Raw genomic sequence first — 72,089 nt, 5'->3', positions numbered from 1 at the left:
CTGCTAAGTTCGGTACATGCCTTTTTCTTTTCCTTGCATTTTTTCTGCTGGTTGGGACGTGGACATTATGGTGAGGCCAGCAACCTTCCTGGACTTTGTTAACAAGGAACACACCATCAGGAAGATGGGGTAGAAATCTGCGAGCTTCTTGGATTCTTAGCAGGGATTGCCATGCCAGCTCTGAACCACTGATCTCAGACTCTTTCTTTCTTTGTTCCTTCCTCCCTCCCTCCCTCTTTCCCTCCCTTCCTTCCTTCCCTTCCTTCCTTCCTTCTTCCTTCCTTCCTTCCTTCCTTCTTTCTTCTTCTTTTTTTTTTTTTTTTAGCATAGCAGGTTGAAGCTACATGGATTTAAGTCATTGCTGATTTAAATTTTGAATTCCATGGTGCTAAATGAAAATTTACTTTAGTGTGTGTAGCTGGTGCTTATTAAGTCTGCACTTCAGCCTTTCCTTTCTGGCACTTCCTTCCTCTTTCCCCTCCATCTACATGGATACAGCAAGAACATTTATTATTATAAATTGAGATACCCCCTTGACAGAGTTGATTGCACCAAGAGTGGGCAGAAGACCCTAATGAGGACAAACAGTCACTTGTCTGGGAATTATTTCCACTGGAGAACTAGGAAGCCTCTCATAACCATATTTTCTGATATCTGAACTTGGAATAGGGGTCAGAGAAAGTCTATATGAAAAAAAAAAGAGAGTTGTAAAAATGTAATTGGGAGAACACTTATGAAAGGAAAAATCCTGAGAACTTGAAATCCCTGCTTTCATTTCATCTTTCCATTTCTTTCTTCTGGTACCGTGATACACACCCATCTTTAGTGGGTAAAGTTATTCATTTACCAATTCAGAATTGAGAAGAGATGTAACTTTCTGTATTGTTTTCCTATACCTAAAATTAAATTCTGTTTTGAGAACCAGTCCTGCCAGGTCATAGAAACTTTTTTCTTTTTTAAATTAAATTTAATTAATTAATTTTTTTATACAGCAGGTTCTTACTGGTTTTCTATTTTATACATATTAGTGTATATATGTCAATCCCAATCTCCCAATTCATCCCACCACCACCCCCACCCCCGCTTTCCTCCATTTGTGTCCATACATTTGTTCTCTACATCTGTGTCTCTATTTCTGCCTTGCAAACCAGTTCATCTGTACCATTTTTCTAGATTCCACATATATGCATTAATATACGATATTTGTTTTTCTCCTTCTGACTTACTTCACTCTGTATGACAGTCTCTAGGTCTATCCATGTCTCTGCAAATGACCCAATTTCATTCCTTTTTATAGCTGAGTAATATTCCATTGTATATGTGTACAACATCTTCTTTATCCATTTGTCTGTCGATGGGCATTTAGGTTGCTTCCATGATCTGGCTATTGTAAATTGGGCTGCAATGAACATTGGGGTGCATGTGTCTTTTGAATTTTGGTTTTCTCTGGTTATATGCCCAGGAGTGGGATTGCTGGGTCATTTGGTAATTCTATTTTTAGTTTTTTAAGTAACCTCCATACTGTTCTCCAGAGTGGCTGTATCAATTTACACTGCCAGCAACAGTGCAAGAGGGTTCCCTTTTCTCCAAACCCGCTCCAGCATTTGTTGTTTGTAGATTTTCTGATGATGTCCATTCTGACTGGTGTGAGGTGATACCTCATTGTGGTTTTGATTTGCATTTCTCTAATGATTAGTGATGTTGAGCATCCTTTCATTGGTTTGTTGGCAATCTGTATATCTTTTTTGGAGAAATGTCTATTTAGGTCTTCTGCCCCGTTTTGGATTGGGTTGTTTGTTTTTTTGATATTGAGCTGCATGAGCTGCTTATATATTTTGGAGATTAATCCTTTGTCAGTTGCTTCATTTGCAAATACTTTCTCCCATTCTGAGGGTTGTCTTTCCATCTTGCTTATGGTTTCCTTTGCTGTGCAAAAGCTTTTAAGTTTCATTTGGTTCCATTTGTTTATTTTTATTTCCAATACTCTAGCAGGTGGGTCAAAAAAGATCTTGCTGTGATTTATGCCCAAGAGTGTTCTTCCTATGTTTTCCTCTGAGAGTTTTATAGTGTCTGGTCTTACATTTAGGTGTCTAATCCATTTTGAGTTTACTTTTGTGTATGGTGTTAGGGAGTGTTCTAATTTCATTCTTTTACATGTAGCTGTCCATTTCCTCCAGCACCACTTGTTAAAGAGGCTGTCTTTTCTCCATTGTATGTCCTTACCTCATTTGTCAAAGATAAGGTGACCATATGTGTATGGAATTATCTCTGGGATTTCTATTTGGTTCCATTGATCTATGTTTCTGTTTTTGTACCAGTAACATACTGTCTTGATTACTGTAGCTTTGTAGTATAGTCTGAAGTCAGGGAGTCTGATTCCTCCAACTCTGTTTTTCTTTCTCAAGATTGCTTTGGCTATTCGGAGTCTTTTGTATCTCCATACAAATTTTGAGATTTTTTTGTTCTTGTTCCATAAAAAATGCCATTGGTAATTTGATAGGGATTGCATTGAATCTGTAATTGCTTTGGGCAGTATAGTCATTTTCACAATATTGATTCTTCCAATCTAAGAACATGGTATATCTCTCCATCTGTTTGTATCATCTCTGATTTCTTTCATCAGTGTCTTATAGTTTTCTGAGTACAGGTCTTTTACCTCCTGAGGTAGGTTTGTTCCTAGGTATTTATTCTTTTTGTTGCAATGGTGAATGGGATTGTTTCATTAATTTCTCTTTCTGAGCTTTCATTGTTAGTGTATAGGAATGCAAGAGATTTCTGTGCATTAATTTTGTATCCTGCAACTTTACCAAATCATTGATTAGTTCTAGTAGTTCTCTGATGGTATCTTTAGGATCTTCTACGTATGGTATCGTGTCATCAGCAAACAGTGACAGTTTTACTTCTTCTTTTCGAATTTGTATTCCTTTTATTTCTTTTTCTTCTCTGATTGCCATGGCTAGGACTTCCAAAACTATGTTGAATAATAATGGCGAGAGTGGCCATCTTTGTCTTTTTCCTGATCTTAGAGGAAATGCTTTCATTTTTTCACCATTGAGAATGATGTTTGCTGTGGGTTTGTCATATATGGCCTTTATTATGTTGAGGTAAGTTCCCTCTATGCCCATTTTCTAGAGAGTTGTTATCATAAATGCGTGTTGAATTTTGTCAAAAGCTTTTTCTGCATCTATTGAGATGAACATACAGTGTTTATTCTTCAGTTTGTTACTATGGTGTGTCACATTGATTGATTTGTATATATTGAAGAATCCTTGCATCCCTGGGATAAACCCCACTTGATCATGGTGTATGATCCTTTTAATGTGCTGTTGGATTCTGTTTGCTAGTGTTTTGTGGAGGATTTTTGCATCTATGTTCATCAGTGATATTGGCCTGTAGTTTTCTTTCTTTGTGACATCTTTGTCTGGTTTTGATATCAGGGTGATGGTGGCCTCGTAGAATGCGTTTGGGAGTGCTCCTTCCTCTCCAATTTTTGGAAGAGTTTGAGAAGGATAGGTGTTAGCTCGTCTCTAAATGTTTGATAGAATTCACCTGTGAAACCATCTGATCCTAGACTTCTGTCTGTTGGAAGATTTTTAATCACAGTTTCAATTTCATTACTTGTGATTGGTCTGTTCTGTTTTCTGTTTCTTCCTGGTTCAGTTGGACAGTTATACCTTTCTACGAATTTTTCCATTTCTTCCAGCTTATCCATTTTATTGGCATAGAGTTGCTTGTAGTAGTGTCTTATGATGCTTTGTATTTCTGCAGTGTCCATTGTAACTTCTCCTTTTTCATTTCTAATTTTATTGATTTGAGTCCTCTCCCTCTTTTTCTTGATGAGTCTGGCTAAAGGTTTATCAATTTTGTTTATCTTCTCAGAGAACCAGCTTTTAGTTTTATTGGTCTTTGCTATTGTTTTCTTTGTTTCTATTTCATTTATTTCTGCTTTGATCGTTATTTCTTTCCTTCTGTTAACTTTGGGTTTTTTTTTTCTTCTTTCTCTAATTGCTTTAGGTGTAAGGTTAGGTTGTTTATTTGAGATGTTTCTTGTTTCTTGAGGTAGGATTGTATTGCTATAAACTTCCCTCTTAGAACTGCTTTTGCTGCATTCCATAGGTTCTGGATCATCGTGTTTTGTTGTCATTTGTCTCCAGGTATTTTTTGATTTCCTCTTTGATTTCTTCAGTGATGTCTTGGTTATTTAGTAACATATTGTTTAGCCTCCATGTGTTTTTGTTTTTTACGTTTCTTTTCTCCTGTAATTTATTTCTAATCTCATAGTGTTGTGGTCAGAAAAGATGCTTGATATGATTTCAATTTTCTTAAATTTACCGAGGCTTGATTTGTGACCGAAGATGTGATCTATCCTGGAGAATGTGCCATGTGCACTTGAGAAGAAAGTGTAATCTGCTGTTTTTGGAGGAATGCCCTATAAATATCAGTTAAATCTACCTGGTCTATTGTGTCATTTAAAGCTTATGTTTCCTTATTAATTTTCTGAGTGGATGATCTGTCCATTGGTGTGAGATGTTAAAGCCCCCCACTATTATTGTGTTACTGTCAATTTCCTCTTTTTTAGCTGTTAGCATTTCCCTTATGTATTGAGGTGCTCTTATGTTGGGTGCATATATATTTATAATTGTTATATCTTCTTCTTGGATTGATCCCTTAATCATTATGTAGTGTCCTTCCTTGTCCCTTGTAACATTCTTTAAAGTCTATTTTATCTGATATGAGTATTGCTACTCCAGCTTTCTTTTGTTTTCTATTTGCATGGAATATCTTTTTCCATCCCCTCACTTTCAGTCTGCATGTGTCCCTAGGTCTGAAATGGGTCTCTTGTAGACAGCATATATATGGGTCTTATTTTTGTATCCATTCAGTGAGACTGTTTTTTGGTCGAAGCATTTAATCTATTCACGTTTAAGGTAATTATCGATATGTATGTTCCTATTACCATTTTCTTAATTGTTTTGGGTTTGTTTTTGTAGGTCCTTTTCTTCTTTTGTGTCTCCCAATTAGAGAAGTTCCTTTAGCTTTTGTTGTAGAGCTGGTTTGGTAGTGCTGAATTCTCTTAGCTTTTGCTTGTCTGTAAAGCTATAGATTTCTCTGTCAAGTCTGAATGAGATCCTTGCCAGGCAGAGTAATCTTGGTTGTAGGTTCTTCCCTTTCATCACTTTAAATATATCATGCCACTCTCTTCTGGCTTGTAGAGTTTCTGCTGAGAAATAAGCTGTTAATCATATGGAAGTTCCCTTGTATATAAATAATATTTTTTAGAAAATATTTTTACATAATATTTTTAAATAATATTTTAAATAATATTTTTCCCTTGTTGCTTTTAATAATTTTTCTTTGTCTTTAATTTTTGTCAGTTTGATTACTGTGTGTCTCAGCATGTTTCTCCTTGTGTTTATCCTGCCTCAGACTCTGCACTTCCTGGACTTGGGTTGCTATTTCCTTTCCATGTTAGGGAAGTTTTCGACTGTAATGTCTTCAAATATTTTCTCAGGTACTTTCTCTCTCTCTTCTCCTTAAGAAACCCCTATAATGCAAATGTTGTTGCGTTTAATGCTGTCACAGAGGTCTCTTAGGCTGTCTTCATTTCTTTTTTCTTTATTCTGTTCCGCGGCAGTGAATTCCACCATTCTGTCTTCCAGTTCACTTATCCATTCTTCTGCCTCAGTTATTCTGCTATTGATTCTTTCTAGTGTAGTTTTCATTTCAGTTATTGTATTTTTCATCTCTGTTTCTTTGTTCTTTAATTCTTCTAAGTGTTCTTTAATTCTTCTACGTCTATGTCAATTGTTTCTTGCATCTTCTCGATCTTTGCCTCCATTCTTCTTCTGAGGTTCTGGATCATCTTCACTATCATTATTCTGAATTGTTTTTCTGGAAGGTTGCCTATCTCCACTTCATTTAGTTGTTGCTCTGGGGTTTTATCTTATTCCTCATCTGGTATATAGTCCTCTGCCTTTTCATTTTATCTGTCTTTCAGTGAATGTAGTTTTTGTTCCACAGGCTGCAGGATTGTAGTTCTTGCTTCTACTGTCTGCCCTCTGGTGGATGAGGCTATCTAAGAGGCTTATGCAAGCTTCCTGATGGGAGGGACTGGTGGTGGGTAGAACTGGGTGTTGCTCTGGTGGGCAGAGCTCAGTAAAACTTTAATCCACTTGTCTGATTATGGGTGGAGCTGAGTTCCCTCCCTGTTGGTTTGGCGTGAGGTGACCCAGCACTGGAGCCTGCAGGCTCTTTGGTGGAGCTAATGGTGGACTCTGGGAGGGCTCACACCAAGAAGTACTTCCCAGAACTTCTCCTGCCAGTATACTTGTCCCCACAGTAAGCCACAGTCACCCCCCGCCTTTGCAGGAGACCCTCCAACACTAGCAGGTAGGTCTGGTTCAGTCTTCTGTGGGGTCACTGCTCCTTCCCCTGGGTCCTGATGCGCACACCACTCTGTGTGCCCTTCAAGAGTGGAGTCTCTGTTTCCCCCAGTCCTGTTGAAGTCCTGTAATCAAATCCTGCTAGCCTTCAAAGTCTGATTCTCTGGGAATTCCTCCTTCCATTGCCAGACCCCCAGGTTGGGAAGCCTGACGTGAGGCTCAGAACCTTCACTCCAGTGGGAACCTTCACTCCAATTATTCTATGGTATAATTGTTCTCCAGTTTGTGAGTCACCCACCCAGCAGTTATGGGATTTGACTTTATTGTGATTGTGCCCCTCCTACCTTCGCATTGCAGCTTCTCCTTTGTCTTTGGATGTGGGGTATCTTTTTTAGTGAGTTCCAGTGTCTTCCTGTCAGTGATTGTTCAGCAGTTAGTTGTGATTCCGGTGCTCTCACAAGAGGGAGTGAGCACACGTTCTTCTACTCTGCCATCTTGAACCAGTCTCTCGAGGTCATAGAAACTTAATTTCAGGCAATTCAAGGTTTCCCAATTCTTTTTGTCTGGGGTTGCATCTCACTTCCTGGAGTTTTCTGTAAAGTGTTGGAGACGGTTTCTCAGTCAGTGTCTTGGTCCACATTGAAATATGCCTACACAGCATCATTCTTAAATTTAATGGTTGGTGGTATCAATTGCCCCATATTCCCTTTGTAGCAAATTGTATATCCATCATCACTGAGTTGAATGAAACCCATCATAGTGTTGCTTTTTACTCCAAAATGTTTTCTTGGGATAACCAGCATTATACATTTTCTAACCCAGTGATTCTTACATTTTGATGGGCATGTGAATCACTCAATATCTTGCTAAAATGCAAAATCTGATTCAGTAATTATGGGGTGGGGTTGAGTTCTGCATTTCTCACAAGCTGCCCCGTGATATTCATTCTGATGGTCCTTGGCCCACAACTGGAATAGCAATGTTTTAACACATGTGTAAAAATGAAACATCTCTTTGTTTTATACCTCATTATATACATCTTAGGCTGCTTAATGAATGCATCTCAGTTCCTCAAAATAGGCCATTCAATATATATATTTTTATAACTTTTGTGTTCATTTTTGTTGCTACAAAGTAAAAGCATCTATAGTTTAAGTAATGTATTTTTTTAATCTTCTTACTTGCCATGCTGTATGATGTCTTTTGGCAGACAGTAAAATATTGTACTGAGTCAAGGTGAATATATTCAAGTATAGGTTCTACTATACTCAAAATATGTCCTTGAGTCAAATTCACTTCTTGAGTTTATTTTCTAGTTACTGGGGGTGACATTTGCCCCAGTTATTCCCACGGTGTTGTGAGGTTGTGAAGGGGAATAGTAGGCACGAGAACACGCTTTCAGAAAAAGTGCCATTGAACCTTACCTTTCTACTTGATGCTCTTTGGCAACTGGCAGCTGTACATTTCCAGCTGTTTTCACTGCTGCTACTGTGACCCCAGAGTGTTGGAAATCTTGCTCGTGAAAATACTGAATTACATCTTCCTTTGTGACTTCAGAGTCACTGCCAATGTCTTATTTAGATGGGCTCTGGTTTGTGTAAACAGTCCAATAAATAGTTTGTTCTGAATCTTTCCCCTGCGAAGTTTCCTTAAAACTGCAGCCTAACATCTCATTTCAAAGGGGGCAAGGAGGGGGTCGAGTCAAGATGGCAGACTAGGAGGATGCAGAATTCACGTCTCCACACAACGAGGACACCTACCAGACACCGGTGGGGGAACCACGGATACCTAAAGGGACGGGAGGAACCCCCAGTGACTGGGTAGGACATGGGGGGGAATGAGAGGGGAGAAGTGGAGGCAGGATGGGACCTGCGCCCCTGAAGGGCAGCTGGGGGAGGGGAAGGGATCCCACACCTGGAGGAGGAAAGGGGGGGACCATTGGGAGGGCAGAGGATCAAAAGGGAGGGTGGCCAGTGTTTCCCCTGCCCACTTGGGCCCCTGGGAGCCTGCTGAGATCCTGGGCCTGATCTTCTGCCCACTGAGACCCCTCCAGCCATGCCTGTCCTGAGGGAGTGAGAGGGAGGGGAGGGAGAGGACAACTAAAGACCAGACCTACGAGACTGGCACCCCTGAGGGGCGGTTGGTGGAGGGGAGGAGTTCCTACACCCAGAGAGACCCACCCACAGTTAGAGGCCCAGCAGCAATGGGGAGACCCTGAGGGGTGGCAGAGGAATGGAAGGGAACATGGCCAGCTCTTTCCCTGCCCACTTGGGCACCAGGGAGCCTGTTGGGATCCTGGGCCTAATCCTCTGCCCTCGGAGCCTCCTTGCTCTGCAGAGAGCCCAAGCACCGCCCCTCCACCCCCACCCAGGGCCCTACTTTTACACGTGGCACTTGGCACTTGGGGGCCCCCTCTGAGACCCCTACAAACCATGCTGGGCCTAACCCACACCCACACACCCGAATAGCCAAAGCAATCTTGAGAAAGAATAACGGAGCTGGAGGAATCAGGCTCCCGGACTTCAGACTATATTACAAAGCTACAGTAATCAAGACAGTATGGTACTGGCACAAAAACAGAAATATAGATCAATGGAACAGGATAGAAAGCCCAGAGATAAACCCACACACATATGGTCACCTTATCTTTGATAAAGGAGGCAAGAATATATGATGAAGAAAAGACAGCCTCTTCAATAAGTGGTGCTGGGAAAACTGGACAGCTACATGTAAAAGAATGAAATTAGAACACTCCCTAACACCATACACAAAAATAAACTCAAAATGGATTAAAGACCTAAATGTGAGGCGAGACACTATCAAACTCTTAGAGGAAAACATAGGCAGAACACTCTATGACATAAATCACAGCAAGATCCTTTTTGACCCACCTTCTAGAGAAATGGAAATAAAAACAAAAATCAACAAATGGGACCTAATGAAACTAAAAAGCTTCTGCACAGCAAAGGAAACCATAAACAAGACAAAAAAGCAACCCTCAGAATGTGAGAAAATATTTACAAACGAAGCAACTGACAAAGGATTAACTCCAAAATATACAAGCAGCTCATGCAGCTCAATATCAAAAAAAACAAACAACCCAATCCAAAAATGGGCAGAAGACCTAAATAGACATTTCTCCAAAGAAGACATACAGGTGGCCAACAAATAGATGAAAAGATGCTCAACATCACTAATCATTAGAAAAATGCAAATCAAAACCACAATGAGGTATCACTTCACACCAGTCAGAATGGCCATCTTGAAAAAAATCTAGAAACAATAAATGCTGGAGAGGGTGTGGAGAAAAGGGAACCCTCTTGCACTGTTGGTGGGAATGTAAATTGATACAGCCACTATGGAGAACAGTATGGAGGTTCCTTGAAAAACTAAAAATAGAACTACAGTATGACCCAGCAATCCCACTCCTGGGCATATACCCAGAGAAAACCATAGTTCAAGAAGGGTCATGTATGACAATGTTCATTGCAGCACTATTTATAATAGCCGGGACATGGAAGCAACCTAAATATCTATCAATGTATGAATGGATGAAGATGATGTGTCACATACATACAATGGAATATTACTCAGCCATAAAAAAGGAATGAAATTGAGTTATTTGTAGTGACGTGGATGGACCTAGAGACTGTCATACAGAGTGAAGTAAGTCAGAAGAGAAAAACAAATACCGTATGCTGATACATATATATGGAAACTAAAAAAGCAGTACTGATGAACCTAGTGGGAGGGCAGGAATAAAGACGCAGATGTAAAGAACAGACTTATGGACACGGTGGGGTAAGGGGAAGCTGGGACGAAGTGAGACAGTAACATTGACATATATACACTACCAAATGTAAAATGGATGGCTAGTGGGGATCTGCTTCATAGCACAGGGAGATCAGCTTGGTGCTTTATGACCACCTAGAGGGGTGGGATAGGGAGGGTGGGTGGGAGGCTCAAGAGGGAGGGGGTATAGGGATATATGTATACATGTAGCTGATTCACTTTGTTGTACAGCACAAACTGACACAACATTGTGAAGCAATTATACTCCAATAAAGATGTGAAAAAAAGGGGGGGGGCAAGGAAAACATAAGCTACTGAAGGGCACTGCATTATTTTTTTAATGTACAACTTAAAAACATTGCATCTGGTTTGTATAGAAACACATCTGTCTGTGCAACTGTCACAGTGGGTCATGCTCTTTACATGTGGAAGTGGTCACACATAGGATCCATGTGGCTCTGCTTGGTATTTCTAGGGATTGGAAACCATAGCCATGAATGCTCTTCCTTGTATAATACCTACCTTTTGATGCTAAAGATTCTATATTAAATTAAAGCAAAAGTACGTTTGTATATCCTTACTTCCAAGTCAGTTATTGCTGCTGAAGTCTGGTAAACCAGTTATAAAGCCAGGCCAAGCAGATAAATAATCAAAGCAATAACAAACATGCAGGTATTTTCTCCTCTGCCTGCCACATCAGAGAGTAGCACAGCAAAAGCCCTTCTGATTGTTTGGTTTCAATTTTAAAAAGGTACAGCTTTCTCAGCCCCTTTAGAAGACAGAGATGAGAAAATGTCATCTGACCCAGAAAGCAGAGTTACAGCTACACTGTTTGATCAAGAATTAAGAAGGAGGCCTCTGGAGTGGTGTTCAGTAGCCAAGACAACAGTCTTTTTCAGCGCTCAGTGCCCTACAGCTGCAGTCAGCAGTGCCTTGGGCAAGGCGGGACATCTGGCCTTCTTCTCCTGCTGCTGCTGGCACTTTGCTGGCAGCCACAGGGTCCTTCCTTCCTAGCCTGGGGAAGTCACAAACTCACCAGGATTCACAAAAGATTTTTTAGAGGTTTTCATCCATTTCTTGAATTATGCACCCATGCCACTGACTGTTTTATTGTTCTCAAATATGATCTATGAAGGTAGATTTAGATTTTACACTACCCATTGTTATATGAGTTCCCTGCCATTCTTAATTTGCTCATTCATTTATTCAAGGAATATTCATTGAGAGCCAGTATTCCTACATTTATTGATAGAGATGTATAGATGCAGAAGATACAAAGGTAAAATAGACAAGATGCCCTCCCAGAGGAGCAGTGCTGTCATACCTACATTTCCACGGGGAACTCAGACACCCCGCCCTCCAATGTGGTGACAAGGCTGACCACTTTTTTTGTCTGAATAGGCATAAACTTTTTGTGAGTACTCCATTTGAGGCCCAGTTTACATCTAGTCTCTCAAATTCTGCAGACACATCGGCTCATTCAAGCCTTTGTCCATATTTTTTAAGATATTTTCAGCCCTTTCTCTAATATCTAGGAACTCTGGGGGACCCTGCAGTGCAGGAGTGCTTGTGCATCAAGACGCAGGGGCCTTCAGAACAGGAATGTCAGATCTGGATCAAGGGTGCCTCCATTCTCTACTCCTTTGTCCATGGTAGACATTGGTGAGAGTTTAGCATACACTTCCTCACTGAACTTTAGCACTGCCTTTGACCTGTTCCCAACATACTGGTCCAGGCGGCCAAATAAATTAGTACTGACCCAGGAGATGAAATCTATGTGTCATCCTTGCTTCGAATCCCTTAGGTCTTCTCCTACTCCTTGGTTGGTCCCATTGATCTGCATCCATAACTGAGTATTCACAGCACCCACAGATGCAAAGCCACATAAAATCACTCAGATCTTATCCATTTGGATCCCAGAAGGCACCATTGTCATCAGTACCTGATGACTTCATTTTAGGATAAATCCAGTCTCTGTAAACTCCATCCGTAGCCACAAGTTCCACAACCTCAAATCTTTTTAAACCTTGGTCTTATACTCACACTCAAGAATCCCCAGCCTTTATTACTTGCAGTACACTAGCTGGCCAAACAAATCACACCAAGTTAGTTGAATTATTGTTCACATCACAGTTTGATACAGGTTGGTGGGATGTGTTGGAGGGGAGGGCCTCTACTTCATAAAAGCATTCAGGCACCCAAGCCTTTCAACCAAAGAGCGTTGTTATCTTCCAGGGTCTCAGAGTCATCTACCAGATCTCCTCCATTGAGCCAGTGAGGAAAGAGAAGGAAGGTGGGGAATCACACATAGTATTTTTTAGGGTTGAGGCCCTGGAAGTGACATGCATCATTTCCACCACATTCCACTCACTTAACTGCAGGGGACATTAAGAAATAATGCCTAATAATTCGACTAAACTAGACAGGCTATTCTAGGTGACAAATAATTCCACAGATTCTTGACATAAAAGAAGTTAATTTACCATTTGCAGAAATTCTAACACGTAGGATCGGCCTAAAAGCAGTTGGGCAACCCTCTACAGCAGTTTGCCTCCATGCAGTGACTGAGGATCCAGAATGCTTTCATCTTGTGGATCTACATCATGGTCTCCATGGTTACTTCCAAAGGGAAAGAAAAAATGTGAAGATATACACCAGGTTTAAATGCCTCAAACTGAGAAGCAACACACCTCACTCTGCCCACATTTTTTGCCTAAAAATAGTCATGTGACCTTACCTAACTGCAGAGGGGTCTGGAAGGAAGTCTTCATGTGCCCAGGAAGGAGAGGAGTACATGGTGGTCACTAGCTACTCTGCCACATGTGGACTAAATATGTCCTTAGGAGGAGATGGAAAGAGAATGTGGTAAACACAGCATTGCCTCAGCCACAAGGCATCTCTTTCCCTCTTCTCTCATAATGTCCTAGAAGACCTTGAGCCTATAAAAAAAAGAAAAAATATATATAATTTTAATAAATGCCAAGTGCTAACTGGAAAGTAATTAGGATGTAACTTTTTAAAGAAACTGATATTATGTGATTTTTCAAAAAGTGAATATTTTTAAGCATATTCTGGTTTCAGAGTTTGCAGTTTGAAGGTATGCATAAGAGAGAAATTTCTTGGTCAAAAATGAGATAAACCTAATTTGAACAGTCATGAGCCAACAAAGGGATTTTACTCGCTCGCATAGTTGAAAGCTCTTGGCATGGCTGGATCCAGGTGCATAAATGATATTGTCATGAATCTGTGCCTTACCCTCTTCCAGCCCTGTTTTCCACTTGCAGGATTCACTCTCAAACAGGCTGTCCTTAAGTTGTGGCAAGACAGCTACCAGCAGCTCCAGGCAGCCCCTGGGAAGGGAGAGTGTGTCTCCCTCAGTGATTATAACAAATGTTGGGGAGATGATGCTCACCGAACTGCATTGGGGGAGCTGTCCATTCATTTAACGGATAATAGATAATAGAATAGACATAGATAATAGAATTGGCTGGGTTTGAAATCAAGTGTTATATCATCCCCATCTAAGCTGCAAAATAGAGATGGGAGGTGAGTAGTTTCCCAAAGGAAAACCTGATTGTTGTTACCAGAAAAAAGAACCAAAAATACCCACACAGTGTTCCACTGTATGACAAAAATAGGAGGAGATTGCCTTGCTGCCTAATTAGGGGCTTGTGGTGACCTCCCCCCAGCAAAAAAAGTCACTGTGGCCCAGAGTCTGATCATCAGATTTGCAGATCTAAAGACCTCATTTATTGTCACTGCAAGAGACATTTGGTCTCTGGGATAATGGCTGGTGCCAACCCACCTCGTAGGGACTGATCCATAAACTAGAACTCTGGCTTGTTCATGTCCCTAAGAAATATAACTTCTTAGTGGACCAGAAAAATTTCAGCTACACTGACCAGCTCCTTGTCAGCTACACTGACCAGCTACACTGACCAGCTCCTTATACATTAGTTGAGCATGAAATCAGACTCGGGAAATTAGTTATATAAGGACATGCTGTGACATACAGCTGTTACTGCCCAATAAACACATTCCAGAGTCAGGACATACCTGCATGGAAGGCTGTCATTCAAATAGGCTCATCTACACACTCCTCTCCACACCCACGTGGGTGACTATTGCTAAATTTTGCCCTCTGACGTTGTAATTCCTATCACTGTATTTTCACAAGGACTATTTCGTTTCATTGACACCTTATTTAACTGAATTGTCTTCATTTGCTTTTTGATTAGGTAACAGTCCATTAATAATTACTATATGTTTAATAAGGCAAAGCGTCAGAAATCTCAGCTTCTGTATTGATTGCAAGTGTTTAAATAGCCACTTATGAGAATTTTCTCTCGAATTTCCAAGGATTATAATTGGTTAAGCTCTTTAAAATCAATATAGTAAGCAGAAAATACTTCCTGGATTTTTCACGTTATCTGAGTCTTGCCTTTCTTCCTGGAATTGTCCAAACCACATTGGTGAAGTTTGTCAATTGAGAATTTTCTCTTTTTATATTGAAACAAGTTCAAAATGAGGTTATAAAACATGATCATTATTTTGATACCATTTCAAACTTACATCAGGTCTCAGGAATAGTACAAGCAACTTCCCTTTATCCTTTTCCCACATTCATCAATTGTTTATATTTTGCCCCACTAGCTTTATCGTTCTCTCTCTACAGGGTAAGTTGAAAACATTGTGCCCTTTTCCCTAGATTCCATAGAGTTCATGTCCTAAAAACAAGGACCTTTCTTACATAGCTGTAGTACAATGATTGAAATCAGAAATTTTAACTGTGGAACAATGCTATTATGTAATCAACAGTTTGTTTAATTTTTTGAAATTGCTCCAATGATGTTATTTTTAAGCTATTTTCTCACTAGCTCAGGTTATATCCAGTATCATGCATTGGATTTAGTCATCTCTTCTTTCTGGAATTCCTTATCTCTGAATGGTTGCATTGCCTTTTTCTGTCATTTCTGACGTTGAGCTTTTTGAAGAGTATAAATCTAGTTATTTTGTAGAATCTCACTCAATTTGGGGTTTTTTCTGACTTTTTTGCATAATTAGATTCAAGTTGTATACTTTTTGTGCATCTTGTTCTGTCTTTTTTACTGCATCATGTTAGGATGGCCATGATATTGGTTTGTCCCAACTTTGATGGCAATTTTGATCACTACCTTAAGATGGTGTCAAGGTTAAGATGGTGTCCATCAGACTTCTCCATTGTAAAGTTAATTTCCTTTCTGTTTGTAGTTAAATAATTTGGGGAGAAGGTTTTTTTGAGATTGTGTACAGATCCTGTTTCTAATATCTGCTTCCTCTTTTACTCCTCCCAATAACTTGTGTCAAGTAAGTACACGTATTCTTAGTCCATTTGACATGTGAATGAATGGAAGCAAACGGGTTAAAGGAATTGTCCTAACACATGCTAGATATGGGGTTAGAAACCAGTTTTTGTATTCCTTTATGTGACATTTCTCCCACTTACTTTTCGTACAAAATCTTGGTCACCTGCTCTGCTGCTTTAGCACATAGCGTCTTATATTTGGAACAACTCTGGAGGATCAGTTAAACCTGGGACGGAGCTTGACTGTCACTTGTGGGCTGTGTAATCTTTGTAAAGTTTTATAAAATTCTGAATCTCAGCTTCTTCTCCATAAAAAGAGATAATATTACTCAACTTTCAATGTTGTTTTGGGATTAAATAAGACGATATTTTTCTCATGCACTAACATAACATCTATAATACAGTAAGTGGTTAATAAATGTGGATCCTTTCTCCTCTTGATTCCTTCAGTTTTTTTTTTTCTCGTCTTGGTTTTTAAATGAATAACATTTGCTAGGCTCTGTTTATATTCTGGGGATGTAACCATGAGAAAACTTAGTTTTTGCTGAAGCAGAAAGAGAGAGAACATTCACTGACAAAGTGAAGCTGTGGGTCTTGTAGGTATGGGGGAGAAGAGAGTTCTGGGTAGAAGAAACAACAAGATCAAAGGACCTGGATGGTCGTATTCTTGACATCTTTGAGGAAGAATAAGGAAGTCAGTATGGCTGGAGCAGAATAAGTGAGCTGAGAATGAGAAGGATAAGATCAAAGAGGTGGTTGGGGCCAGATTGTGTAGGTCAACATCAGAGCTGGAGATTTATTCTTAGGGAGATGAAAGACACTGTAGGATCTGAGGCAGAAAAGTGATATTTTCCTTCTCTTGTTTTAAATGAATCATGGTTGTGTGTTGAACTGTGTCACCCAATAAGATATGTTCAAGTCCTAATCCCCAGTGTTTGGAAATAAGGTCTTTTTAGATGTAATCAAGTTAAAATAAGATCATACTAGATTAAAGTGGGACCTAATCTAGTATAACTGCTATCCTTGTAAGAAGAGGGAAATCTGAATGCAGAGATGAAGACCATGTGAAGAATGAGGCAGGGATTGGAATGACGCGTCTACAGGCCAAGGAACACCAAGAATTGCTGGTAACTAGTAGAAGCTGAAAGAGCAAGGAAGGATGCTTCCTTAGAGCCTTCAGAGAGACTGTAGCCCTGCCAAAACCTTAATTTGGGACTTATAGACTCCATAACTGTGAGAAAACACACTTCCTTTGTTTTAAGCCACCTAGTTTGTGGTAATTTGTCATAGCAGCACATGTTATGGAAGACTATAGAGGACAGGTGTGGAAGCAGGGGGCTATTACATTGTCTGTGTGAAAGACAAGGGTGACATGAACTAAAGCAGTAGAGATGGAGGTGCAAGATGTGGCCAGACTCTGGTTATGTTTTGTAGGTAGATAAACTGTACTTGGCATTGGATTGGGTGGCCCAAGCCAGGAACACTTTCCAGTGAAAGGAAGTGCTACTAATAATAACACAGGGACAACAGGGAGAATCTAGGGTGTATGATTATTGAACTGATGAACTGAATGTAAAAATGTGAAAGACAAGAGTCAAGAATGACTCTAAGATTTGACCTGAAGTCCGGGATGAATAGAGTTAACCATTTATGAGATGAGGAAGACCACAGAAGGAGTGGTATGGAGAAAGAAATCATAAATTCAGTTTGAGATCTGTTAAAATTTGAGATATCTATTAGACAGCACAAGTGGAAAACTGAGTAGGCAGTTAGATGAAGGAGCCTGGTGTCCAAAGGGAAAAGTTCAGTGTAGATATATAAGTTGGGTTGTTAATAATGATATTTAAAGCCATGAAACTGTAGGAGATCTAAAAACCTAGAGAATGAATGATAGAGAAGGTAATGAGTCCTCCATATTTTCCTGGTAATTATTAGACTGCCAAAGACAATAGGAGGTGCTTCTGTTTATATCTGTTGATTGTTTGAAGGTGAAAACGTAATAAATTTTGATAAGTTGAATCAAATTTGTTCAATTTGAACAATTTATTAATTTGAAACAACAAGAGATTAGTTCTTTAAATTGGTAATGCTCAGTGTTAAGGTGCCGGGGAATTATTCTAGATAAGTGTTAAATATCAAATTGCTGCCCCTCAATCCATACATTCTGTTTCCATAGCCACAAGATGAGGTCCAGAATTCTTAGTTTGTGAAAAGTAAAGTAAGAAATTGTGATGCAGGGAACCACAGGCTATGTTTTTAGAGACACTTCCTTGAGAAATTTCTCTGGTTAAGTTTTCTCTTGTAGTATTCACACCCAATTTGTATGTTGTATGTGTTCAAGATTTTGTGCATTTGATTTTCTTAAATTGTGCCACTACCATAACAGCTGCCTGAACCCTATAAACAATCTCAGGATGACAAATGTGTATAAAAATGATGTCAGTATTTCTGAATTTGTAAATCTGTCTTGAACAGAGAAGCTACAGTAAAACAAGTGAGTGATGTAAGGTTGGGTGAAAAAGGGTCAAGAGGATTAGAGCCATCCACTGTCTAGCCATGCTCAGTATCAGACATCCCTCCCATGATTCTGCACACCAGGAAATGCAGCTAAGAATTTCCCAGCCTGGAAATGTAAGAGTCCCCATCTTGTACTTTTGATTTCCTTTTTCCATCTGCTTCTTGTGCCTCTTTGAAATATGTTGGCACTATTTTACCTACAGCTCTAGTAATTCCAAATTGATTCCTAATCAGAAACGCAGTATGACTCCCTCCAAACTCTGTCTATTGGTAATTGGCTCTTTTTATATTAATATAAAACCCATGAAAATATATTAGAAATGTGGTACAGTGACAGCAGAGTATCTACAACTTCAGTTACATTAAAATGCTCTTAATGGGAGAGACCTTCAAGACGGCAGAGGAGTAAGACGTGGAGATCAACTTCCTCCGCACAAATGCATCAGAAATACATCTACATGGGACTTCCCTGGAGGCGCCATGGTTGAGAGTCCGCCTACCGATGCAGGGGACATGGGTTCGTGCCCCAGTCCAGGAAGATCCCACGTGCTGCGGAGTGGCTGGGCCCGTGAGCCATGGCCGCTGAGCCTGCACGTTCGGAGCCTATGCTCCACAACGGGAGAGGCCACAACAGTGAGAAGCCAGCATATCACAAAAAAAAAAAAAAAAGAAAAATATATCTACACGTGGAACAACTCCTACAGAACACCTACTGAATGCTGGCAGAAGACCTCAGACTTCCCAAAAGACGCCCTCAGGCAACCTACAGTCAGAGACAGGGCCAATCCAAAGCTGAACCCCAGGAGCTGTGTGAACAAAGCAGAGAAAGGGAAATTTCTCACAGCAGCCTCAGCAGCAGCAGATTAAATCTCCACAATCAACTTGATGTACCCTGCATCTCTGGAGTACCTGAATAGACAACGAATCATCCCAAAATTGAGGTGGTGGACTTTGGGAGCAACTGTAAACTTGGGGTTTGCTTTCTGCATCTAATTTGTTTCTGGTTTTATGTTTATATTAGTTTAGTATTTAGAGTTTATTATCATTGGTAGATTTGTTTATTGATTTGGTTGCTCTCTTCCTTTATTGTTTTATACATAGATATATTTTTTTTTCCTTTTTCTCTTTTTGTGAGTGTGTATGTGTAAGCTTCTTTGTGTGATTTTGTCTGTATAGCTTTGCTTTTACCATTTATCCTAGGGTTCTATCTGTCTTTTGTTTTTTTTATATTATAGTTTTTACTGCTTGTTATCATTGGTGGATTTGTTTTTTCGTTTGGATTCTCTATTCTTTCCTTCTTTCTTTATATTAGTTTTTAATTTTTTTAATTTTTATAATTTTTTTATTTTAATAACTTTATCTTATTTTCTTTTTTCTTTCTTTTTTCTCCCTTTTCTTCGAAACCGTGTGGCTGACAGTGTCTAGGTGCTCTGGCCAGGTGTCAGACCTGTGCCTCTGAGGTGGCAGAGCTGAGTTCAGGACATTGGTCCACCAGAGGCCTCCTGGCTCCACGTAATATCAAACAGCGAAAGCTCTCCCAGAGATCTCCATCTCAATGCTAAGACCCAGCTCCACTCAATGACCAGCAAGCTGCAGTGCTGGACACCCTATGTCAAACAACTAGCAAGACAGGAACACAACCCCACCCATTAGCAGAGAGGCTGCCTAAAATCATAATAAGGTCAAAGACACCCCAAAACACACTACCGGATGCGATCCTGCCCACCAGAAAGACAAGATCCAGCCTCATCCACCAGAGCACAGGCACTAATTGCCTCCACCAGGAAGCATACACAACCCACTGAACCATCCTTAGCTACTGGGGGCAGACACCAAAAGCAATGGGAACTAAGAACCTGCAGCCTGAGAAAAGGAGACCCCAAACACGGTAAGTTAAGCAAAATGAGAAGACAGAAAAACACACAGCAGGTGAAGGAGCAAGGTAAAGACCCACCAGACCAAACGAAGAGGAAATAGGCAGTCTACCTGAAAAAGAATTCAGAATAATGATAGTAAAGATGATCCAAAACCTTGGAAATAGAATGGAGAAAATACAACAAATGTTTAACAAGGACCTAGAAGAACTAAAGACAAAACAAACAATGATGAACAACACAATAAATGAAATTACAAATTCTCTAGAAGGAGTCATTAGCAGAATAACTGAGGCAGAAGAACGGATAAGTGATCTGGAAGATAAAATAGAGGAAATAACTACCGCAGAGCAGAATAAAGAAAAAAGAATGAAAAGACTTGAGGACAGTCTCAGAGACTTCTGGAACAACATTAAATGCACTAACATTTGCATTAAAGGGGCCCCAGAAGAAGAAGAGAAAAAGAAAGGGACTGAGAAAATCTTTGAGGAGATTATAGTTGAAAACTTCCCTAATATGGGAAAGGAAATAGTCAATCAGGTCCAGGAAGCACAGAGAGTCCCATACAGGATAAATCTAAGGAGAAACATGCCAAGACACATATTAATCAAACTATCAAAAATTAAATACAAAGAAAAAATATTAAAAGCAGCAAGGGAAAAACAACAAATAATATACACGGGAATCCCCATAAGGTTAACAGCTGATCTTTCAGCACAAACTCTGCAAGCCAGAAGGGAGTGGCATGACATATTTAAAGTGATGAAAAGGAAAAACCTACAACCAAGATTACTCTACCCAGCAAGGATTTCATTCATATTTGACGGAGAAATTAAAACCTTTACAGACAAGCAAAAGCTAAGAGGATTCAGCAATACCAAACCAGCTTTACAACAAATGCTAAAGGAACTTCTCTAGGCAAGAAACACAAGAGAAGGAAAAGGCCTACAATAACAAACCCAAATCAATTATGAAAATGGTAATAAGAACATACATATCAATAACTAACTTAAATGTAAATGGATTAAATGCTCCAACCAAAAGACGTATACTGGCTGAATAGATACAAAAACAAGACCATATATATGCTGTCTACAAGAGACCCACTTCAGACCTAGGGACACATACAGACTGGAAGTGAGGGGACGGGAAAAGATATTTCATGCAAATGGAAATCAAAAGCAAGATGGAATAGCAATTCTCATATCAGACATAATAGACTTTAAATAAAGACTATTACAAGAGACAAGGAGGACACTACATAATGATCAAGGGAACAATCCAAGAAGAAGATATAAAAATTGTAAATATTTATGCACCCAACATAGGAGCACCTCAATACATAAGGCAAATGCTAACAGCCATGAAAGGGGAAATCGACAGTAACACAGTCATAGTAGGGGACTTTAACACCCCACTTTCATCAATGGACAGATCATCCCAACTGAAAATAAATAAGGAAACACAAGCTTAAGATGATACATTAAACAAGATGGACTTAAATGATATTTAAAGGACATTCCATCCAAAACCACCAGAAAACACTTTCTTCTCAAGTGCTCATGGAATATGCTCCAGGATAGATCATATCTTGGGTCACAAATCAAGCCTTGGTAAATTAAAGAAAATAGAAATCGTATCAAGTATCTTTTTTGACCACAACACTATGAGACTAGATATGAATTACAGGAAAAAATCTGTAAAAACTACAAACACATGGAGGCAAAATAGTACACTACTTAATAACCAAGAGCTCACTGAAGAAATCAAAGAGGAAATCAAAAAATACCTAGAATCAAATGGCAGTGAAAACACAACAATCCAACACCTATGGGATGCAGCAAAAGCAGTTCTAAGAGGGAAGTTTATAGCAATACAATCCTACCTCAAGAAACAAGAAACATCTCAAATATACAACCTAAACTTATACCTAAAGCAATTAGAGAAAGAAGAACAAAAAACCCCCAAAAGTTAGAAGGAAAGAAATCATAAAGATCAGATCAGAAATAAATGAAAAAGAAATGAAGGAAACGATAGCAAAGATCAATAAAACTAAAAGCTGGTTCTTTGAGAAGATAAACAAAATTGATAAACCATTAGCCAGACTCATCAAGAAAAAAAGGGAGAAGACTCAAATCAATAGAATTAGAAATGAAAATGGAGAAGTAACAACTGACCCTGCAGAAATACAAAGGATCATGAAAGATTACTACAAGCAACTATATTCCAATAAAATGGACAACCTGGAAGAAATGGACAAATTCTTAGAAATGCACAACCTTCCGAGACTGAACCAGGAGGAAATAGAAAATATAAACAGACCTGTCACAAGAACTGAAATTAAAACTGTGATTAAAAATCTTCCAACAAACAAAAGCCCAGGACCAGATGGCTTCACAGGCGAATTCTATCAAACATTTCGAGAAGAGCTAACGCCTATCTTTCTCAACCTCTTCCAAAATATAGCAGAGGGAGGAACACTCCCAAACTCATTCTGTGAGGCCACCATCACCCTGATACCAAAACCAGACAAAGATATCACAAAGAAAGAAAACTACAAGCCAATATTACTGATGAACATAGATGCAAGAATCCTCAACAAAAGACTAGCAAACAGAATCCAACAGCACATTAAAAAGATCATACACCATGATCAAGTGGGGTTTATCCCAGGAATGCAAGGATTCTTCAATACACACAAATCAATCAATGTAGTAAACTATATTAACAAATAGAAGGAGAAAAACCATATGATCATCTCAATAGATACAGAAAAAGCTGTCAACAAAATTCAACACCCATTTTTGATAAAAGCCCTCCAGAAAGTAGGCATAGAGGGAACTTACCTCAACATAATAAAGGCCATATATGACAAACCCACAGCAAACATCATTCTCAATGGTGAAAATCTGAAATCATTTCCTCTAAGTTCAGGAACAAGACAAGGTTGTCCACTCTCACCAATATTATTCAGCATAGTTTTGGAATTTTTAGCCACAGCAATCAGAGAAGAAAAAGAAATAAAAGGAATACAAATTGGAAAAGAAGTAAAATTGTCACTGCTTGCAGATGACATGGTACTATACATAGAGTATCCTAAAGATGCTACCAGAAAACTACTAGAGCTAATCAATGAATTTGGTAAAGTAGCAGGATACAAAATTAATGCACAGAAATTTCTTGCATTCCTATATACTAATGATGAAAAATATGAAAGAGGAGTTAAGGAAACACTCCCATTTACCATTGCAACAAAAAGATTAAAATATCTAGGAATAAACCTACGTAAGGAGACAAAAGACCTGTATGCAGAAGACTTAAGACATTGATGAAAGAAATTAAAGATGATACCAACGGATGGAGAGATATACCATGTTCTTGGATTGGAAAAATCAACATTGTGAAAATGACCATACCCAAAGCAATCTACAGATTCAATGCAATCCCTATCAGACTACCAATGGCATTTTTCATAGAACTAGAACAAAAAATTTCACAGGTTGTATGGAAACACAAAAGACCCCAAATAGCCAAAGCAATCTTGAGAAAGAATAACGGAGCTGGAGGAATCAGGCCCCCAGACTTCAGACTATACCACAGATCTACAGTAATCAAGACAGTATGGTACTGGCACATAAACAGAAATACAGGTCAATGGAACAGGATCAAAAGCCCCGAGATAAACCCATGCACATATGGTCACCTTATCTTTGACACAGGAAGCAAGAATATACAATGGGGAAAAGACAGCCTCTTCAATAAGTGCTGCTGGCAAAACTGGATAGCTACATGCAAAAGAATGAATTTAGAACACTCCCTAACACCATACACAAAAATAAACTCAAAATGAATTTAAGACCTAAATGTAAGGCCAGACACTCTAAAACTCTTAGAGGAAAACATAGGCAGAACACTCTGTGACGTAATTCACAGCAAGATCCTTTTTTGACCCACCTCCTAGAGAAATGGAAATAAAACCAAGATCAACAAATGGGACCTAATGAAACTTAAAAGCTTTTGCACAGCAAAGGAAATCATAAACAAGAGGAAAAGACAACCCTTAGAATGGGAGAAAATATTTGCAAATGAAGCAACTGACAAAGGATTAATCTCCAAAATTTACAAGCAGCACATGCAGCTCAATATCAAAAAAAGAAACAACCCAATCCAAAAATGGGCAGAAGACCTAAAGACATTTCTCCAAAGAAGATATACAGATTGCCAACAAACACATGAAAAGATGCTCAACATCACTAATCATTAGAGAAATGCAAATCAAAACTACAGTGAGGTATCATCTCACACCAGTCAGAATGGCTATCATCAAAAAATCTAGAAACAATAAATGCTGGAGAGGGTGTGTAGAAAAGGGAACTCTCTTGCACTGTTGGTGGGAATGTAAATTGATACATCCACTATGGAGAACTATATGTAGGTTCCTTAAAAAACTACAAATAGAACTACCATATGACCCAGCACTCCCACTACTGGGCATATACCCTGAGAAAACCATAATTCGATGAGAGTCATGTACCACAATGTTCATTGCAGCTCTATTTACAATAGCCAGGACATGGAAGCAACCTAAGTTTCCATCGACAGATGAATGGATAAAGATGTGGCATCTGGATGAGTAATATGGATATGGATATGGATGAGTAATATGTATGGATATGGATGAGTAATATGGATGAGTAATATTACTCATCCATAAAATGAATGAAATTGAGTTATTTGTAGTGAGGTGGATGGACCTAGAGTCTGTCATACAGAGTGAAGTAAGTCAGAAGGAGAAAAACAAATACCATATGCTAACACATATATATGGAATCTAAAGAAAAGAAAATGTTTTTGAAGAACCTAGGGGCAGAACAGGAATTACGATGCAGACATAGAGAATGGACTTGCAGACACAGGGTGGGGGAAGGGTAAGCTGGGACGAAGTGAGAGAGTGGCATGGACATATATACACTACCAAACTTAAAACAGATAGCTAGTGGGAAGCAGCTGCATAGCACAGGGAGATCAGCTCGGTGCTTTGTGACCACCTAGAGGGGTGGGAGGGAGATTCAAGAGGGAGGAGATATGGGGATATATGTATATGTATAGCTGATTCACTTTGTTATAAATCAGAAAGTAACACACCATTGTAAAGCAATTATACTCCAATAAAGATGTTTAAAAAAATGCTCTTAATGCCCTCAATTCACTAATTACAGTCTGTGCATGATTGGAAGAATGTTGTAGGTTAAAATACTTTGTAAACACTATGAAGGTAAGAGAAGATGGGAGCATTTCTGATTAGATTTTAGAATTGTGCCCTCCTTGCAACACTAATTATAGAACTAGCATTTTTTTTTTAAAGAAAAACCATTAAAAGGGAGAAAGAAAAAAAAATTAGGAAAAATTCCTCTCTTAACTAAAAGATTTTTTATTTTAAAATATCTAAAGTGTTTTTATTTTGATAATTTCAATACATTTTATCCAACACTCTCCTAACATTTATACTTAATGCTTGTCCAGAAATGTTTTTGAAATTATTTTACAACATTAAAGAGTTATAATTGAGAAATAGAAATTAACATTTTTAAGGTGTGCAACATGATGATTTCATGTACATATACATTGTGAAATGATCACCACAATCAAGTTAATTAACATATCCATCAACTCACACAGTTAACCTTTTTCTTTTTTTTTTTTGGTATAGTGAGAACACTGCGTACCTCTTCTCTTCACAAATTTCAAGTAAACAGTACAGTATTATTAGCTATGGTCATTATGCTGAGTTCACCAAGGAGTTTCATGTCTGGAAATCCACAAAGAAAGAAAACACAGCCTTGATAGCTCTACTTTTGTGTTAATTACACTTGAAGTCATAAGCCTTAACTCATTCATTCATCTGTTATACAAATGAGCATTACTATGCTTCAGGTACTAGTCAAAAGCTAGATGGTTGAAAAACTAGATATGACTCCCACACTTACAAGATCACATTAGGGGTACTTTCTTGAGATCATCATATTTCAAGTATTTCAGAAAGACAAGCGTTGGAAAACGGACTTTGGGATTTGTCAGGATCAGTATCTACTACACCAGATCTCAGACTTTGGAATTTCCTTCACAGCTTTTGTAGAAAAGTATGTGTTTTAGTCACAGTTCTCCAGAGAATCAGAACCAGTCTAATATATTATACATAGAAATATAGAAAGAGATTTATTATAAAGAGTTGGCTTATGTGATTGTGGAGGCTGAAACCTCCCACAATTTGCTGTCTGCAAGGTGGTGGCCCAGGAAAGCCAGTGTTGTACAGACCCAAAGAACCAGGGGAACCAGTGGCCTAAATCCCAGTCTGAGTCTGAAGGCCCTAGAACCCAGGGCGCGGATATCCAAAGGCAGGAGAAGATGCATGTCCCAACTCAGCAGAGAGCAGATTTGCCCTCTCTCCACCTTTTTGTTCTATTCAGCCTCTCAGTGGGTTAGGTGATCACCACCCACACTGGTTATATACCTTCTTTATTCAATCTATGGATTCAAATGCTAATCTCTTCCTGAAACATCCTCACAGACACACACAGAAATACTCTTTTACCAACTATCTGGGCATCCATTAACCCAGTCAAGTTGATACATAAAATTAATCATCACAAATGCTGAATATATATATTTTTTCATATGTTTATTTGCTATCCATATATCATCTTTGGTGAAATGTCTGTTCAAGACTGTTGTCCATTTTCTAACTAGATTGTTTTCTTACTGTTTAGAGAGTTCTTTATATATTCTGGATATGTAATTTGCAAATATTTTCTCTGCATTTGTGGCCTTCGTTTTCATCATTGTAACAAAGTCTTTGGCATAAAAGACATTTTGATGAGAACCGATGTATTAACTTTCACTTTTATGTATCATGACATTTGGTGTCATGTCTAAGAACTCTTTGCTTAGTCCTAGGTCATGATTTTCTTCATCATTTTCCTCTAGATGTTTGATAATTTTACTGTTTATATTTAGACCTATAATCTATTCAAGTTATTTATAGGTATGGGTTTTTGTTCCAGGTTCTTGTTTGTTTGTTTGTTTCGTTTTGCCTGTAAATGTCCAATTGTTCAAGCGCCATTTTTTGAAAAGACTGTGCTTCTCTGTTGAATCACTTTTGCATATGGGTCAAAAATCATACTGTATGTGGGCCTATTTCTGAATTCTCTATTCTGTTTCATTGATCTATGTGTCTATTCTTTTGCTAATATCACATTGTCTTGATTACATAGCTATACAACAAGTCTTAAAAATCAACTAGTGTGATTCCTCCAACTTTATTCTTCTTTTTCAAAATTATTTTTGCTATTCTAATTCCTCTGCCTTTCCATATAAATTTTAGAATCAATTTATCTATATCTACAAGGAATACTCCTGGGGTTTTTGACAATAATTGTGTTAAAGCTGTAGATCAATTTGTGGAGAACTGACATCTTTACTACATTGAGTCTTCCATTCTGTGAACACAGGATGTCTCCATCTATTGATTTCTTTCATTAGCATTTTGTATTTTTCCGCTTACAGATCCTATACATGTTTGTTCGATTTATATCTAATATTCTTTTCTGCTTTGGGGAGTGATTGCAAATAGCAACAAAAATATTTTAGCACCAAGTATTAAACATATATATAGCTCTTTGAAAATACATGAATTTTTTGTTACATTTGCCATTTTGCAGATAGAATGTCATACAAGGACAAGTGTTCAGAATCTATTGTTCTAAGCACAAGCTCCAAACATATAGGATTGGGTCTCTTTCACTGAACCAGAATAGGGTCTAATATGTAGTAGGTACTATAAATTTGTTGAAGGAATGAATAAATAAATTTAAAACATTTTCAGATGTTTTAGTTACTTACTTTTCAATTAATGTGAATGTGATGGCGAATCACTCACAAAAAACCCATGAATGCATATACATATTACTTCTCAGGATTTCTCTACAGAGTGGGACATACCCCAAGGAAATCTTAGCAGAACATCCAAGAGAATAAATATGGGCTGAAAATGCTCTAAAATTTTAAGTTTTCTGAGGGCCTAAAATATAAGTCCCTTGTTCACTAATGATTATTGCCTGTGTCTAGTGCACTCTGTGGGACAAAGCCACAGCTCAGTGGACATTTGTTGAATAAAGAAATATATGACTGAGGGAAGGAATAATTAAGATAATAAAAAATATATGACCTCTAACTGTTCAACATGGTTTGTATCATTGCATTCTCTGTACCTAGAGATATGGTTTCTAATTTTCAAGTTTGGATCATACAATATTAATTTTTTTAATTAAACTGATGAGTATATATAAGCATTTCCTAAGTCATTAAAAATTATTTTTATATGATATTAATGGGTAGGCAATATCCGTTAATTTCTATATCATATTCTGATATGAATAGTCTATCATTTAAAATAACTCAATGTATATGCTGTTTTCTAATTTTTTCACATGTGTAATTAATAATTACATACATAAAATACATATATATTTATGTATTTGGTTATTTCCTTAGTATATCTTGGTGGGAGAATATTTATTTACTTAATATGCACATAAATTTTAAGATAAATGATACATATGCAAAATGGCCCTCCTGAAAGAGTTTTCCAATTAATCTTTGCCAAGTGGTGTTAGGGTGTTGTTTATCTTAAACTTTAGCCAATGCTGAGAAACATTGTTGTTTCCTATTTGAAAGTTGAAAATGAAATCTCCTTATTCTTTTCATTCTTATTTCTCTAGTAACTTGGAAAGATAAAAATTTTCATATAAGTTCATTGACATAAATGTGTCAAATTGCTTTTAGAGTCTATATGTCACTTTTATCCTGCTTCCTCATGTTTGCCTCTAAGAGAAGTATTTGCAAATTGGCAGTTGCATGGATTCTCCTTACTTCCCTCCTTGATGTACATGCAATTCACACTAGAATCCTTCTTTTGAATCTTAAGATGAGGGATGTGGTTGTACATAACCCTTAAAAAATTTCTGGAGTCACTGTGGGGCTGCACCTGATGTATGTATTGAGAGATTATTGTGAGTTGGCTGAACTATTGGTTGGGAGAAAGGTGGAGAGCAGACAGGGCAGGAATGGGGTGTGTGCAATAGTATGCTTGTACAAGCAAGCACAAAGGGGTGACAGCAGATTTGGTGTGTCTGTCTCATGGCCTGTGTCCTAGGGAGCAGGGAGAGATAACTAGATGTGATGTCTTATTCTGTTTCTTAAAGTACGTTGGATGTAACATTTTATGGTCTAAAAATACAACTACAGATTGTCATCTTATTTCCTGTGGATAGACTTAGGACTGGCTTGACAATGTCTATTCATTTTGTAAACTGAATAATTTAACTTCCTTTTATTAGTTTTGAAGTTTCTACATAAATATCTACTTTTTCACTTTTGAATACCCTCAAGTTTAAAAGACTGATGTGAGAATACTAGGAACTTCCCGTTAAAATGAAGAGAATAGATTAATTTAGGAAGGTATGGGGTTTGCTTTCAATAAATAAAATTTGGAAATCTTAAAAGCCAAATAATCTTTTGGATGAATTACCTAAAGAAAATACCTATTTATATAGTATGTAAACACAAACATGTGCATATGGGAGGGTTGTTTATTTATATATTCAGAAATGAACCATTGACAACCATAATAGCCTTTGCATTGAAGGAGCAATTTTCAGGAGGCCTCCATATCCTAGAAATGGCAACAAAATAATAGCTCTGGAAATAATGGAAAGTGGAATGAATATAAGACCTATATGCTGGGGACACCAAAAGCCTTGCTTCTAGGGAAGTTCTAAGCACTTAAATGCCATGGTGAGCCTCTGACAGTTCTCAATTGCTAGATGATAATTCCCCACCCCCCCCAACCACTTTTCTTCCTCCTGTATATTTTCACCTTCCCCGCTCACTTATTTCAATTCTTTCTCTAATCCTTGGATCTCTGTTTCCACCTTTCTTCATAGGCAGTTCTCAGCCATCTAGAACAACCTGGTGACACTGGTAGCATTTGGGAGACTCTTCTAGTTACCATACTAAGTTTATTAATTTGATAATCCCTCCTCTGTTAACCTTGGGCCTTAATATACCCTTAATACCCCAGATGTGGAGACATTCAATGCTGAAAATGTAACATGAGGGATAAGAAAAGCAACATAGTTTATCTGTGGTAGAAAAAATACTGAACTGGGGGTTAGAAGACATTCTTTGTAGACCATTACAGTCACCAGAACCTTTCCAATGTTTATATGAATGTAATGTTTCCTACATAGTTATAAATATTTATACTTATAGATTATAAATGCTATTTAGGCAAGTCTTAGCTAATGCAATAGGACAAGAAAGGAAATGAAAGGTATACTGATTAAGAAGGAAGAAAAGACAGTCCTTTTTCACAGATGAGATATTCATCTATGGAGGAAATCTGAATCAACAAAATAACTCTTGGAATTAATAAGCAGTTATATCAAGGTTGCAGGACACTAGGTTAATACACAAAAGTCAATTGCTTTATTATATGCCAAGAATGAACAAGTGTAATTTGAATTTAAAAGCAGAGTACTACTTACACTAGTACCTCCCCAAATGAAATACTTAGGTATACCTCTATCAAAATATGCACAAAAGTCTATGTGAAGAAAATGGCAAAGCTTTGGTGAAAGAAATCAAAGAAGAACTAAATGAAATGGATAAATATTTCGTGTTCATGGATAGGAAGACTCAATATTGTTTAGATGTGAGTCCTTACCAACTTGATCTATAGATTCAATGCAATCCCAATTAAAATCCCAGCACTTTATTTTGTGGATATCAACAAACTAATTCTGGAGTTTATATGGAGACACACACACACACATACACAAAAACAGAATAGCCAATACAATATTGAAGAAGAACAAAGTTGGAGGATTAATACCCTGGACTTCAAGACTTACTATAAAGTAAGTATTACTTACTTACAGTAATCAGGACAGTGTGATATTGGTGAAAGAATACACAAATACATCAATGGAAGAGAATAGCCCAGAAATAGATCCATGTAAATATAGTCAACTGATATTTGACAAAGCAGCAAAGGCTATACAATTCAGAAAAATAGTCTTTTCAACAAATGGTCCTGGAATAACTGGACAAAAAAATGAATCTAGGGGCTTCCCTGGTGGCGCAGTGGTTGAGAGTCCGCCTGCCAATGCAGGGGACACGGGTTCGTGCCCTGGTCCGGGAGGATCCCTCATGCCGCGGAGCAGCTGGGCCCGTGAGCCATGGCCATTGAGCCTGCGCATCCGGAGCCTGTGCTCCACAACGGGAGAGGCCACAACAGTGAGAGGCCCGCGTACCGAAAAAAAAAAAAAAAAAAATCTAGAGATAGACCTTACATCTTCACAAAAATTAACTCCAAATGGATCACAGACCTAAATGTAAAGTGCAAATCTATATAACTCCTAGAAGATTTAGAGGAAAACTTAGGTGACATTAGCTTTGGTAACACTTTTCAGATACGTTACCAAAGGCACAATTCATGAAATAAATAATTGAAATATGGATGTTATTATAATTAAAAACTTCAGCTCTGCAAAAGACAACAGCAAAAGAATAAAAAGACAAGCCACAGACTAGGAGAGAATATTTGCAAAAGACATATCTGGTAGAGGACAAAATAAAGAATTCTTAAAACTCAAAAATAAAGAAAATAAACAACCTGATTTTTAGAATGTGCCAAAGACCTTAACAGACACTTCACAAAGAAGATATATAGATGGCAAATAAACATATGAAAAGATGCTTCATGTCATCAGAGAACTGCAAATTAAAACAGCAGTGAGATACAACTACATACCTATTAGAGTAGCTAAATTCCAGAGCACTGACAACACTAAATGCTAGCAAGGATGTGGAGCAATAGGAACTCTCATTCAGTGCTGGTGGAAATGCTATATGGTACAGCCACTTTGGAAGAGTTAGGCAGTTTCTTACAAGCCTAAACAGGCTCTTACCATATGATCCAGCAGTCATGCTTCTTGGTATTTAGTCAAAGGAGCTAAAAACTTATGTCCACACAAAAACATGTACACAGATGTTTATAGCAGCTTTATTCACAATTGCCAAAATTTGGAAGCAACCAGGATGCCCTTCAGTAACTAGTGAATGAATAAACTGTGGTACCTGTAGACAATGGAATGTTATTCAATGCTAAAAAGAAATGAGCTACTAAGTCATGAATAGACATGGTGGAAACTAAACGAACACTATTAAGTGAAAGAAGCCAATCTGAAAAGGCACAAAGGACATTCTAAAGGACATTCTAGAAAAGGCAAAATTATGAAGACAGTAAAATAATCAATGGTTGCCAGGGATTGGGGGGAAGGTAAAATGAATAGGCAGAGTACAGAGAATTTTTAGGGTAGTGAAACTATCTGTAAGATACTTTAATGTCACTATACATTTGTCCAAACCCATAGAATGTACAGCACCAAGAGCGAACCCTAATGTAAACTATAGACTTTGGGTGATAATGGTGTGTCAATATAGGTTCATTAATTGTAACAAATATCCATTCTGGTGGACAGTGGTGATAACGGAGGAGGTGAGGGGTATATAAGAAATCTCTGTACCTACCTCTTCATTGTACTGTGAACTTAAAACTTCTCTAAAGATATAGTCTTAACATGCAAAAAAAGAGAAAGATTTACTGTATATTTTTTCATCATAATGGAAGCCCTTATAAAGATCTGATGATATGACCTAGCCTGGTCCTGAAGCTAAGGGGTTATTTATGATGCTAAACTTGGGCTGGAATAGTGCCACTAGAGCCATCATAGGGTGGTATATCCACAAATAGATGATGTAACTTCAGAGACAGGGGTTGGGAGCAATAAGACTCAGCTACCCCTCTCTACAATGTCATTCTATTTCCTTGTTGACTAACACATTTCTGGGCAACATTTAATTTTGAGAACTTTCTTCATTAAACCATTCATTCACCCATCTCAAATTCAGCAAATACTTAGTTGAGTAAGTAGGAAGTGCTAGGCGTTAATACATTCAACAATTATCATTCATCATCATTGGTTTCAGATACAACAGTGACCAAGACTATTTTCCTGCCCTCGAGGTGCATTTAGTCTAATATACTTATTTACACATCAAAAATATAAGTGAGGGCTTCCCTGGTGGCGCAGTGGTTGAGAGTCCACCTGCCGATGTAGGGGACACGGGTTCGTGCCCCGGTCCGGGAAGATCCCACATGCCGCGGAGCGGCTGGGCCCATGAGCCATGGCCGCTGAGCCTGCGCATCCGGAGCCTGTGCTCCACAACGGGAGAGGCCACAACAGTGAGAGGCCCGTGTACCGCAAAAAAAAAATAATAAATAATAATAATAAGTGAATGTCATACTAAGTAGAGTGTAATATATGATAATGATAAATAAAGTGATATGGAAGTTTATAGAAGGATGACTTCTTCATGATTGTGGGTGTCCAGACAGAATTAAGCAAAAAACGGTGAATTCAGAGATGAATAAGCAAGTTAGGTGTGGGAGAACAGAGAATAGTGAGGGGAAAAGACAATAGGTTATACAGAAACAGGAGGGCAGAAGCATACTAGGAATAGGTATATAGTCCACTTTGACTAGAAAAGAATATTGAATAGATGAAAAAAGTAAGATTGAGATAGACCAAGGTCAAATTACAGAATGATAAAGTCATGGTGACTATGAATCTTAAGAAAACGAGGGAAAACACTAATAGTGAAGATCAGAACGAAGGAGAAAATGTTCTTAATGAAATCTCTGCTGGATCCCCTAGGGCTAAAAAGTATAAGTGAAAATAATCATTTTAGATGTACAGGAAACCCAGAGAAAGCGTTATCACGAAAGATCATTTCTGAAATTGAGGCTATTAAGTAAAAAGAAGATAATCCCCACTTACATGGAAGTGGTAAGTAAATAGGTACAGTTGGCCAAAGATAGGGATATTTACTTCCATACTTACATTTTACGTTAACAGTTCTTGAAATGTGATGTGTAAAGAGATGAATAGAATCTGATTGAAATAGAAAATTGTCTGTGGAGTGGCAATGCAGAAGGAAGAATGGATTTAATTGTAAATAATATAATTTCAAGGAATCTTTTTATGCATCCTCCACTACCCACCCCACTACTCAGATATATTTTCGATAAAAAATTAACTTGGGAGAGTAAATGAGTTAATATCAAAGGGAAGTGATTCAAGCTGTTAAGAAAGGCATTCTACAACACCAACCTGTTATTACTAATGATCACAATAATAATGAGAAATTGCTGCACAGGTCGGGGGTCTGCACCTTGTCTTTGAGAGAGAGGAGAAAAGAAAGAGCCAGTGTGTTCACACTGCCTATAGCACTGCATGGTACGGGAGCGAGGCAGGTAGGAGAGTAATTTTTTCCAATAGCTGATATTCACTTCTGGCATCTTTAGACATAGAGAATCATCAGATAACAGTTAACAAAAAAGTAGTAGTAGGAGCCCAAATGCCCACTAAATGTAAAAGCCTCAGCATTGTGCTGAGACACAACTGTAAATATTAGACTCTGCTGTTACGATAATGGCACATATTTGGCACTCACCTATGCCACCCATCTGTTGGCTGTTCTCAGGATGGAAGCAAGACAGCGGGCTGGTTTCTTTCCTATTCAAAGCATGAGCAGTTTGCCATTCCTCATTTAGGATTTAATGTGCATTTTAGGGCAATTGCTCCAGCAGAAAATGATAAGGTAGGGAAGGAGAGAACAGCTCCTGGAGACCACAAATTATTCAGAGCCAACAGAGAGAAGAGCTGGTGAAGATGTTCAGTCTGAAGGCAGCCAGTTAATTCATATGTTTGAGGAATTCCGTGGTGAGCCTTGCTTCATGCCAGGGTTGGAAAAATAAGAGAGACTAAGAGCTTTTTCTGAACACAAATTTATTTTCTTAATACAATGGAAGTCTGGCCCAAAGATGCTTGGTTATCATTGTTTCCTTGTCATCTCCTCAATTCTATTTGTATTGTGAACTAGACAAAGCTCAGACACACGTCCTGAAAAATATTATAATCAAGTCTGATGAAATTCTGATTTCCTTCTAATATGTATTTGATCAGCCACTATAAATGACTATTTCTGTATTTCTTTCTGCTTATTAGACTATGTACTCATTGAAAGCAGGGGCATATTCATCTCAGTATTGATGATGTCTAACACATCATCCAGCATGGAAAAGATAAAAGCAAATATTTAAAGAAAGAATGGCAAGAAGGCTTAAGGGGGATACTTTACCCATAGCCCAGGTCTGTGATCAGGTCCTTGTGTCCAGTCACCTGAGATGACAGTGTAAGTGATTGGTACCTTGGGAACCTTATGCAAAAGTCTCATGGCTCTCAGAGAAGCCACACTGTAACCATCAAATAAGTATGTGTGTATTTCCAGGGGGAGAGGGGAGGCAGGAGGCTTCCCAACAGCACAATATGGTAGCCAGAGGATTCCAAACATCCAAGGGTTATTTAACTGATGCCATGGCCGGAACCAACCAGGAGACCATGATGACACTTCAGTTTGAGAACCTGGAGTAAGACTTACGGTCATCTCCACCACTTGGCCATTGGAGACAGTTAAGGATCTGACACACCGATTTCTAGGAGACTTAGATATACTTTATGCCAACTCATCATCCACCAAGACTGAAAGCAGAACACATACTGACGAAAAGTGGTGGGACTGTGACTCATCCTGACCCACAGCTATTGATTGGCATTCTGGTATCAGGCCCCTGAAATTTTCCTGCAGTCTCTATGTACAGCACCTACAGCCAAGTAGAGTGATGGCCGTATCTTCCCAGAGATAATTTATGGTGAAGTCTCTCTTCTAGGGAAACTTTTTTCACAAAAGTTTTCATTTGACAATGATTCTTCGTAAGATGTAATTTTTCCTGAATGTTCTTTGCCTTCAGGCACCTGCTCTGGAGCATTCTTCCCTCTGCTGTGGTGGTGCCTGAGATAGAAGAGTCCGCAGCCCAACTGCTGCTGCAAATAATGACTTTTACCTCCCAGTGTAGAATCCCAGGCTTCCGAGCCCCACAAAACTTAGAGAAAGGAAAGGAAAAGTTAGAACTTAGAGAAGGGAAAGGAAAAGATGGAATAGTGGATGGAGAGATACTTTGGAACCAAGGAAAGAAAGAAGAAATGTCCTTTGAGTAGAGATAACCCCAGCTGAGGAAGAAGGAAATTCTTATCTCTGCCTTATTTTGTGAGGTCATAGAGGTGCCTTCTGACCTTCAATTTCTTCTTATGTAATATATTGCTCCCTTAAATATTCAACAAATAAGTCTTGGGTACCTACTCTATACTATGACCATTGTCTCCCAACTCTCCTCGAGGAGAAAAATTTCTTGTCTCCCAGAAGTTCTATACATAGGAGTATGTCTTCTTCACCCTCCTTCATCTAGCCTGAGGATTGAGCTCTACTTTGTGGGGGGAAAAAAGAGAATACAAACAAAAGCAAAAGAAAGAATTATGAATAAATAAGCCTCAGCTATTTTCCACTCTTATTCCAATCTTTCATAGACGGAATGATAATCGTTTATTCATCCATCCATCCATACTTTCAAAAAAAAAGTTTTATTGAGTGTGTAGTGGGGATGCACACTGCTCAAAGGGATGGGGACATAAAAAGACCTTAGAATCACTGGTTCATGGTTCTCAGTGAATGGACAAAGATGTAGTGTATCTGGAAACATTGTCCCCAAAATACGTATGTGGAATCCATTTTCTCTCAATCCCTACTTCCACCTGTGTTTTGATTTATATAATTTCCTGACAATTCTACAAGCATAAGGTATTCATCTGCTTATACCACTCCTGTCCTTCACGTCAATAAGCTGTATATGTTTGAACTTATTGTGATCACCAAAAGTACACCAATTACCCCTAAACACACTGAAGAGCATCCTAGAAATGTTGATCAAGAAACAAATAAATGTACAATATACAAGTTTGTTATCTAAAAGCTTGGAAACCTAAGATTTACCTTCAATTCTTCTCTCTTACTTCAACATCAAATCCATTAACAAGTCCTCTTAGATATACCCTCAACTATATTCAGAATCCATCTCTTCTCTCCATCCATACCACCACCATCCTCATTCAAGCTTCCATCCTCTCCATCGTGGACAACTATGATTGTGTCCTCAGTGATCCACCTGCTCTGTCATTCTACGGTCTTTTTCCACACAATTGTAAGAATAATCTTAAGGTAATCTAAATTTGATTATGCAACTTTCCCACATTAACCCTCCCTTGGTTTCTCATTACACCTGTTACTCAACTCAGGCCCCTTGTCATGACCTATAAAGCCTGTATGATCCAGCTCCTACTTCACTCTCATCCTTATCCCAGACCACTTATTCTTTAGATCTTTCTGCTCCAACCATATTGGGTACCTTACTCTTCCTAGAGTTTTTCAAGTTCATAACCATCTTATAGACTTTGAATTTGCTATGATTTCCTCTGATTTTAAATATTATCCCTTAGGCCATTACATGGCTGCCTTCTTATCTTTCAGATTTCAGCTCTGCTAAGAGAAACCTTCATTGACTATCCAGTCTAAAATGCCCTCCTAACTCTAGTCACTGTCACCTATCCTGATTGATTTTCTTCCTAGTAATTACGATAATTTACACGATTCTTGTCTGCCTTTGCTGATGAGAATGTGATCTCTTTGGAGGTGAGGTCATGCCCATCTCATTCCTATCTATAATCCTCAGAATCTAGAAGAAGACCCACAACAGAGTAGGTGCTCAATAAATATGTGTTGGATTTTTTTTAATGAATTAATTCATTAAAGAACAGTAGACTGAGATAGATGGGTACTCCCAGACCCTTAACCCTGAGGAAATTTCTCCTGTGCCACTTGTTGGCTAAATAAACAAGAACAAACAATAAAACCAAAAATCAAACAAAAACAGACAAATTAACAATTGAAAGCATTTTAACTAATTATTGCAAATAAATACACCAAAAAGCCCCCCAAATCAACAAATAAACACACAAAAAATCAATAACCACTGATTTTGTCTAATTTATTGCTGTTTACTCTTCCTGTTGCAAGACCCAAGTATTTCCTGAACTGAGGACCATCTTCAGCTCTTTCAGTCACCACTACCTTTCTCAGGTGATCCATTTAGTGGTTTCTTCCACCCAGAGTAATGTTTTCCCCAGAATTCTACCACCACAGGCTTCAGCAGAAATATCTGTGACACAGATATTACAGCCATTTTTCTCCCAAAAGTAAAAAGAACTGCTGTCTTCTCACAAGGGGCCCCCAACACTTCCAAGGTGGCATCTTTTTTTCCTTTCCAGCGACGTGAATGCAATCTCAGGCACACAATAGAAGCAGTGCCGACAAAGTCTGTTCTTGTCAGCCTCACAAACAGCTTCATTACTTGCTAACTGCAAACATAACATGGTTTGAAGCTGCTGCTCCTGCCAAGCTGAAGTCTTCAAACGCCGGGGTTGAGTGATTGAAAATTCCAGATTATAGGCAGAAGGGGATGAAGAGTTGTTTAGAGCTCTTGCTTATCCGCTAAAAGCCTCTGGCCAGAAACAGCTCTCTGCTTGAAGGAAAAGTAAATTTCTTCCACAGCTGAAAATTAATGTGTTTTGAGGGAAATCTTGGCAGGACTTGTGGCAGGGAACGTGGCTTACAGGCCTGGGGTAGGCATGGGGAGTGATAACTAGCAGTCATTCCTCAAACCAGGGAGGTCCCTGTCTGACAATAACCAAAGCTGGGAGCACTAAGACTTAACTGTTTCTCTCAGTGTGAGATGGGATTAGTTATGCCATTGCAGAAAAACACGTCTGTAGGTTGATCATGGCTATAATTCTAATTGTATCATATTTGATGTAAGGGTTCTGTTTTATCTGACATCTTGAAAAACCAGACCACACATCATTGGACATGGAAGTGCCAGGATTCTGGTTGAATATTCAAGGATATAAGGACTTCAGCTGGGTCACTGAAATCTCTTTATCTTGAATTGTCTTCAACACCAAACTGTTCTTGAATTACAGATTCAAGTAGGAAGAAGAAACAGGAACAAATTTCCTCTATTCTCTATCACATTCTCTCAACATTCAACATATACATTCATTCATTCATTCAATTATTAGAAATTATGAATTGAATTCTTTCTGACACATGTTAGGTGATGGTTATGCAAAGTATCTGGAGCAATTCAGTAGCATGGTCCCTGCTGTCAGCTGCCTCATATTCCCCCTGGGGAAACAGAACAGACGCTTAAACAGATACTCATGATGGAATGTGATGAGTCCCATAGTGTAACTAATATCAAGTGTTGGAGAACCCAGATGTTGGAGTGATTTGTGGCACTCACTTTTGGAAAGGACTTGACAAAGGTGGAAACCATAGAAGTTGAGTAGAATGAGATTTCCAGGTCTAGATTGGAGATGGAGGAATTGAATAAGTAACACATACACGCAAACATCTTTAGAGATTATTAGCTCTGGGGGTAAAGTTGTGGGCAGACCCTTTGAAGAATATAAGGAAGATTTTGCCTTTCTCACTCAAAAAATAATGCCCGTAAACATACCATTTTCAAAAATGTAATTCCAAGGAGATTACAGAAGCCTCCATAGCAGTACAGATTAATACTTTAGGAAAACTTTAGTCTAAATCCCTTTAGTTCATTTTCACCTTTAATGCAGTATTTCTCAAAGTAAAGGCTGGGAGCCAGCTACATTGGAAACACCTGGGATGTTTGCTTAAAATGCAGATTCCTGGGGCCCCATTTCAGACCTATTAAAAAAGTTTCTCCAGTGTGGGGTTCAGGATTCTTCATTTTAACAACAGTTGTGTGATTCTGTTCAATGAAAACTTTAAAAGCTCCTGGGAGATTCTGGTGCACACTTCTAAACCCTGGAGCATTTCCTGTTTATTTGGACTCACTGTGACCCTTTTAAACTAGGGGTGTTGCCCACCTACATCTGCTGAGAGGCCTAAAGGACTTCACTCACAGAACATCACCTATTTAGGATACCCTGATTCCCATCCTTCCTGCAAGTTCCGTATATTGAAGTTCAGCTTTTGACATCAAGTGCCGTTTATGCCTACCTTGTTCCCATGGGTGTGTCTTATCTGCCTAACAAGACTGCAAATTCCCTGGGCTCTTGGTTCCTTGCTTTTCATCTTGTATCCTAGATGGCTGGGTGCATGGCATGTGCTTAATAAGTATTTATTCGTTGGTTATGGAATCAGTGTTCCTTCCTCTTATTCCTTGAACACATCTGGCCAGCCTCACTGTCATTCCATCAGAATCCAAATGGTTTCTATTTGTGGTGGGGTTTTTTTGCATTTTGTTTTCGGCTGGTCTTGTACACCCCTGTGTCTACATCATCTGGTCTGTTTTATGAAGAATGTCTTGTTAGATTTATCCTCAGCTTTGCTTTTCTCTCCCTGGCCTCCCTGTGGTTCTTTCACAGAAAGCCCTTTGTGTTGAGCAAACAGGCTCTAATCTGCACATCTTCCCTCTGCGCTTCAACAGGGCTGCCAGGTGAGCATCCCGACACCGGCCTGGAACAGCTGTTCAGGTGGTCCTGAGCAGTGGGCAGTGATTGTGTGTGCAGTTCTCTTGTCTGATGGGCCCTGGGTCCAGCACGCTCGGGGAGGAAACCACAAGCACAAATGTTTGCCTTGCTGCCTGGAAGTCCTAAAAGCAGCTGCCTGCTGATTGATAATAACTTGCATAATGACACAGAGTGTTCAGTTGCTGCCAGGCGTGAGCGAGACCCTGCGAGCGCCCCTGTGCAAGCCCTGGCTGGTTGGCCAAATCCTTATCTTTCAGCATGCAGGCAACAAAGACGGCAAGAGCCAGAAGGTATCTGATCCAAAGATGCCCATTACAACCCCGATGGTTTTACCACATGGAGAGAGCGAGAGAGCAGCTTGATGCTTTCCGCTTGCAAAGTCACTAAGAAAACTACACACAGGGGTTCAGCACAGACATGGTGCCTCTATATCGGAATATCAGGATAGGATATACTAGTATTTTTATACTTTATGGATAAAATGGAGTCTATTATGGAGCTAGTAGAATTGGCTTCTAGAAACATTTCTCTCTCTTTTTTTTGGTTTTAATTTTATTCTATTTTCTGTATAACTTTAAGTACATGAAGGTTCATTTCCACAGGCCTCAGGAAATGGGTAGAAATCACAGGACAATCTCTCTTCCCACCAAAAAAAGTTACGTATTTTGGTAGAGTGTTTGTCCTAGAGGAAAACTGAAATTTACAATAGCAATTCTGTGCAAGAGTTTTACACAAGACCTAAAACCAGCCTGCAATGGAGATTTTAGTCCTCTGTTCAGGTGCCCAGACAGAAGCCAAAGGCTGTCGAGCATGACAGGGCGAAGGAAGCAACAACGATGGATGATGGGCACCCGGCATGGAAGGAGGAAGGGAAGCCAGATTCCTGGGAATGGTGTGGTTTGCCTTTTTTTTCTCTCTCTCTTTTTTTTTTTTTTCTTTGCGGTATGCGGGCCTCTCACTGTTGTGGCCTCTCCCGTTGTGGAGCACAGGCTCCGGACGCGTAGGCCCAGCAGCCATGGCTCACGGGCCCAGCCGCTCCGCGGCGTGTGGGATCTTCCCGGACCGGGGCACGAACCCGTGTCCCCTGCATCGGCAGGCGGACTCTCAACCACTGCGCCACCAGGGAAGCCCTCTCTCTCTCTTTTTAACTCATCTCTGTAGGAAGGTGGTGGGCAGGGGTCCCAGAGAGAGGAAGGGTCCAAGACTCCTTTAGCTGGCCTTGGTGCAGGGCACCACCCCAGCAGCTAACACAGGACAACCTACTATCTCAGGTTCGGGCAGATACAGGATGGAATGCAGAAGAAAAGGAATGCTTATAGGAAATCATTTTGCTTGGAGTGCTAGATGGCCAAGCTTCAGCCTTTGGTCCTGTGCAACCCTTGCCTCACTTGTCAATAGTGAAAATTAGTTTAAGTTAGAAGAGCCAACTAAGGTCACACCAGGCTCTGCTACCTTCACGCTCATTGTTACAAAAAGATTAACTTGTGTGAACGTTCTGATCTGTTAATTCCTGGGGACTGCTTTATTCTTCCCCAAAGTCTATTTTTTGGTCAAATAACCCCGAAGGCTGAAAGCTAAAACACACCAGTCCTGATGTGCACTTCCTTAAGAATGGACTGGCTGTATGGTTGAGCTGATACGGAAGAGCTGCACCTTCCTGCAGAAGATCAAAGACCTGCTATCCCACCCCAGATCTCAGCCTGAGGTATATTTCAGTGAAGGCAGGTAGCTGTGCTTCTCAAAGCAGAGAAGCAGTTTAAGAGCAGAAAGGTAGAGGAAATCTAGAAAAGAACCATCTTGATACAGATTTATCCCATGGTGTGAGGGAGAGGGCAAAGAACCCAGTGGCACTTTGCTTATCCAGCAATTTCTGTCACTGTGGTGACCAACTTCTGCCCATTCCATACGGTCTTGAACTGCTCAGGGACTGGGAACTCATTGAGGTCACCACCTTCTGTAGGAATGAGGACATTCATCTCAGAAGATTTGGCACTGACTATCTCACAATCCAGGGAATTCTTGCTCAGGTAAACGTGGCAGCCATCTGTTTTGTTGATGGAAATGGTCAGCACTTTACCCGTTACCTGAACTTTGACATCCCTACAATTGATTATCTCCACAATGCCCACCACGTCATCGAACACCAGACCGAGTTTCTTACAGTTATCTACTGTAGCAGAGTTAATTTTGCCCTTGATTTGCAATGTTGAGTTGACACACTTGAATATGTAAGCTGCCTGTTTCAGCTCTGTGTCATCTATTACCAGGTTGGGAACATTCTCCTGATTTTCCACTCTCCACTTCTTGCCCTTCAGTTCAAGTAGAGCTGGCTCCTTCTTTGTGACTGGTTTGGGGGATGGACTGACTCCTGGTTTAGATGCAGAGAATGGTTTGGGGCCACTTCGTACTGGAGCACTCTGAGCGTTCAAGGCAGGGTTCTTTTGAGTCTTCATGTCACCAGATACAAGTTTCAGGGCATGTGTGATGCTCTCCCCCTGATTAACCTGTGCAAACAGTGCTGAGCGGGAAGCAGACTCATCTGAGCCTGAACTGGTGGAGACTCGGGGGGAGGTGGGCCTGAGGTGGGGGGGGAGGACCCGATCCAGCAGAGGGTCCAGATGGCGATCCACTCAGTTCTTTTGCCATGGCCCGGTTTTGCTCCTGGCCAGTCCAGTGGTATGGAACTGTTTAATGTAAGCCTGCAGCTCTGTCCATATACTCAAGTAAGCTTTGACCCAGCCCACATCTTTGTACTCCTTGAGGAGTCAGTTTCTATAAAACATGGCAGCATGATTCATTTCCTTCACTTAGGGACCAGACTTGAGAGCCATAGCCACCCAACCCAGGGCCTGGGTACTTTCGCTGACAGCTGACAGGTGATTGAACAACTTGCTGCCTCGGTTCTTCTCCCGAAAGGTTATCACTTCTTGGATCTGCTCACAGATGGGTGCCAACAAATCAGAAAGCTTATTGCCTGCTGGCTGCTGGCCTTGAGAGGCTGTAACCAAGAGTGCTCACTCCAACTTCAGACCTGTGTGGGCCGTCTCCGCATATGCTTCTGCACATCTCCCCCAGTCTCTTTACCGATCTGAGGTACTCTGCCACAGGACCGGCCAACGGTGAGTCAAACGCTTGCACCTATGGAGTCGTTCCTGCTTTTGCAGCACTGTCTCTACACCCACGGTGCGTGTCAGGGGCACGGAGCCTGCCTTCAGGCGGCCCACCGCTCTCTCCAATCTTTCTACCAGATTTTGCGTGTCAGCCATAATGTAGCACCTGCTCAGAGCTCTGCCTCACCTCAGGACTGTGCTCAGCCGCTCTCCCTAGAAACATTTCTTAAGGAGATTTTTTCTTCTACTGAGGCCAGATTCTAAGCCAGCCACACTTATGTTCATTACCTTCCCATAGGATTTGGCTTACTGGTGTGAAAAAAACTATGTAGTCTTTGAAATTAAAATGGCCTACCAAAGTGGTTAAAAATGGCAACGAAAAGTGGAAGAATACCAATGTACAATCTTTTGCATCAGCATTTCTCAAATCACTCTCTTTCATCCATTTTTATTTCTACTGATTTAGTTGAAACCCTTACCACTTCTGTTGCGATCCTAACAGGTTCCCTTACCTGCAGTCTCACCCTGCTGTAATTTATTCTCCACATGGCAGAGAGATTTCCCACAGTCGTCATGGGTCACGTTATTCTTCTCATTGGCTCTCTTTGGTTGCCTGTGGCGGGAAATGTCCAAACTCTCTGTTACAGACTAGAGGGTGCGTCGTGATTCTTCACTTCTCTCTAAATGCGGATAAACCTCCTCAACCAAGGGGCCTATAAGCTGCAAAGTGATCAGGTTTCTGTCTACATCTCCACAGGCAGGGGACCCTTCACTCTCTACCTCTCACGTTGTTCTGTCTACGCTGGCTTGGCCTGCCTTTTGTGTCGGTAGCCATTACATTTATCACATTGAATTCTGCAGAATGTAAGTCATGAAAGATGTTAACTGGAGCTGTTAAAAAAATTGGTCAAAGAAATTTGAGAAATTGGTGAATATTAAATCACACTATCATACTAAAGTCTGAACATCCTATTCTTAAAAAAAAAGAAAAAGAAAAAAGCAGCTTTGCTTAACCAAACATAGCTGAACTCAGAATACCTTTTTTTGGAAACACACCTGGGTAAATCTGTTTCCTGGGTCAACAATCTGGAAGATTCACTCTTAAAGCTCTTTGCATCCTGGTCTCTCTTTTGCCCCCTCCCATACATACACTGATGTGAATTCTTCTGTTTTCCTTACGGCATACACCCATCACCCTTAGCACAGTGCTCTAACATTTACTATCTCAAGATTCCTTTGGATATAATTTGCAAAAAACAAATTCAGATTAGTTTTAGCAAATGGGGAAGATTTCATATTGGCAAATATAATGGTGGATGGCAATCTTGGTTATAACTTAGTAGTTCTCAGTAGAGGGTGATTTTGTCCCTCCACCTGCTGTCCCCCAGGCGAAATCTGACAATGTCTGAAGACATTTTTGTTGTCACAACTGCACGAAAGTGGTGCTACTGGCATCTAGTGCCAGGTAGAGGTAGGCACCCTCACCACCACCAGGAGGAAGTATTGAGCCCAAAATGTCAGCGGTGCCAAAATTGAGAAACTCGACTAGATCCAAACACTCAAGTTATTAGGAATTCTTTGTTATTCCTCTCTCATTTCTTCTGTCAAAGCTTGATTTTATCTTTGTCTGCGTAGCAGGAAATATGCCTGGTGTCCATATCAGATTCCCTTAAATCTAGTTTTATGACCTAATAGAAGAAAAGTCTTCTTCACTAATTTCAACCAGAAAAATATGCAAGAATTTATTTAATTGGTCCAGGTTTAATCATGTGTTCATTACAAAATCACTCCCTGTAGCTGTTACAATGATCCCAACATAGGCCATGTTCCCATCTTTGGGGAGATGGCATGAGAATTGGGGTGGGGTGGGCAAAACTGTATTAGTCAGACAAAAGCAACATTTATCACACTTTCTTAGAATTCACTTCCTCATTTTAAAAATAGAAATGATAATTTATTTCATAAAACATCATTGTGAGACATTTTTAATGTATATAACGAGTCTAACAATATTTGAAATAAGAGAGATGTTTAATAAATGGTAGATATGATTCGTAGATTCTTTTTAATGTTTTTACTGTGGCAAGAACACTTAACAGGAGGTCAGCCCTCTTAACACGTCCTTAAGTCCGCAATGCAGTATTGTTTACTACAGGCACAATACTGTATGGCAGATCTCTAGAACTTATTCCTCTCTCATGACTGCAATTCGATACCCTTTGAGAAGCAACTCCCCAACCCCCCTTCCCTCAGTCCTGGTAACCACCATTCTACTCTCTATTTCTATAAGTTTGACTATTTTAAAGACTTCATATAAGCAGAATCATACAATATTTGTCCCTTGTGTCCAGCTTACTTCACTTAGCATAATGTCCTCCAGGTTCATCCGTGTTGTCATATATGGCAGGATTTCCTTCTTTTTCTAAGGCTGAGTAATATTACATTTTTTATATATATATATATATATACACACACACACACATATATATATCACACTTTCTTTATCCATTCATCATCAATGGACATTTAGGTTGTTTCTATGTCTTGGCTATTGTGAATAATGCTGCAATGAAAAAGGGAGTGCATGTATTTCTTACAGATCCTTATTTCAGTTCTTTTGGATATATAGCCGGAAGCAGGATTGCAGGGTCATAGGGTAATTCTATATTTTAATTTTTTCAGGAGTCTCCATACTGTTTTCCATAGTGGCTGCATCATTTTACATTCCTGCCAACAATGTATAAGAGTTTCAGTTTCTCCACATCCTCACCAATATGTGTTTTGTTTGTTTTGCCTTAAAAATAGACATTCTAACAGGTGTGAGGTGATATCTCATTGTGGTTTTATTTGTATTTCTCTGATGATTAGTGATGTTGATCACCTTTTCTTATACCTGTTGGTCATTTGTATTTCTTCTTTGAAGAAATGTCTATACAAGTCCTTTGCCCATTTTTTAATGACTATTTCATTTTTGCCATTGAGTTGTAGGGGTTTCTTACATAATTTGGATATCAATCCTTTATCAGATATATGTTTTGCAAATATTTTCTCTCATTCTGTAGGTTGCCTTTTCGCTCTGTTGGTTGTTTTGTTTGCTTTGCAGAAGCTTTTTAGTTTGATGTAGTCCCATTTGTCTAATATTGCTTTTGCTACTTGTGCTTTTGGTGTCATGTTAATTGGTAGCTATTTAATGATGATGCTGATTAGAAGACAAATAAGAAAGCAATATAAATAGTCAATCTCTAACATGAAAAGAAATCAATATCATATGTAGTCCAGAAATCAGGATAGAAAACATAATATTTATCTTTGGTTTTGATATTTATTTTTAAGTGTCAGCAATTGGGCTTTTAAATTTGCTTGCTTACAGAAGTATACCACAAGCTGATAAAATATATCTGGTAGCTGTGGTGTCAGGAGTCCCTTTAGAGTTGTGAAATATATACAGTTTGAAATATTGGGTGTCAAGGTAGCATTTAAATCCTCAGACCAATTAAGTCTAATTATTGAGTGAATAGTAATACTTTTCTTCAACAATGTGAAAGTTAAATTAAAACTTATTTTCAAATTAGAAGTTAACACCTACTACCTGTCAGTCAGTCAAATGTTTGTTTGAGGATCTGGTTAGGAAAAAAATAGAGATTAAAAATACTAAAGTAAAATCAAGTCTTTCTTATATTATGAGCATTATACTTAGATTATACAAAAATCTTGCTTTTTAAACCAGTACTGTGGCAAACCTAAAACAGATTTTTCTGAAACTCATGAACAAGGTCTAGTTAAAGGTGTCAAGCATGTGTGAATTGTAGGTAACTCATGGGCTTGGAATGGCAGAAACATCCCATCGGTTGTTGCCAACTGACAACAATCTCATTGTTCTCTGCAGCTATATTAAAATTACATAATATTTCTCCTGTTTTATGTGAGCTCTGGTGGAGAGCTATAAAAAGTAAACAGATAGGTAAGAACCTGGCTACAGAGATTAGCGCAGGAGGAAAACCTTACCGTGGCAGTCAGCAAAGAAGACCATCTTGTTGGGTATAAAAATCACGAGTAAATACACACAGAGTGTACACACATATATGAAGTATATTCCAGGCTTCACCCACTGTGCTACAGAAGCTAAAATTTTGCTCACTGGGTTATGGATAACATATGAAGGGTGCTGTGCAGTGTAGAAACAAAGACATCAGAAATGGCCAATGTGAACCACGTTTTCTGATGATCAATAAATACGGAGTAGGCTCAGTTTTATATTCAACTATATATTTTTCTTTTTTTTAACATCTTTATTGGAGTATACTTGATTTACAGTGGTGTATTAGTTTCTGCTTTATAACAAAGTGAATCAGCTATACATGTACATATATCCCCATTTCCCCTCCCTCTTGCATCTTCCTCCCACACTCCCTATCCCACCCCTCTAGGTGTTCACAAAGCACCGAGCTGATCTCCCTGTGCTACTATTGCTGCTGTTGCTAAGTAGTATTCCACTGAATGAATATACCACATTTTTTAAAATTTCATTTAAAAATACCATTCTTCCATAGAATGGAACAAAGTAATGTATATTACAACATTGGTATGTCTCAAAAATATTCCCGTACCAACACCAATAACCTTGGTGTTTCATTGACCAATAATCCTATGAATTTGCAATATTACCTCCCCCTCCTCTCATTTCACAAATGTGGAAGCACAAGCCCTTAACCACTAGGCTGTATAGAGACTGAATTCATGCCTTAGAGCTGGTTCTCAGTACCCGCTTATATATCTAAGTGGTTAGTAACTCCAAGCTAAATGAGCTAATCAAATTTAGGAGTATTGTGAGTATACATAGATTGTTGTTTTCCAAGTTCTGTGGGCATGGAAGGAGAGCTGTGTTCAGGAGAGCTGTGTTCTTGACTCTTTGAAAAAGAGAGTTAGGTTTATCAATTCAGAAGGGCCTGTGTTTCTACTCTCTAAATAAGAGACTGTTAACAAATGTCATATCATCGTGGCAAAAACTTTCTTACAATATGCCAAATTCCTTTGCTTCACTCTCTTGTACCTTAAATAGACTAGTACGCTTAAGCACTCAAAATCAAATCATTGGAAGATGTTTTATATAAAAAGTATCTTAGTGCTTTTTCCCCTCCCTTCTTATTAAAATGTCAACACCTAAGTCTAACCATGGAGAAGGTATTGTTTGCTGGATGAATAATCTTAGCCAGTGAATGGTCCTTTCCCTCATGCCTCCCTCCTTCAAAAAGAGGATTAAGCCATTGTTCCCTCTGAATTCAACAACGAAAGTAATAAAAATGATGTTTTTCCTTATAAAGTCAAGAAATTACAAGTTTACTAGTTTTCTGGGTTCAAATTTTAACCCTCAACAACCCTGTATGGCATTCCTGAGAGGGTAAACCCCTGTTTTCTTTTTCCCAAATGATGACAGGAAAATTCTTCTTTCAATGTACCAGAAAAGGCAGAATTAATACAATATTGGTAACACTGAAAAAGAGAAAAAGAAAAACAAAGAAAAGCAACAAACAATCATTAATCATTGAGCATTTTACAAACACTACCTCATTTATCCCTTCATTGGTAGTGGAAGTATTACCATTATCACAGATAACTGTGGCTCCATGAGGTGATATTATCTACACAAAATCACTCAGATGCTAAGAGGTGAAATTGGGATTTAAACTTAAGTCATTTTTGACCCTATATCCCTTATGTGTGTACATTCAGCCATATGAAGTATTTCATCAAAACTCACTTCTGTGCTCTTTTCTCATAAGTTTAAGAATTACTGGCTATTAACCTGTTAACCTTTTATTCTTCCTCACCGAATGTTATTCTTAAATAGGGAAAGGAAAATAAAATGTGCCCTCAGGAGCCAAAGTTGTTAGGTCTAGTTTACCCTACTGTTTCCCCCCCAACTTTGTCTACTCAACTTCCATTCCATGAGTTGAAAACTTCTGCTGATAAAATAGAAGCTGTTAATAATGGAATTCAACATCATACTCTAGTTTTTCACGCTGGGGTGTTGAACATCAGGATTCCAATCTAGTCCCAATGTTTTTTCTATCTGCTTTCCTTGCGTGACCTCATTCATGTCCATGGACTAAATTATTACATCCGTGCTGCTTGTTTTCGAATCTCACTCCCCAGCCCATACATCTTCACTGTGCTCCAGATCCTTGAGTCCAAGTACTTTTTCTTCATTTAGAGGTTTCACTGGCGTCTAGAATTCAACAATTCCAAAACCAACTCTGTCACCTCTCTGCGAAATAAACATTATAGATGTGATAAAGAAAGAATGAAAAGGAAATAAGGAAGGAGGGAAGGAAATAAGGAAGGAGGGAAGAACCAGTTCCACATTCTGTGTTCTACTTTTCATTGAAGTACCACCAGCCATCCGGTGGCCAACCAAACACCAGAGCAGCACATTTGACTACTCTTCATTTCTTGCAGCTGATCGATCTCCAGGACCCACTGGCTTTACAGTCTATATTTCTCAAGTAGTCATCCTTTTTGCCCCTAATGTTGTTTAGTCTCTGGCATCTATTTTCAAGAATCAATCCACTAGCTTTCTAAAGGGGTTTCTATTCAATCTTTTTCCTTGTCCACTCCTACAATCTGAACTCCATGCTATAATACGAGGTAAACGTTTAAAAATGAATATCTGAACATGCCAATCCCTGTTCCTGCTGTAGTACTATAGGGTTTAAAGCATGGAGCCAGACTGCCTGGGTTTGATCCTGGCTCTGTCATTTATGACCTTGGGAAAGTTACTTAACCTCTCTATGCATCAATTTTGTTTTTGTAAAATAAGGATAATAATAATGATAACCTTATGGGATTACTATGAAATTAACCACATGAAATGCATACTATGTAAGTGCTATATAAATGTTAGTTGTTTTAGTTTTTTCTTATTATTGCTGAAACACTTCATTGAAGCCCAAACTCCATTACAGGACTTACCAGGTTTTTTGTGTTCTGACTACCATGTACCTCACTGGTCTAATTCCTCAACGCTTTTCACTCTCACTGTAGAAGCTCTGGCTATAAATTTCTTTCACTTCTTCCAGTGTACACTGCTTTCTTTTATCTCTGGCTAGTCCTTATGTCTGGAACACATTTTCCTAACCACCCACCTCCTCTTCTTCCTTAAGGTCTCAGTATAGGTATTTCTTCCTCCTGGAAGCTCTCCTTGAATCCCTAACCTGAGTTAGGTGCCCTTCCTCAGTGATGCTATGACATCCCACAGCTGCTCCATCTACACTTACCATATCTCTCCAGAGCACTGTGACTGACCATCTACATATCTGTCTTCACCACTAAATGTGCAGACACCGTGAGTGTGGGCACGCTGTCTTCCTTGTATTCTTTGACATAGCATCCAGTGCAGAGTACATTCTTTATAAATATTTACTGAATGTGTTAACTAAAGAGACTTTTTACACTTTGTTGATGCACAAATGTTCACAATCAAATATGCTCCCTACCATACCCAGTTTCTAGTGGAAAATATAAAGAAAATAAATTCGTTAATTCTAAACCTGGTAGATTGGGCTGTGGAGGAGGAACATCTCCCTGCCACCCAGTGACTTTCCTGTTTTTTGCTACAGTTCCTGAACTCATCAGTGCAATATTAGCTATAGTCATAATTTTGATTGGATTTTTTTTTCTCCCATTGTCACTTGTTAGGCTCTCTGTTTATTTCCTCAAACTTAATAAAGCTTACTGTATTTCATAACCATTATGGTGTAGATTATCAGACTCTCAAGACCCAAAGATTACTGAAGAATTATAATTTGAAGAGCAGGGCTTCCATAGTGGCACAGTGGTTAAAGAATCCACCTGCCAATGCAGGGGACACGGGTTCAAGCCCTGGTCCAGGAAGATCCCACATGCGGCGGAGCAACTAAGCCCGTGCGCCACAACTACTGAGCCTGCGCTCTACAGCCCCTGAGTTACAACTACTGAGCCCGCGTGCCTGGAGCCTGTGCTCCGCCACAAGAAAAAGCCACCGCAATGAGAAGCCCGCGCGCCGCAACGAAGAGTAGCCCCCGTCAGCCCCCGTTCACTGCAACTAGAGAAAGCCTACACAGCAAGGAAGACCCCAAAGCAGCCATAAATAAATAAAGGCAGAAGTATTGAAAAGCCTAAAAAAAAAAAAATAATAATAATAATAATAATTTGAAGAGCAATGATTTATTAGTTATAGCAGTTTTATTTAAATAAACAAGAGAATATAAGATTCCTCTTAAATTCATTTACAATTCCAAAGAAATTTCCACAGATATGTGTGAGGAACAGTCATAATCACTTTTTCTTTATAATCACTTTTTTTTTTTTTTGGCGGTACGTGGGCCTCTCACTGTTGTGGCCTCTCCCGTTGCGGAGCACAGGCTCCAGACGCACAGGCTCAGCGGCCATGGCTCATGGGCCCAGCTGCTCCGCGGCATGTGGGATCTTCCCAGACCGGGGCACGAATCGGTGTCCCCTGCATCGGCAGGCGGACTCTCAACCACTGCGCCACCAGGGAAGCCCCCCTAATCACTTATTTATGCTTCTACTATATTCAAACCACTTTTAATGTTTGCTTGAATCATTGTTTCTTCTTGAATTGCCAGTGGTGATAGAAAGACAGTACCACATTATATTTGAAAGTACAGGGAGAATTTCTTCAATAATCCCAAAGGTAGTGAAATAAACTACTAAACAAGTATAATAAGTAACAGCAAAAGTACCATAAGTAATAAGTTACAGCAACATTTTCTAAGCTAATTTTCTACATATTAAGTTGCTACAAATATTTTTTTTTGCTGAAACTAAAGGAAATAAAAAGAACAGAATTGGATAGGAATTTTACAAAATATGATTTGATCGAAAATAGGAAAATTTTAAATGCACAAAAGATTGCCTCACAGTCTCCACACTGTCTGGAAAAATAAGTGACAAGGTAAGACTATAAAGTAACTTTTCTAATCACATCTCCCAGTTTTCTGTCCATTGACTGGACAAATTTTAAAATAAAAACCAGTTTTCCTTTCTTCTTTACTATCCCTGAGGCCACTTTAATTCTTTACATTCTAAGAATAGCCCCCAAAATAGGTAAGAATTTTCCAAGAGGAAATATTATTTCAATTTTCTTCATTCAATATCTACCACCCCAGGGCTTCCCTGGTGGCGCAGTGGTTGAGAATCCGCCTGCCGATGCAGGGGACACGGGTTCGTGCCCCGGTCCGGGAAGATCCCACACGCCGCGGAGCGCCTGGGCCCGTGAGCCATGGCCACTGAGCCTGCGCGTCCGGAGCCTGTGCTTCGCAATGGGAGAGGCCACAACAGTGAGAGGGCCACGTACCGCAGGAAAAAAAAAAATCTACCTCCCCTATGTCATCTAAATTCTAATTCTACAAAATTCCTTTATGTCTTTCCTTATGACAGTACACTGGTGATTTAATAACTCTTTCCCCCTCCCTTCCTTCCCCCCTTCCTTCCTCCCTCCCTCCCTTCTTCCCTCTGTCCCTTCCCCCCTCCCTCCATCCCTTCCTTCTCCCCTTCCTTCCTCCCTCCCTCCCTCTCTTCCTTCCTTCGAATCTTTAGCACAGCCTGGTACTGTGCTACCAATTTGTTTATGACCCTTAATTTCCGCCTTAATGAACCAAGGTTCACACCAGGAGAGCCTAGGTGGGGTGATGTTTCTCTCCATCTGTTGTTTGTCATGTTAAATTTACATATCGCTGGCAGTGCCCAGATTCGATAGTGATAGGTGAGGGTGTGTTATATATGTGCTAACAGAAAGCTATTTTATAATTCCTGCATGCAATTAGTAATTTTCATCCCAGTTCAATCTTTCTTGCATGCAGTAAACCTTAACTACAAAACACTCAGCTGGAATTACTAACAAAATAACCTTTACAAGTGATGCCTTTTTTTCTTTACCTGGTATCATTTGAAGCATGATGTCCAGTGAGGTAGAACTTTAATTTCTAAGTATGTATGTATGTATTTAAATAAGAGAGCTTGCACATAAAAACTGCTTGCTTCTTTCCATTTCTAGAGATAGTGTTGTCCATTTATCTTGGGGTAAATTTTCTCTTTTTCCCACCTTATAGTTTGGTGAAAAAATGGACACGTTTGCGTAGGGAGCCCAGAGGCTTGCTGAGAGTGGAAAGATAATGATCTAGACTCCTTCCCATTGAGTTTCCATGTTTTTAAACCATGTCTGAAGGACCTGGAGCTATGACTGAGACCTACGAATCCCTAAAGGGAGATAACTGTAATGAAAAGAGGAATTAGGGCTGGTGTCCCAGACACAACACCAACCTGTAAGTTTTTATGTCAGGTCATATAACAGTTGAGTTACACTTATTCCCTTTCTGACCCAGTTACTCAGGTACCATGAGTGTGGTTGAAAGAAGGAGATCCTGTGTACAATCTGTTTTACATCTTAAGACTGCTGGCCTTCCCAATTGGGAAGAATGACACACAGAGGTAGTAGCAGCAGCAATGGAGAATGAAGTCTCACCTTCTTTTCTATTATCACCATCAGCACGCCAAAGCTACTAGATCCTGGGAATGAGAAATGAAGTGTGGACTTCCCCAAATCAGTGGGATGAGGGGTCGAAGGCATTTAATCTGAGTATATAAGTAAACTCTTCCCCTATTGTGTAACTTCACCTAGAGAACTGACACCATCTGGTAATATAATTTACATGGACTTTATTATTCCAGTTGAGGGATCCGAACGTAAATCAGATATTTTTGAGGTTGGAGGAAACAAAATAGACTCATGGTGAAGGAAATGTATGCCTTATCTCAAGTTTATTTAAATGTTGGAACTTCTTGAAAATTTTCCAGTCCCAAAATTAGGCAGTAGTTGCCCTTGTTGGCTTTGTATGTGCTGATGTGGCCTGGTGGAACCGCATCTCCTGGAATCCCCTTCTGTGCAGGTGTGTGGTCAGGGAGGGCCAGAGAGAGATCCTCATGGGAGATCAGGAGGGTGAAGTGGAGCTGTAGCCCTTCTGTGGCTGGTGACACACATTGTCACCACTCAACTGTCAGCTCACCTCCTTGGCCTGAGCCACCAGCTGGGTCAGCTATCGATTCAGTTTCCCTGGTTTTTCCTTCAGCTTCTTTGACCCCTGGGCCAGGTATGTGTTCAGCTCCATGAGGAAAGGTCCAGCTTCCATAGGACACCCTACTCATTATGGTCAGAGGCAACAAGAACTGATGAGGGTTTCTGTCCATCCTTGTAGGTTCCAGCTTGTTCTCACTCCCACCCACTTTGCATCAGCTTTCCTCCCCCAAACCCAACTTCTGTCCAGCAGATACCAGCTCCAGCATCAGAAATGGGATAACAGCCTTAGAGAAGCTAAGTACTCAGCTTCCATAATTACTTATGGCCAAATAGGTACTAAATCCATATATATCTGATCTACAGTTCTGTTTCACTGATGAATCCTTGCTGATACACTGTCATCTGGCATCGTAGACTTAAGACTATGGCAGTCACATGGACACCCCTGGCAATATTACCTTTCAGTGAGTATTTTAGAGGCGTATATACTTAGGCAACTATTCCCCTCACTCTTCAAATTTGAAGAGATCATTTTAACAAAGGTAAAACTCATTCTTCTGACAAACATGTTCCCGATTCTACTTCTTCACCCTCTTTTTAAGGCACTGTCTCTTTCCATCTTTTCCCACCTTTGTTAGATAAAGATCAGGACAAAACATTTGAATCTGAAGTTCTAGAAAGCTAAAGCTTATCTGTTTCTCAAAAGATTGGTAGTGGAGCATTTATCTCACTATTTTGCAATGGGTACTTCTTTAATAAATCCGTAATTCAAGTGCAAGGACAACTTGATTTGGGGATTTTTTGTTGCTGACCAAGGTTTTAAATCTCAAAGATATCAGTGCATGGAAATAATGTGCATGTTACTTCAGCACCACCTTCATCAGAAAGTTGGCAAGAAAAGAAAGAAAACATCTAAGAAGATAAGAATGAAAATGGAGCTTGATTGATCACTTAAAAAATCATCAGTACACGTATTAAGCCTGAGCTTTTTCTGGGTTAGAACCACCTCTCCTTCCATCCTGTAAAACTACCCTTAATCATTAGATTCCACTAAATGAACAAAATCCATAACCATATTTCAAACACATGTAGAAAATTAACTCATAAGAAAAAAGTGAAAATGCTTCATTAAGGAATTTAATTTCTAGTAAAGTTCTTATTAATGATATATTGAGTCAGGAGTAGTGACAATTTATTATAAGATAAACAAAGCAACGTGCTACCTGATGTTGGGAAGCTGAACACAAAGAAAGGTTCCTGGTATAGCCTTTGATAGGATCATTTCAACAAAAAAAATCTGAAATTAAATGCCAAAAATATCGTATATGGTATGACATCAAATATAAATATATACATGATATTTGGGGCACTTAATTTAGTATAAATATGCAAATATATATAATATATAATTTAATATATATGCAAAACTACTTAATTCTTTATAAATTTTAGAAATATATTTTTGAGAATAGTAATGTAGCAACTATAATGAAAATTAGGAGTATACATAAAGTTGGACACTTAAGTGCATTTGTGATCTAAGGTGAGTTAAGACCTTCACAAAACCACCAATAGGCCTCAGGAAACAACAGAGTCTGAATTACTCATTTTACAGATGAGGAAACTGACAACCAAGGACATAGAGACCTGTGGTGGTCACTGCAGGTCAGGGCTCCAGGGTCTCCTGACTTCTAATCCAAAATGCTAACAAACTAGTGGTTATCAGTAGGGTGAGGGTGAGGGGCAAGACAAGGTAGGGGATTAAGTGGCACAAACTACTAGGTATAAAATAAATAAGATACAAGGATGTAATGTACAGATGTACAACATAGGGAACATAGCCAATATTTTCTCATAACTTTATATGGAGTATAATCTATAAAGCTATCAAATCACTATGTGGTACACCTGAAACTAATATAATATTGTAAGTCAACTATACTTCAATTAAAAAATATAAAAATAGATAAATGCTGACCCCGCACACTGGCCCCTCTGTGGGGAGCAGCTGGTTCTCGGGTAAAACAAAAGGGCTGTGTTCTAACGCTGTGATCACTGCAGCTTTAGTTGCAAATAAAGTGCACTTTCCCCACTTTACATAAAAGACAAAATCCACACGCTAAGAATATCCCTGTTGTCGGTGTGAAGGGAGTGACTGCACATTTCACAAAATGATGCAAACTCAGGCACACGTTGCTGGTGCCTGCTCCCTGCAGGCTCGGGCACCTCTCCAAGTCCAAATCCAGCTGCCGTGTCTCATTTTGAAGCTCATATAACCACCTTCTACTAACAGAAGTCATGCTTATTCTTCCCATTTTTTAAAGTTATGTGTGAAAAGTAGGAGATTAAAGCAGATGAAGAAAGAGCCATGCACATAGCAGGGGCAACTTGTTACTACAGTGAGGCACAGGCTGGGAATTAAATGAGTTACTATTTCACTTTTAGAGTTGCTAGAAAATACAGCAAGAGGAAAATACTGAGAATCTGGGCACAGGTCTCTGGATTTGATGTTTAAAAATTTGCTTAAACGATTCATACTGGCCTTTTAACAGTCATTGCATACCTGTTAACCCAGTTCTACCACTTAGCGGCTTGGACCTGTTGACCCCTCTGTGCCTCAGTTTCCTAATCTCTAAAATTGGAGTGTAATAGTATCCACACTCCCGCGTAGACTGGCCTATGTTAGAGTCCTGGAAATACCCCCTTACACAGTGGGCAAACCACAGTAAAACCTTGACTTTTCTGCCATCTTTTCTGTTCTACCTCCTGTTCAAAATACTGTGAAGATTGAAAGAGAATTAAGATCTAAAGGGCTGTAGAGACGTGGGGGATGGTTACAATGCTCTGTCTATACTGTACCTACCCTCAGTGATGTGATCTCCAAATGCCAGCGCAGGTGACCAAGTTTACCTCTATGATATCGAGCTTAAGACCCTTTCACTCTAGTTGGGAACCTTAGCTTCTAGGGAAAAACTCGCTGGAAAAATATTAGGACATTTTATTTGTCACAAGATGACACTCCCACCCCAAGCCATGAAAATCAGGTAATAACCCAGGCTGTCTTATGATGGTTTCAAAGTATCAGTGCTGGGAACCCATTTCAAACAAACTACACGCACACACACACACACACACACACACACACACACACACACACACACACATAAGCTCACAGAAGTTGGATCCAGAAACTCGGGGCATGTTGTCATGTCTCTTCCATACCCTCTCCCATATCCAAAGCACCTACATGATGTCTACAACATATTAACTTCTCAAATTATTGAGTGACGTCTTAATCTACTATACATGTCTGCTGACATATTTTCCTTTTTTTCGTTTAAACATCTTTATTAGAGTATAATTGCTTTACAATGGTGTGTCAGTTTCTGCTTTATAACAAAGTGAATCAGTTATACATATACACGTGTCCCCATATCTCTTCCCTCTTGCGTCTCCCTCCCTCCCACCCTCCCTATCCCACCCCTCTAGGTGGTCACAAAGCACCAAGGTGATCTCTCTGTGCTATGCGGCTGCTTCCCACTAGCTATCTATTTTACGTTTGGTAGTGTATATATGTCCATGCTACTCTCTCACTTTGTCCCAGCTTACCCTTCGCCCTCCCCATATCCTCAAGTCCATTCTCTAGTAGGTCTGCATCTTTATTCCCATCTTGCCCCTAGGATCTTCATGACCGTTTTTTTTTTCTTAGATTCCATATATATATGTTAGCATACAGTATTTGTTTTTCTCTTTCTGACTTACTTCACTCTGTATGACAGACTCTAGGTCCATCCACCTCACTACAAATAACTCAATTTCGTTTCTTTTTATGGCTGAGTAATATTCCATTGTATATATGTGCCACATCTTCTTTATCCATTCATCTGATGATGGACACTTAGGTTGCTTCCGTCTCCTGGCTATTGTAAATAGAGCAGCAATGAATATTTTGGTACATGATTCTTTTTGAATTATGGTTTCCTCGGGTATATGCCCAGTAGTGGGATTGCTGGTTCGTATGGTAGTTCTATTTGTAGTTTTTTAAGGAACCTCCATACTATTCTCCATAGTGGCTGTATCAATTTACATTCCCACCAACAGTGCAAGAGGGTTCCCTTTTCTCCACACCCTCTCTAGCATTTATTGTTTGTAGATTTTTTGATCTACAATGATCTACAATTTTGATCTACAATGATGGCCATTCTGACCTGTGTGAGGTGATACCTCATTGTACTTTTGCTTTGCATTCTCTAATGATTAATGATGTTGAGCATTCTTTCATGTGTTTGTTGGCAATCTGTATGTCTTCTTTGGAGAAATGTCTATTTAGGTCTTCTGCCCATTTTTGGATTGGGTTGTTTGTTTTTTTTGGTATTGAGCTGCATGAGCTGCTTGTATATTTTGGAGATTAATCTTTTGTCAGTTGCTTCACTTGCAAATATTTTCCCCATTCTGATGGCTGTCTTTTCCTCTTGTTTATGGTTTCCTTTGCTGTGCAAAAGCTTTTAAGTTTCATTAGGTCCCATTTGTTGATTTTTGTTTTTATTTCCATTTCTGTAGGAGGTAGGTCAAAAAGGATCTTGCTGTGAATTATTGCACAGAGTGTACTGCCTATGTTTTCCTCTAAGAGTTTGATGGTGTCTGGCCTTATATTTAGGTCTTTAATCCATTTTGAGTTTATTTTTGTGTATGGTGTTAGGGAGTGTTCTAATTTCATTCTTTTACATGTAGCTGTCCAGTTTTCCCAGCACCACTTATTGAAGAGGCTGTCTTTTCTCCACTGTATATTCTTGCCTCCTTTATCAAAGATAAGGTAACCATATGTGTGTGGGTTTATCTCTGGGCTTTCTGTCCTGTTCCACTGATCTATATTTCTGTTTTTGTGCCAGTACCATACTGTCTTGATTACTGTAGCTTTGTAGTATAGTCTGAAGTCAGGGGGCCTGATTCCTCAAGCTCCGTTTTTCGTTCTCAAGATTGCTTTGGCTATTCGGGGTCTTCTGTGTTTCCATACAAATTGTGAAATTTTTTGTTCTAGTTCTGTGAAAAGTGCCATTGGTAGTTTGATAGGGATTGCATTGAATCCGTAGATTGCTTTGGGTAGTAGAGTCATTTTCACAATGTTGATTCTCCCAATCCAGAAACATGGTAATCTCTCCATCTATTTGTGTCATCTTTAATTTCTTTCATCAGTGTCTTATAATTTTCTGCATACAGGTCTTTTGTCTCCTTAGGTAGGTTTATTCCTAGATATTTTATTCTTTTTGTTGCAATGGTAAATGGGAGTGTTTTCTTAATTTCTCTTTCAGATTTTTCATCATTAGTATATAGGAATGCAAGAGATTTCTGTGCATTAATTTTGTATCCTGCTACTTTACCAAATTCATTGATTAGCTCTAGTCGTTTTCTGGTGGCTACTTTAGGATTCTCTATGTACACTATCATGTCATCTGTAAACAGTGACAACTTTACTTCTTCTTTTCCAATTTGGATTCCTTTATTTCTTTTTCTTCTCTGATTGATGTGACCAAAACTTCCAAAACTATGTTGAATAATAGTGGTGAGAGTGGGCAACCTTGTCTTGTTCCTGATCTTAATGGAAATGGTTTCAGTTTTTCACCATTCAGGACAATGTTGGCTGTTTGTTTGAAAGTTTGTCATATATGGCCTTTATTATGTTGAGGAAAGTTCCCTCTATGCCTACTTTCTGGAGGGTTTTTATCAAAAATCGGTGTTGAATTTTGTCAAAAGCTTTCTCTGCATCTATTGAGATGATCATAGTGTTTTTATTCTTCAGTTTGTTAATATGGTGTATCACATTGATTGATTTGCGTATATTGAAGAATCCTTGCATTTCTGGGATAAACTCCACTTGATCATGGTGTATGATCCTTTTAATTTGCTGTTGGATTCTGTTTGCTAATATTTTGTTGAGGATATTTGCATCTATGTTCATCAGTGATATTGGCCTGTAGTTCTCTTTCTTTGTGACATCTTTGTCTGGTTTTGGTATCAGGGTGATGGTGGCCTCGTAGAATGAGTATAGGAGTGTTCCTCCCTCTGCTATATTTTGGAAGAGTTTGAGAAGGATAGGTGTTAGCTCTTCTCTAAATGTTTGATAGAATTCACCTGTGAAGCCATCTGGTCCTGGGCTTTTGTTTGTTGGAAGATTTTTAATCACAGTTTCAATTTCATTGCTTGTGATTGGTCTGTTCATATTTTCTATTTCCTCCTGGTTCAATCTTGGAAGGTTGTGCATTTCTAGGAATTTGTTCATTTCCTCCAGGTTGTCCATTTTATTGGCATAGAGTTGCTTGTAGTAATCTCTCATGATCCTTTGTATTTCTGCAGTGTCAGTTGTTACTTCTCCATTTTCATTTCTAATTCTATTGATTTGAGTCTTCTCCCTTTTTTTCTTGATGAGTCTGGCTAATGGTTTATCAATTTTGTTTATCTTCTCAAAGAACCAGCTTTTAGTTTTATTGATCGTTGTGTTTTCATTGTCATTTGTTTCTAGGTATTTTTTGATTTCCTCTTTGATTTCTTCAGTGATCTCTTGGTTATTAAGTAGTGTGTTGTTTAGCCTCCATGTGTTTGTATTTCTTACAGATTTTTTCCTGTAATTGATATCTAGTCTCATAGCGTTGTGGTCAGAAAAGATATTTGATACGATTTTAATTTTCTTAAATTTACCAACGCTTGATTTGTGCCCTAAGATATGATCTATCCTGGAGAATGTTCCATGAGCACTTGTGAAGAATGTGTATTCCATTGTTTTTGGATGGAATATCCTATAAATATCAATGAAGTCCATCTTGTTTAATGTATCATTTAAAGCTTGTGTTTCCGTATTTATTTTCATTTTGGATGATCTGACCGTTGGTGGAAGTGGGGTGTTAAAGTCCCCTACTATGATTGTGTTACTGTCGATTTCCTGTTTTATGGCTGTTAGTATTTGCCTTATGTAATGAAGAGCTCCTATGTTGGATGCATAAATATTTACAATTGTTATATCTTCTTCTTGGATTGATCCCTTGATTATTATATAGTGTCCTCCTTTGTCTCTTGTAATAGTCTTTGTTTTAAAGTCTATTTTGTCTGATATGAGAATTGCTACTCCAGCTTTCTTTTGATTTCCATTTGCATGGAATATCTTTTTCCATCCCTGCACTTTCATTCTGTATGTGTCCCTAGGTCTGAAGTGGGTCTCTTGGAGACAGCAAATATATGGGTCTTATTTCGGTATCCATTCAGCCTGTCTATGTCTTTTGGTTGAAGCATTTAATCCATTTCCATTTAAGGTGATTATCGATATATATGTTTCAATTCCTATTTTCTTAATTGTTTTGGGTTTATTATTGTAGGTCTTTTCCTTCTCTTATATTTCCTGCCTAGAGAAGTTGCTTTAGCATTTGTTGTAAAGCTGGTTTGGTGTTGATGAATTCTCTTAGCTTTTGCTTGTCTGTAAAGGTTTTAATTTCTCTGCCAAATCTGAATGAGATCCTTGCTGGGTAGAGTAATCTTGGTTGTAGGTTTTTCTCTTTCATCACTTTAAATATGTCCTGCCACTCCATTCTGGCTTGCAGAGTTTCTGCTGAAAGATCAGCTATTAACCTTATTGGGATTCCCTTATGTGTTACTTGTTGTTTTTCCCTTGCTGCTTTTAATATGTTTTCTTTGTATTTAATTTTTGATAGTTTGATTAATATGTGTCTTGGCGTGTTTCTCCTTGGATTTATCTTGAATAGGACTCTGTGCTTCCTGGACTTGATTGACTATTTCCTTTCTCATATTAGGGAAGCTTTCAACTATAATCTCTTCAAATATTTTCTCAGTCCCTTTCTTTTTCTCTTCTTCTTCTGGGACCCCTATAATTCGAATGTTAATGCATTTAATGTTGTCCCAGAGGTCTCTGAGACTGTCCTCAATTCTTTTCATTCTTTTTTCTTTATTCTGCTCTGCAGTAGTTATTTCCACTATTTTATCTTCCAGGTCACCTATCTGTTCTTCTGCCTCAGTTATTCTGCTATTGATCCCTTCTAGAGAATTTTTAAATTCATTTATTGTGTTGTTCATCTCTGTTCGTTTGCTCTTTAGTTCTTCTAGGTCCTTGTTAAACGTTTCTTGTATTTTTTCCATTTTATTTCCAAGTTTTTTGATCATCTTTGCTATCATTATTCTGAATTCTTTTTCAGGTAGACTGCCTATTTCCTCTTCATTTGTTAGGTCTGGTGGGTTTTTTCCTTGCTCCTTCATCTGCTGTGTGTTTCTCTGTCTTCTCATTTTGCTTAACTTACTGTGTTTAGGGTCTCCTTTTCGTAGGCTGCAGGTTCGTAGTTTCCATTGTTTTTGGTGTCTGTCCCCAGTGGCTAAGGTGGGTTCAGTGGGTTGTGTAGGCTTCCTGGTGTAGGGGACTAATGCCTATGTTCTTGTGGATGAGGCTGGATCTTGTCTTTCTGGTGGGCAGGTCCACGTCTGGTGGTGTGTTTTGTGTGCTGACATATTTTATAAAGAGCATGAATATTTCAAATTCTGGATAATATGTTGATCTAGATTTTTTTTATACTTTACAAAATCACTTTTGTTTCTTTTGCTAAAATATGTTCTGTCAAGCCCTGGGAACTTATTCTTCATTGTAGAAGTACTGAACAAAATAAAAAATACATTCTCAGCCTTTTCTCCAGATGCTTTAGACATCCTGGCCTCATTTTAAAAGTGAGATATTGAAGTTTTCATAACTTTAAAGTTATGATATTTTTGTCTCTCTGAACCTTAAGGTAACTGAAAGAAGAGGAACATTTTCCTGACATTCTTTTTCCTTCAACAGAGTGTTGTATATCACTCATATGGGATAATTTGAGGAAAAATAAGGGGCAGCATTTGCCCTAAAATTTGTCACAAAATACCCTAAATTTTGAGTTCTTAATTGACTAAAGTTATAACTGCACAATAATTTCTTCAAGTTAAACACTACCTCTTCATTTCACGCCCACCTTCCTTCATTTATCTGTTTATTCATTCATTCATTCATTTAACAGTCATGCACTGAGCACAAAATTAGGTATGGAGACAGCCAGTTGAATGAAAGAAATGCACAGAAAGAACATCAGATCCCAAGCAAGAGGATGCAGATTTTGATTAATTCAGCAAATATTTATTGAACCTCTCCTGATTATCAAGCATTGTGCTAGGCTCTGGAGATAGAGCTGTAAACAAAATACAGAAGTGCTGTCCTTATAGAACTTAAAGGATAGTGAATCAGAAAACAAACACCTGAATAAACAATAGAGTGATCATTTCTATGAGAGTCATACATGGGGTGATATGATAGAAATCCATTGCTGGTTATTTTCAACAGATAGGATAGTTAGAAAAGACCTCTGAAAAGGTGGTCTGAGAACTGAAGGAACTGAAAGATGAGGACAAGCCATGTGAAAAGACAGGGAAAAGAATGTTCCAGGCTAAGGAACAGTATCTGCAAAGGTCCTTTTACATAAAGAATGATCTGGAAAGGAGACAAGGGTGGGTAAAGCGAAATAAAACAAGATGAGAAGTGGGGAAGGGTGCTAGATAAGGTATGCCTTAAGACATGGTAACAGTTTTGATACATTCCCTTTGATTAGAACTATGGTATTAATGGCCAACTATCATATATCCAATAACTATGTGTTGTATAAGGGATCAGAACATCAGGAGAAACTATATATCCTATATGAAAGATACAGAAGCAATTTCAAATTTACAGAGGAGTTGAAGGAGTAGTGCATAGAACTCCCATATATCCTTTGCCTAGAGGCTTCTTTCAAGTTTCTGATTTTCCCGTTTATGTCCTTTGAAGTAAAAGGATGCATATCCAGGATGGAAGGGCACCAGCTGTCAGCTCTCTGATCTCCTCTAAACTGGAACAGGGCCCTAATGTGGCCTTGACAGTAATTTTCAGTGCTTACAAGCCAGTTATTTTGTGGAATGGGGTTTCTCTAGTATTTGTTTATGACTTGACTAAGGTATGCATTTCTTCTTTTTTGACCAGATTATCACATATGTGATATTTTATTCTTCTGTCTGCATCCTACTGCATGGCTTGTGACACAGATTTGTTTCATTACTGGTGGTGCTAACTCTGGTTACTTCATTAAGAGGGTACCTGCCTGGTATTATTGCCTCTACAGAGTAACTTTCCTCCCCCTTGTAATTAACAATGTTTTGTAGAGAGGTAACTTGAGACTAATTAAAATCCTATTCTCACTTTTACCACTGGTTTTAGCACCACTGATATGCCTTCCCTGAAGTAATTATTAGTATGATTATTACCATGAAATGGAGATTTTCTAATTACATAATTTCTTTTATAGTTGTTAGTTTGCATTTTTTTGTATGGAAAAAATCCCCCCCCTTTTATTCATGCAACTATTTGTTTTTATTAGTATGGACTTGTAGACTCCAGTTTAATTTAGTGAGTTATAATCTCTTAATATCTTTATTAATTTTGAGGCTCAAATTTTCCCTGACTTTAGCCAGTGGGAGCCCCTTCAAGCTGTCTTTGCATCCTTTTGACATGTCCTCATCAATCTTTGAGCATTTTCTTACTTTCTGGTACAACAAAGTGCTCCAGGCTATCTTGTGATTTTCCTGACCTAGTCCTGGGAATCTGCTATTTCTCTGATGAGACCTGGTTCCTTTCAATAGAGAAATGATATTTAGAAACCAAGACCTGGACACTAGCTGTACTCATGGCCACTAGGATGTCAGTGATCTTAGGATCTCAGGGTGGAGAATTCACATCAATATCTCCAATTCTGATCCAACAATAAAAAGTTCATTCTAGCTTTTCCCCTTTCCATTTTTCCCCTCCCTCCCTTCTCAGACACTGAGAAACCTCACTGAACTGTCATCTTATTGCATTTCAATACCCTCCTCATATGGACCACAGCTGTCACCAGACTGACTGAAAAAAAAAAAAAGAAAGGAAGAAATGAAGGAAGGTAGACATTCATTTTTTTTTAATGAATGAATTTAGTGATACCACAGTGAAATCATTTCTATTGCATGTATTTTGTTTCAGGATCATTCCATTTACAACCATATCCAGCCTCTTTCAATCTAAATTGTTAGTCACCCAACAGGCTTCCCTCCTAGGGTCTTTTGGAGTCCAGCATCACTGTTGTGTCATTTGAACCTAGCCAGTGGCTGCGTGGATCTGCTTTTAGAAAGTTCTTGTTTAGGCACAGGTGGGGGGGCTGTAAAAAATATATGTTACAGTTCTTCAACCAAAAATGAGGGACTCTGCTCTAGCAGAATGGCTAATCAGTCAATGACTATCTCAGAAAAGACTATGATAAATGTCATAAGAAGAATAAACTGCATCAAAGGTGTAAAGGAGGGAAAACTGATAACTAGAAACAGAAACTGTTCTCACTAGGGCTTAGGTTGTATTCTACCTCAGTCTTACTTGGCGAACAAGTAAATACCTAAGAAAAGATAAAACTGTGAGATTTAATAGAATTTGCAGAAGACCTTAAACTAAACACATCTAACAACAGCAACAAAAAAAATGTGATGATGGAAATGTCAATTTCCTTAACAGCTTCCTCTATTTTACTTTCTGATGCCAGGTACAAATTCAGTCTAAATTCTGTCACAGGGATTTAGATGCACATGTTTGAGACATTGACAGTTGCTCAATAGTGGATTTTAAAATACCATTGGTTTGCAGGAATGCCTGATAGAGGATATGCATGATTCATGGGGAAGTGGGCCTTCCTGACTCATTTTCTAGGCTGCTTCTATCACCAAAGGCAAACATTTGACCCTGAAATCCCCAACATTAATGTATCTTACCCAGCTCTAAGTCTTGCTGCGTTATTTTTATCTTCTCACAAAGAAGTCATTCATCCATTAATTCCTTCAGTCAATCAACAAACACCAATAATTCTCTTCTGTCCCATCAGCATGGGATAAAAAGATGTTTCTGAGATTCATATATTTATTCACAATTCTTTACTAAGTAGTTACTATGTGATAGGAATTATTCTTGGTGCTGGAGATGAACAAGGCAAAAGTTTCTGTTCTTATGAAGTTTGTGGGAGATTGACATATAAAGTAATGAGTACTTTTCAGAAAATTATAAATGCAGTGAAGGCAATGAAACAGGCAACATGATGGAGTGTTGAGGAGTACGACTTTCAATTTGATGGTCAAGGAAAGCCATCCCTGAAGAAGTGTTGCTGGGTCTGAATGATGAAAAGGAGCACAAGTCTAAAAAGACTTTGAGAAGAGTATTTGAGATAGTGATATCCATTACATTTTAAAGAAACAGTACAATACAAACTGAGCATTCACTGTAACGATAAGTTCTTCAATGGAAGTATATATAGTGAGTTTAGGCAAACAGAAAGTAGTGCATTAGGAAGGCTGGGAGCATGAGACAGATATTGGAGATTAGGGAAAGCATTGCAGAAGGGTAGTATTTCAGAAGAGCTGATGGTATTTCTGAGCTTCTTAGGCAGATAAGAGAAAGACATGAAGTCAAATTATGGGCAAAGGCTGAAACCACACGGTATGTTCAGGCAATAAACTTTGGTGGATACACTTAGAGCTTATAATGAAAATGAGACTGAATGGAAATGAGTGGAAAGGTAGGAACAGGGAAATATATTTTTTAAGTTCTGCACTGAGTACTTAACCCTCAGTTGAGCTACAATTTGATTGCTGTGATTTTTAAAAAACTAGGTTAATGATCCTCGCAAACCACTGAGATCTATGATATTCCAAGCATTTCTCCCAGTGTCTGGAAATTCTCAAGAGGGCCCCAAAGCTTATGCTGAGGAATGAGGGAGGGCTGAATGGGAAGACCTTGAGTATTCATGCCCTTGTTAAACTGGAGCTCTTGATTTTTTTTTTTTAATGTTTCTAGCTTGTTGGGATTCTGTTTCACAGGTTGTTTTTGAATAATGAGTTTTAATATTAAAAAATTAAAAACAAACATAATTACACAGATCTGAGAGTTTTACTTCTGGCTATGGCAGAATGGCTTCTGGCAGACTAATCCCCGCTCCCCCCAGCCCACCTCCACCCCACAGAGCACAACTATAAAGATGGAAAGAAATAAAAAACCCTCTGAAAACCCTGGAGAGTGACCAAGATAGCTGGAACTTTCTCATAAATGATTAGTGATTGGTGCTACTAAATATTCAGTAAGAGAAGCATTTTCCCCCTTTTCCTATGTTCCTATTTTTGCCCTAAGTAGGAACTTTCCGCCTTTTAGAAGTAGTGGGAATTTCAGCACCTGGTCTATTATCCATCCAATTCCACACGCATTGGATTGGTGCCATTTGGATCTGAGCATGTATATGTTCTATCTTCCCTGGACATGCCTGTGTACTTGGTTGTGCTTCTGCTTCTGTATTGTAAGCACCCTTGTGTAAAGAATCAGTCCTGTGTGTGCCCACTGTCACCACCCGAGCATATAAAGAAGTGACTCTGGGTGTCTGGATAAGTGTCAACCCCTGAGACCCTAACTCTTGTTGGGATGGACCACGGATTCAGCTCAGGAAGCCCTGCAGAGCTTGACTGTGGCTGCAGATTGAAACGAAACTCTCCAAAATAAAGCCCACTAGTGTGAAAACCTAATTAAAAGGCTGAAATTTTGATTTCCATCTGTCTGACTCTTCTCTTTACTTTTCAGTTTATTCAGAACTTACGGGGAAAGAGAAGTGTCGTGATTCATTCTCTCTCAAATCTCAACACACAATACAAATCAATAAATTATTGGTACTGTAGCTCTAGGAGAAGAAATTCCCAGGCCTAGAGCCTTCCTCATTTCCTGTCTTGCATTCCACAGTTCTGCTCTAATCCACTGAGAAAATGGGTTATCTCACAGGATTCATCTCAGCAATTGTTATTGAGTCACTTCCATTGGCCAAGTCTTGTGCTGGGTACTTTTGGGATATAAAAATCTTGCAGTTCAGTAGGGGAACTCCAATCTGTGTGAGTGAACCATAATCGATTTAAGTTTGCAGCAAGGCCATTCTTGACTCCCCTTTGATAAAGCAACCTCAACCCTGACTCCATTCTCCACCCACCCATTTATTATCATGTTATTCTATCTATTTGCTCTGCTACACTTGTCACAATGAACTGAGTTACCTTGTTTATTTCCATTGTTAAATTATGTATTTCTGGCCTAAAATGTTAGCTCCATGAGGCCTACAATACTGTTTTGGTCACCACTGCCTCCTTCTAAGCTAGAATATGATACTTGCTCAATAAATGTGTTTACTGTCAAGAGAATTAATTAATTATAAATTAATAGTACAATATCACTTTATAAAAAAGTCAATGATAGGGTATGGTGCCCTTTTGTACTTCTTTCTTAGAAAATTAGGAAAGGCTAGGAAGAGGAGGTGTCATTGCCACTGGACTTGGATGCTAGGTTTGGGATGTGTAGAGAGGAGAAGCATTCTGGGTTATGAGAGAAGCCTAAATACAAACATGGCACTGAAATCGCAAGATTATTTTCATTCAATGAGTATTAGAATAATGACTAACATTTATTCCTCGTCAACTTGCACATATTTCCAGTGGGATGAATCTTACTAGTTCTTTCCAGTCACACAAAGAAAATTTAAAATACAGTCAGATTCTCTCCTTGGGTTCATACAGAGAAGACCCACCATGCCAAAGGTTTTTTTTAATTTTGTTTTGTTTTGTTTTTATCCCTCTTTTTGTATAAGAAGCTCTCTGTCTGACATTAAAGGGAATCTATCCCAACTGCAAGATTGTGAGTCAAGTTTGAGCAACAGTTCACTGAACAATAATTTTCTTCAATCGAATCTTGCTCTTGCTGGGGAAATTCTCTCTACACTTGACAGTACTGAGAGCTCCAGAATAAGAGTTATCTGTCTTGTGCTTTCCAAGTCAAGCCTGTTGTCACCATCAAAAATCATTCATGAAGGGCCAAATCATCTAGATTTAGCCCCAGCTTTATCTCTGAACAAAACAAAATAAGTGGACACCCTTTTTCTTTACATCACCTATGAACAAATTTTATCATGGTGTCTTTAACACTTTATCATCAGTTATTCATTTTTATGCTTGACCTCCCGTAGATAATGTGCCTTTGGTGGATGCAAGCTTGTCTTATTCTCCTTGATATTCTTGTTGCCTGGCACCCAGAAGGGCCTCAAATATTAGCTGAACGAATGGGTTTTGTAAATGATAACATGAATAAACATCAGACTATGCAAATTACCATAAATATTGAACATGTAAAGTATACTGTATACATATTTGCAAGGTTTCTCAAGACTAAATAGGAAATTTTTAATGTCCATCATAAAGGTATCTATTAAAACTCCTGTTCAGGTTTACCTTTTAAAAACGATAAACTGTGTGTTAGAGGTATAAGCATCTAAGATTAGAGCCAGAAAATTTACTGGTTGGGGAATAGGAAAGAAATGTGACCTCAGATTTCCTTGTAGAGATACTATGTTTCCGTCTTCATTGGATTTTCATTGCATGGTACCAAATATAAATTCAGCAACACTAAAATGCATATTTTTATGTACTTTTGTATATTGGTTTAGTTTCTTAGAATTCTTACACAATTGATATTTCCTTTGATAATGTACACTATGGCAAGTGTCTTGACTCAGCGATCATATAATGCAAAACAATTGGACTATGAAGCACCTACTAAATGACATACTATTCTGACAGCTGCTGACACCACAGGAATAAGATAGATATGTGCTTATCATTAAGCAGCCGTATCAAGTGAAGTCTAAAGACACTGAATTAGTAACAATTAGTATGGTACGTGTAAAAAGGAATACGCAGTGAACACATGTTGGAAAAAAGATATCAGACCTAAATTTCTCTTCTGTATTGGGTCACTGTAAACGTAAATTCTACTTACGATTTTCAAAAAATGTATGGAACTTGTATAATTGTCACTCTGTTTATCCAGCCCAAGCAGAGACTTGAGGAAATATCCTTGCCAGGCCCTTTCTGATGGAATGTATCTGAGGCCCAGACAGTCTCTGTGATATTTCTCCAGGGATAAAGCCCAGAACCTTGCTGGCAGGTTGTTCAAAGGGCTAGAAGTGGATTTCCACAACCTCACCCCCTTTCTCTCCTCATGTGAATGAGCCAAGCCACGCTGTTCTGTGAGGTCAGAGGGCAGCATTCGTTTTCTTTAGCACAGCAAAGGGAATGATCAACATCTCTAAGATAATAAAGACTGTGTATATTGCAGATTTCTGATTTCAAGCAACAAAACCCCTTTCAGCTAGCGGAAGCTGAAAATGAGGCTTTTCTATGTGGCAACAGGAATATTGCAAGGAACCAAGGGCAGGAAGACACCAGGGATCAAGTAGATGATAGAATCAGGAAGTAGCCCAAAGACAAGCTTTTCTTTCTTCGTCTCTGATCCTTTTCTCATATTGACTTAATTTATGTTTGTTTCCCTTCCCTACTTCCCAGGTTGTGTACAAGATTGACACCCTTTCTTTGAGGCAGTCTCTCTCTCTCTCTCTCTCTCTCTCTCTCTCTCTCTCCCTCTCCCCTAGATACTCCTAAAATAATCTGTTCACCCCTTTTCTCCTAGAAATAGATCCCCCAAATATCTTCAAGGTTCATGCCCAACTGAAGTGTCTACACACCTCAACCTTTGCTGCAGCTACCTGTGGCATACGACTGTCAAATGAGATATAAGAAGACACAAGTACAATTTGCAAGAAGTCTTCTTAAAGGGAATCACATGGAAGAGATCTTTTATCCCTTTTAGTCCATCTTGCTGCAGGATTGATAACTGTAACTAAAGCACCCATAGAAAGGACCATGGGAAAGATGGTAAAATGTGAAAAGAACCATGGGGTAAGAGAGTAAATGAACAACAAGAGGTTAGGAGTCTGGGACTCTGACACCATACGGCACTATAACAACCCTGCAGTGCCAATTCCTGGAAGTTGATGTGAGAGTTAAGTCCCATCTTTTGTAAACTACTCTTAATTTGTTGTGTTTTGTTTTGTTTTCTGTATCAACTTCTTAACTTAATCCTAACTGACTGATATACTTTCTCTCCCCCTATCTTTCTAATATTCTTTTCCTCTTACATTTTTTCCTACCCTCTTACTGTTTTCCAAAGACCTTTATCCCTGATCCTATGACTGGTCATGAGGCTCTTTCACATTAAAATAAAGTGGCTGCCTCTCCAACTCCCACTTGGTGAGAGAACCAATTAGGAGGTCTTTGTGCACAAGATGGGCTTTCTAAAGATTCCAGTAGAGTATGAGTCGGGGAGGCTGAACATTCAAAGGGGAGTCTTGGAATTGTTCTGAAAAGGATATTC

At 38.9% G+C, this 72,089-nt stretch overlaps 1 pseudogene; it reads right to left on the bottom strand.

Moving 5' to 3' along the window:
• Nucleotides 1–41,690: 41,690 nt before the first annotated feature.
• On the bottom strand, nt 41,691–43,821 carry LOC132505175 (adenylyl cyclase-associated protein 1-like; annotated as a pseudogene).
• Between the last annotated feature and the right edge of the window lie 28,268 nt (nt 43,822–72,089).

Source organism: Lagenorhynchus albirostris, chromosome 15, assembly GCF_949774975.1.
Source record: "Lagenorhynchus albirostris chromosome 15, mLagAlb1.1, whole genome shotgun sequence".
Taxonomy (NCBI): Eukaryota; Metazoa; Chordata; class Mammalia; order Artiodactyla; family Delphinidae; genus Lagenorhynchus; species Lagenorhynchus albirostris.
Note: the sequence above shows the minus strand (reverse complement) of the source record. Positions and strands in the feature narration are given on the sequence as shown.